The sequence below is a fragment of the Canis lupus genome, chromosome 28, assembly GCF_048164855.1.
Source record: "Canis lupus baileyi chromosome 28, mCanLup2.hap1, whole genome shotgun sequence".
Taxonomy (NCBI): domain Eukaryota; kingdom Metazoa; phylum Chordata; class Mammalia; order Carnivora; family Canidae; genus Canis; species Canis lupus.
The window spans coordinates 9,933,120-9,994,067 of NC_132865.1; the positions used below are offsets into that span (position 1 = coordinate 9,933,120).

General features: G+C 38.0%; 1 protein-coding gene and 1 long non-coding RNA gene across 3 annotated transcripts; one reads left to right on the plus strand and one right to left on the minus strand.

Moving 5' to 3' along the window:
• Positions 1 to 37,575: 37,575 nt before the first annotated feature.
• Positions 37,576 to 47,187, plus strand: CA1 (carbonic anhydrase 1). The gene is made up of 7 exons (XM_072804046.1): positions 37,576 to 37,731; positions 38,431 to 38,628; positions 40,373 to 40,491; positions 42,045 to 42,140; positions 44,181 to 44,243; positions 45,101 to 45,256; positions 46,803 to 47,187. The coding sequence occupies exons 1-7, from the start codon at positions 37,695 to 37,697 to the stop codon at positions 46,917 to 46,919; spliced, it is 786 nt and encodes a 261-aa protein (XP_072660147.1). The 5' UTR covers positions 37,576 to 37,694; the 3' UTR covers positions 46,920 to 47,187.
• A 2,213-nt stretch (positions 47,188 to 49,400) lies between these two features.
• Positions 49,401 to 60,040, minus strand: LOC140620176 (uncharacterized). 2 transcript variants are annotated; one of them, XR_012019929.1, is made up of 4 exons: positions 59,925 to 60,026; positions 55,414 to 55,481; positions 51,382 to 51,474; positions 49,401 to 49,562 (listed from the first exon to the last, which is right to left on the minus strand). It is a non-coding gene; the product is annotated as an uncharacterized lncRNA (long non-coding RNA). The 2 variants fall into 2 exon arrangements; XR_012019928.1 differs by lacking the exon at positions 55,414 to 55,481 and having other exon boundaries at positions 49,404 to 49,562; positions 59,925 to 60,040.
• Positions 60,041 to 60,948: the final 908 nt, after the last annotated feature.

A 60,948-nucleotide genomic window follows, 5' to 3' on the forward strand; every position in this document is an offset into this window, starting at 1 on the left:
TAGAGACGTGAGCTAGCACTCATCCTCAGCCTTTTCCAATTATAGAATCTATATTTAACCTAATGGACCTTTGAAAGACTGATTGGGACCTCATCAGCCACAGAAAGGCTCAAAGGAATGAAACTAGAGAAATGAAAAAAAAATTATTAGTTTTGGCAGGACTTAGAGTACAAATTTTGTAATTTTATGAGCACTCTTCAGAAAGTCTTCCAATATTTGTTGAGTTGATATGGAGCCACACATAGTCATATTCACAGTGTAAATCATTTGCATCCAGCTTATTTTATTTATTGTGTCCCAACATATCTTGAACAATAGAGTCACAGAAAAGAATAGAATTGACTACATTCTCATTTGTTCTCTTTGCTATATCTGGAACGTATCTCCATAATAAAATTTTAGTAATTGAATTATAAGAATTCGTTTGCGTTCTTGTCCCTTCCATTGTTCTGCACCCTCACTGAGGGTCAGCTTGAAGCCTGATTCATCTTTGTGTATTCAGCACCCAGCCTATTGCCTGAATTCAAGGAGTCACTCAATAAATGGTTTATGAACACTTCAATAAAAATTTCTGAAGAAACTAAAGAGGCCAACGAGAGAACTCTTGCCTTCAAGTTTGGGTAGAGAATAATCATACACGTTGCATAATTGAGAAGTTACTATAAGACAAGTAGTCTACAAGACAGTAGTCTGTCAATTCTGATTATGAGAATTAAGGAATTCCAGAGAAGGAAAAGAACCATTTATGGTTAAATTGGCCTGGGCAAGGTTTCATGGTGTAGAGTATTGAAGTGGAACCTAAGAGAGGATTTGAATTCTCAGAAAGAGCAAGAGCTTTCCAAGTAGTGACAGAAACTAAACAAGATTATGGAAATGGAAATTTATAGACAATATCAATGATTACATTATAAGTCTGTTGGACAGAGTAGTGAGAAAAAGGAACCTTCTCTTGCTTGGAAATCCCTTCTATTTCCCCCTTTTTATAATATATATTCCACTTGTTCTTCAAGGCTATGTTTATAACTCACTTCCCTTCCCCATCTGAGCCAGCCCTAATCTTGCTCTCTTCTAAGAACTTTTTCTTTTACAATCTTTTCCTGACAAAGTATACTTAGTATACTTTACTATATTAAGTAGGTGAAAGAAGTGGAAAGAGAGTCCAGAAAATGAACATTTTATTAGTGTTAGCTCTTCAACCTACTGGTTTGGTGACTTTGGCTAATCATTAATCCTTTCTGTGCCTCAGTTTCCTGACTAAGTTCTAAGGGCTTTTCCAGATATGATAATTTAAATTTTTCTCTTTTGGGTCTTTCAGCAGCAAAAGTGAAAAATATTAGAAAAAAGCTTCCATATACTATGTTTCCAAAACTCGTAAGTGCTTTATAACCCAATCCATGTCCTATCCAGATTGGGGAGGTCTTTTGTAACCTTCTCCAGTTATTCAAAGTATTCATTAAGTCTCTCCAGTCCATTGCCTCACTTTGAATTCAACTCTACCACTTACTGTTTGACGATGACAAGTTGTTGTTTTTTTTTTCTTTTTTAATTTAAATTCAATTTGCCAACATATAGTATAACACCCAGTGCTCACCCCATCAAGTGCCCTCCTCAGTGCCGGGTAACCCAGCTACGCCATCCCCTCACCCACTTCCCCTTCTGCAATGCTTTGTTTGTTTCCCAGAGTTAGGAGTCTCTCATGGTTTGTCTCCCCTCTAATTTTTCCCACTAGTTCCCCTCCTTTCCCTTACAGTCCCTTTCACTATTTCTTATATTCCATGTATGAGTGAAACCATATGATGATTGTCTTGACGATGGCAAGTAGTTTAACCTTGCTTTCACCATACACTAAGGCTGTAAGAGTACCTACTCCACAAGCTTGTTGTGGGGATTAAGAGAGATAACTGTTGAAGAATTTAGCACATGGATTCCCAAAAGATAGCAGAAAGAAGTGGTTTTCTGCCTCTCCTCCAGTTTGCTGAAACAGTGCTCCAATAATTATGACTATCTCCAAAAACCACGTAAGCCATTAATTTTGCCATTCTGACTTCCCCCACATCATTGGTCTCTTACTTTCCAAGCTGTTCTCTACATACTTTTCAAAGAAAAGTTGTTTAACTTGCTTGACAGGTACTGGTGGTCAGGAGAAATGAATATAACATGTATCTTCGACTTCGTTTTCTAGTTCTTTCATTACTAAAATGTAGAAGTATATCCCACAAGTAGTAAGGTTGTATTACCCTATACTTAAGGTCCTTCAAATCAGTCAACTCAAAATTGATGAGACTGAGGAATTAGGGATTAATTTAATAGGCAAAGAAAAATCTATAAATTCTTGAGGGATAAGTGGACAAAAAAAGTGATACTTTAGAAAAATTCAGCAGACATGGTGGTATGCGATATACTAATTCTGAGGGGGGGGAAGGACTTCTGTTTCACTAAGGTGTATATTCTGATGATATTAGGATGTGTTATTTTTGGAAACACTTGGAAAATATAATCTTACTCAAGTATCAAAGTCTAATTAGTAGAGTTCTACTCTAGGAAACAAATTTAAAAAGGAAGGAAAGGAGGGACAGAAGGACAAAGGGATGAAATGGGAAAGAGGGAAGGAAGGGAGGAAGGAAGGAAGGTAGGAAAGTAGGAAAGAAAGGGAAAAGGGAACAGAAAAAGAGGGACCAAGGAGTGTCTTTTTGTGGAAAAATCTATATTGCTATAATTCCCTGAAGAGAAGTTACAAACTGAAGTGTTAGTTTCTGACCTAAACACATTTTGAATAGCAAGGTTTTCATATTGCCTAGGTTCTAGAATTCACATTAGTATTTTGAAGAGTATGGGGTAAGGCTGGAAATCATTGTTTCAATAGCATTTCATTTTCAGAGGAGTAAACAGGCTGAAACCTTTGAACTAATATGTTTATGTTCAGTAACTTGTCACTGAAATACCTAGTGGGTGATATATATTTTGGAAACTAAAGCCAAAGCATAGAAAATAATTTAACTATTTTAGCAACTATCCACAATTAATACAATGAAGTTTCATTTTCTCATCCAAAAATGAAAAACATAAAAATAAACTGTTACACAATCTAAAAACTTCTGTAAAATAATAAAGTCATTTTTCTCCAAATATAAAATTGGATGTTTTTTTTAAATTGAATTCACCATTTGAAAAAACACACAAGGGAGGAGGGCGGGGGCTGGGGTTGACTGGGTGGCAGGCACTGAGGTGGGCACTTGACGGGATGAGCACTGGGTGTTATTCTGTATTTTGGCAAATTGAACACTAATAAAAAATAAATTTATTATAAAAAAAAGAAAAAACGCACAATTTTACTTCCTGGGACTTACCTAATTATTTCTTGATTCAATTTTTATTCAATTGATTAAAGAATACAAGTTTTATTGTCCATTAATCCAAAAATAGAATATTTGTTACCTTATTACAGTTCTGTTTTCATAATTATAGTGAACTAAATTAGGAAATGCGGCACTTTCTCTTTTTTTTCCAAGTAATAATTATGTGAAAAGACAGTATTAGAAAAGGGGAACAAATGATGGATTTTCATAAAGAGAAGAAACCTGATGGATAAGAAGGAAAGAACTGGATAGATGGGTACTTTCAGGATCCTATTGGAGAGGCATACTGCTGATTTCTAATTCAGCTTTACGAGAGAGCAAAGGTCAGATATAAATTCCTGTGATCCTATAAAATGAACCAACATACAAATACTGCAAATGTGTATCAGAGTAATCATCTGGAGCTGGGCCAAATATAGACAAAACTATGGAAGAGGTCATATGTACAATAAGTAAAATAAGAATTTTTCTTCACAATTTCCCTCTTACATTGCTATTTTAATTGATATTCATATGCCTACTGTCTCAACTCTGGGCCTAGATACTATTTTCCTTCATTTTCCCAAATGCTTTTGATGACCATGCATATTTGAAAGGCTCTTGAGTGTAATGCATTATCTACGGATCTATGCCTACCTGGCATGTCTATAATCTCTCTGATGATATGCTCATCTTCATTCTTGATTCTTTATAAATCTGTTGAGGTTTTCAGTTTTTCCTTTTCACCTCATATGCTGGCGATGCTTCTGTTTAAAAGAGTTGCTTTCTTTCAGGCCTCTTTCAATGAACCCAATTTGCCCATGCAGAAATATGTATATAGCTATGTCATACCTGGCAGGGACTTAGGTAGGGATCTCACCTGCAACTTTATTAAAGATGAGCCATCATGACCTAAGAAGGGAGAGTCACTTGTTCAAGGTCTGAGTAATTTACTGGCAGAGGCAGTATCTCCAGTCTATGCTCCTTCCTATTGTAAGTTTTTCTTTAATTTACACGAAAAACTAATCAAATTGTATTATGGCTTCATATCTTCAAGCTGGAGTACACAGCGCTTAGGAGTACATGAAAACGATTCAAGGCATAAATATAAGGACATTAAGAGTTCTAAGGGACTCAATTTCCAGATATTTACATTCAATACCTACTTTTTCTAATATTCATTTTTCTTTTTTTTATTTTTTTATTTTTTTTTTATTTTTTTTTAATATTCATTTTTCTAAGAATGCACCTGTGTTGAAGCTTCTGATACCCTTTCTCATTTCCACTTTCATAATTGACCACGTCTCAGTTTATGAAAGAAAAGTATCTTTCTCAACCTTCTCGATCTTATGCATCACCCTAGGTAAAAAAAGACAACCCAAAATATTGGTATCATTCAAACCTCCATTATGCCAACACATAAGACAGCATAGTGGGGCTTTATAGCTTTCCTTTCTGTAAATATATTTCTGTTAAGACAAAAATACAGTGTTAGAAAAAGAACATTTTTATCCATTGTTGCCACATCCTGAATATGAATATATTATAAGGTGGAAGTGATACATTTTGCTGATGACCTCTTGTGTTCTATCCTCCAACTATTGTCCAACTATTTTTCTTTCTTCCTTTCTTTCTCTTAAATCTCTGATCCATTTGATGTTTTTTCTTGTGTGAAGAATGGGGTATTAACCTGACTGTATCTTTTTTTCAAATGGTTTTCCTCTTTCCCCAGAAATTTATTTAAAAGTACATCTATTCTCTGGGTGATTTAAGATGTCACCTTAATTATATACTAAATTTGCATATGTATTGGGGTCTATTTCTGGATTTTCTATTTGATTTCACTAAACTGCCTATTCATGTGCCAGGAGCATACTGTGCTAATTATATCCAATGAAGCTGTTTTTAAAAGAAAAAGGAAGAGAAAGAGGAGGAGGAAGTCAGTAGGACTTCCCCCAAATGTCCTGAAAACCGTGAAAATTTCCTGGAAGCCCTAAAAGCCCATGTTGTTATTGAATTGATAGTAACTATGAAATTCTTCAATAATTTGAAAATTAGGACTTCATTTAATAGGCAAAGAAATAGCAAGAGTTGTAATTATTCATGGGAAAAGGCTATTATTAATCAAATACTTTAGATAGAAAAACTAGTTTAGCTCAAAAGTCATGCATACAAATATACAAAATTTTCACATTTTTTAAAGTAATAGCACCTACAGTTTATTGAGAACTTGCTAGATTTAGGCACAGCCTTGGTACTTTAAGACACTATCTTATTTAAGCTTTACAAGCATTCTGTGCAGTGGTATGTCACCACTATTTCACAGATAAGGAAACTAATCTATGATATATTGGGAATTTTGCCAATGACCCACCATCATGAATAGTTCCTGCTGGAACCCATCCCTCTGACAGGTGACTAGTCTTCACACAGCAAGTCTCCTAATAATTAATACTTGCCAACATGGTATGAGTGCATGACATGAATAAAGTAACAATGCAAAGTTATATATGCAAAAGAGGGACATTTTACCATAATATTTATCTTAGATTGTTTTATTTAATCAGTTATCTTCTAAGAGATTTGGCTGATCTTTTTTCACCTGTCTCTCTTTTGTCAGAAGCAAACTCAGTGTTATATAAATATATAATTACATTTCCCAAAAGGCAAGGTAGTCAGAGAAATCCAGCAATGATATGATACTGGACATTAAACATAGCCTTAAGCCAGACTTAAATTTCAGGTGGAGTCAGTTGTCTGCTGAGAGAGATGTCATTGTCGCCAATAAGGATTTTTAGACTCTAGCTTCAGAGTCCTGGATCTTGAGTGACAGTTCCAAATGGCCAATTAAACTTTGAGATCAGAAAGAGCTACATCTGAATTCTAGGGTCATGGCACCAAATCGAAGAGCAAGATTGACTGTATGTTTTCAGACTTGGTTGCTTTCACAATGACGATAGGATAATCAACTTTTACCTCTCCTTCCTCTGAGATTTATAGCAAATACTTTTATTTTTGAGTTTTCTTCCTTATAGAGAAATGATGTTTAGCTTTAATGTCACTCTAACTTCAGGACTGACTCAGAAGCTTTCCTGAACACTAAAGAGTTCAATATGTTCCCCTAATAATGCATATTTAAAATATTATAATAAAAATGGAGAATAAATCACCTTTAAACCATTCATAACCAATTCTAAACTAAAGTAAAAGCTGGACACAGAATTCACAGATTATCTAGATTCTTTGTCCCTCCTATAAACCTGTTGGTCAGTTATTAAAAGTTGCATGAAGAATGAGGTAATGGGGAAATAATTCTGCCTATGATTTTTAAAAAGAAAAGAACTTGAAATTAACATTGCATTCCAGTTATTCATAAGTTAAAGTTTTTGTGTTTGTTACCTCTGCCTGTTAACCTCTGACAAAAAACTCAGAGAGGTTTCTTCTTTAAGTATATATCTAAACGTGTGTTCTAAAATTTAAATAAAGCCATATAAACATGGGTTTTAGTGAGCAAAAAGAAAAATGAAAATGACTGAAGAAAAAATATGGGTAAAATCAAGAGGAGAGTGTCCTCTTTTTCATTTTTGGTGACAAACTGATCTGTTATCTAGTTTTTCACCCACAAAAAAGTATCACCCTGTACATAGTTAAAGCAAATTTGGAGCTATATGTTCATCTCACTGTTGACTCCTAGTGTCTTGACCTTGGATCTTTTTTCTTTGAGTGTCTGCCTCAATTCCAGGCCAATGCATTGCCGTTACCCATAAGTAGTGCAGGTTGTCTATGGCTCTCAACTATTGCCCAGGTCAGATTCTCTTGGCCTAACTATGTGTCATCTCAAATGACCTTCAGCCAAGCTGGTCCTGGCATTTACATAAGAACAGGATATTAAAACATTCCCTGTGCATGTTTAAAGTTGATACTCACTGCTCAGTTATTTCAGAAACTTTTTAGAACAACTGTTCCATCTTTAAAGTGTTTGCAGACAAGTGTCATGGATGGACCATCCAAGAGGGTCAGAAGCCATCAAAGCATTATTTGCAAAGTCAAAGTACGTCAGTGATGTTATTCACAGAACATAATCTCAAAGCTTGTAGGTCATTAAGTCCAACTCTCTAATTCAAGAATCCCTTCTCTACCATTTGTGGAAGGAGGTAAGAGAGGGAAAGAGCATGGTATTTTCAAAATCTAAAGGCCTTGGCCTGGGTCCTGGCTCATTGAACTCTTATGTTACCTTTGATCTGGGGCAAAACACAAACCATCTGAACTTTAATTGCACATGTAAGCACCCAGGTACATAGTAAGTGCTTAATAAAATATCCTTGAGTGAATAAGTATGACAATAACAACAGTCTTTCAGAGTACTTAACAGATTTCCAAATCATTTTCCCAGCCCCCGGTCACCACTCATCCTTTACACTTCTGTGAATGTAACGTTTCTAAGGTACCTCATGTAAGTGGCATCATATCTGTATTAGCTTTTTGAGTCTGGCTTTTTTCATTTACCAAAGTCTTCAAGGTTCACACATGTTGTAGCATGTATCATTCCTTTTGAAGGCTAAATAATAATTCATTGTACATGGGTGTACAAATATCTATTCAAGTCCCTGATTTCAACTATTTTAGGTATATACCCGAAAGCGGAATTGCTGGACTGTATGGTAGTTCTATGTGTGATATTTTGGGAATCACCATGCCATTTCCCACAGTGGCTGCACCATTTTATATTCCCACAAGCAATGTACAAGGGGTTGTAATTTCCCCACATCATTGCCAACAGTTCTTGTTTTCTGGGGGGCTTAGGGGTGTGTTTTGTTTTGTTTTGTTTTGTTTTGTTTTGTTTTGTTTTGCTTTGTTTTTAATAATACCCATCTAGGGGTGCCTGGGTGGCTCAGTCGGTTAAGTGCCTCACTCTTGGTTTCTGCTCAGGTCATGATGTCAGGATCTTGAGATGAAGCCCCACATCAGACTACCCCCTCAACGAGGAGTTTGCTTCTCTTGCTCTCGCTCTCTCTCTCTCCCTCTGCCCCTCCCCCTATTCATGCTCCCTCTCCCCATCACAAATAAATAAATAAATCTTAAAAACAATAATATCCATCCAATGGGTACAAAGTGTACTCTTTTCTCTTCGAAGAAGAACCCCCAACTTGCTTCAAAACTTGCTTCTTCCCTGGACTCAGGTCTGAACTTCAGCTCCATCATGGTATATGGCCAATTTACTCAATTTCCTTATGCTTTTTGTTTCCTCACTTGTTAAATTAGGTAATAATTAGCCGGCCTCTAGAATTATTTTGAAGATTTGGTGAAATAATATATGTGAAAGCCTTAACATAGTTCCTACACCTAGAAAGTAAAGGTACCTTTATTATTATTTATTTACATATATTTCTTCCATACTATATTTTGAGTTCCTCATTTATATTTTTACCAACAAAACCTAGCTTGGGGCCTGACACAGAGTCAGTATTTAATAAATACTAGGGTTGAGCTTAATCTGTAGACCACAGGCCACAATTCTTCCAGCCACTGTGAATACAGGAGTTCAAAGTTCCTTCGTTTAGAAGAATTGAACACATATAGCAGAACTTTGCTGTTCTGTAATTCACTGTGTGTAATTAAGTTCTTATCAATATAGTATAGTCTTTATTGTTCTCCTACTCTAATGTTAACTCATGCTCAGCAAAAGATTTTATTTTTCTCATAAAGTTGTAAATCAAGGAATCTTTCTGGGTATTGCTTTAGACAAATATTTGTACTGGGTGGATTCTACTGGACTATTGCTGACAAGACTCTGGTGCTCAAAGTGCAAGATGGTATGTGTTTTAAGATACTGCCTCAGTTGAGCTGCCCTCTGCTTTGGTATACTACATAATGACGTTAAAGTTTGCAATATTCAGATACCTCATGCCTTGGTGGGCCCTACTTAGGTTCATAAAAACCTTGAAATGGTATGTGAAATTGGTGTGTGTGTGTGTGTGTGTGTGTGTCTGTGAATACATGCATTTTCAGGAGATAAAGATACAACTTCTACTATAATCTTAGAGGAGTGTATGACCAAAAAAAAGATTAAGAATGACAGATCTAGAAGCTCTGAGGCACTGGACCCATTATCAAGCCAGAGCCTTAAGTTTAGGGAAGGAAATCAAGAACTTTACACCAATGGTGATGTAGAGTCAGGTCTCAGGCAAGATAGAACCCCAATTGCTAGGATTAAGCCATTGAATTAGCTAACCAGGTCTAAGTGTCATTTAAACTGGCAAGATAATTTAAATCTCCTTTGAACTCCCTCTACCTACACACAAGTTTGATCCATAGTCTGTAGATCAATCCTAAAGATGGTAGTTAGGTCGTAATAGCTGGAGGCCATCTGAAGAAGCATCTCAGGAATCACACTCACCTAAGATCCTATATACTAGATGCAGACAACCAAACATAATAGAAGAACTATGACATCAAATTAAAAATTCAAAGAGTATCCAAAATAGTACTAAAGCATAAATTTAACACCTCTAAGATCCATTTAAATATAACAAAGGCTTTTATTTTTATATGCCATTTATACCTTAACCTGTTTTTGTGTCTTGATCTGATAAGATATAATTTGAAAATGTGTGCATCTTTATTTTTTCTTTTCAGATTTTTATTTAAATTCTAGTTAGTTCACATACGGTGCAATGTCGGCTTCAAGATTAGAATTCAGTGATTCATCACTTACATACAATACTCAGTGCTCATCATAGCCAAGTGCTCTCCTTAATGCCCATCACCTAGCCCATCCCCCACTCACCTCCCTCCATCAACCCTCAGTTTGTTCTCTGTTGCTAAAAGTCTCTATGCTATGTTTTCCTTTCAAATGGTATGTTTCCACACCTTCCTTATTCACTCTTCAGTCAGTGGGCATTTGGGCTCTTTCCATAGTTTGGCTTTTGCTGATACTGCTGCTATAAACATCGAGGTGCATGTACCCCTTTGAATCTTTATTTTTGGTATCCCTTGGGTAAATACCTAGGAATGCACTTGCTATATTGTAAGGTAGTTTTAATTTTAACTTTTTGAGGAACCTCCATACTGTTCTCCAGAGTGTCTGCATCAGTTTGCACTCCCACCAACAGTACAAGAGAGGGTTCCCCTTTCTTTGCATCCTCACTAACACCTGTTGTTTCTTGTGTGGTTAATTTTAGGCATTCTGACAGGTGTGAGGTGATATCTCATCTTGGTTTTGATCTGTATTTCCCTGATGATGAGTGGTGTTGAGCATCATTTCATGTGTCTGTTAGCCATCTGGATGTCTTCTTTGGAAAAATGTCCATCCATGTCTTCTTCCCATTTCTTAACTGGATAATTTGGTTGTTGGGTGTTGATCTGATAAGTTCTTTATAGATTTTGGATACTAACCCTTTATCATCAGATATGTCATTTGCAAATATCTTCTCCCATTCCATAGGTTGCTTTTTAGTTTTCTTGTTTGTTTCTCTGTGCAGAGGCTTTTTAACTTGATGAAGTCCCAATAGTTCATTTTTGCTTTTCTTTCTCTTGCCTCTGGTGACATATCTAGTAAGGAGTTACTACAGCCAAGGTCAAAGAGGTTGCAGATTGTGTTTCCTCTAGGATTTTGATGGGTCTCTGTCTCACATTTACGTCTCTCATCCACTTTGGATTTCTTTTTATGTATTGTATAAGAAAGTAGTCCAGTTTCATTCTTCTGCGTGTTGCTGTCCAATTTTCCCAACACCATTTGCTGAAAAGACTGTCTTTTTTTCCATTGAATAGTCTTTCCCACTTTGTTGAAGATTAGTTGACCATATAGTTATGGGTCAATTTCCAGGTTTTCTATTCTGTTCCATTGATCTATGAAATTGTGAATCTTTAATACAGCACTGATAAAATAATTCCTGAAAAATATAATAAATAAATACTTACTAAAAAGGAAAGAAAATCCAACACATAAATTAAACAACAGTGTATCTGTACATATTATAGAGACAATACTTAAAATTTTTAGAAAATTGAAGTTACTTTCTATTTAGCCTCTATAAGTAACAAATATCTCTACTTTTATTAGCAAGCCAAGTCAAATAAACAGACTGAGAGATGGCTTCTAAGTTCCAAGCTTATAAAAGTAAGATAGGATGTTTCACTCTCTAACTATAATAAAATCATCCATAGTGACCACAAGGATCCCATCAGCCTTATTTTTAAAATTAAAATAAGGTAGAAAAAAACTCAATTTTTTTACATTTTAAAGAGCTTTTGAAGATTTTGTACTGGAAGGGAAATGTCTAAGTCTGGAGAACTTTGACTTGGTTCCTCTTTTACTCTTCCTATGGCAACACTATTACTGTGATTCTTTTCCCCAGAAATCTGAATGAAGTCTGAACGAAGCTTACTTCCAGTTTATTCCACTATAGAACTGAGATAGGCAGGGATTTTCAAAGGGGAAAAATATAAAGGAACATGAAACACAAGAAACATAAGTCCTGCTGGGTTTATAAGTGACAGATTTTACATACAACCATCTCTCATTCTGTAGAATAGAATACATACCCTTTCTGTATACCATCTAGGTCCTAAGGAAGGTGCAGCTTCATAGACACCTGGTCACCTACCTTGCCTTTCAGTTCCCAGCCTAATTCCAAAAGGGTCAGTGAATGTTACTTCTCACTACACAGGAAATGGACACCTCGACCCCTATGCAGCCAAAGCCTAGAGACCTTAATTTAGTGGTCATATAAAGCTACTTATACTTATTTGGTCATATATAAGCTACTTATAGAATCGTAAACCCAATCTCCACATACAGGTCTAAGACTGTAACAGTTTCTTAATCACAAGCAACGTAACTTCCAATCAGTAAGGATTATACTAACATGGGTTACATGATTTGAGGATGAATGGTGGACATCAAGATCAATCCATCACATGGGGCATCTGGGTGTGGTTCAGTAGGTTAAACACCTGCCTTTGGCTCAGGTCATGATCTCAGGGCCCTGGGGACTGAGCCCTGTGTCAAGCTCCCTGCTCAGCAAGGATTCTGCTTCTCCCTCTTCCTCTGCACCTCCCCACTGTTTGTGCTCTCTCTGTCTCAAATAAATAAATTAAATTAATTAAATAAAGTAATAAAATAAATCCATCGTAGTGTAGAGTGCCCATTCATCCTCCTTCGGGTAGAGATAAGAGTATACTTTTTAAAAAGAACATTGTTGTGACGGGCACTGGGTGTTATTCTGTATGTTAGTAAATTGAACATCAATAAAAAAAATAAATTGAAACTAAAAAAAAAATAAAAATAAAAAAATAAATTAAAAAAAATAAAAAATAAAAAAAATAAAATAAAAAAAAAATAAAAAGAACATTGTTCATTTGTTTCCTATTAAGGACAACTTTTATGGCATGTCAAGTCAGAGTGAGGGATCCTGGGAAGCTGTTCTGGCTAAAAATCTCTCCTGTCCTATACTATTTCATGATATTCCATTGTTTAAGTATACTTCTTTACTTAAGGCTCCTTGAGTTTAAAATCACCATGTAAAACACGGATGTGACTGGAAGATATTAATTATGGTTATTAAACCATTTCCTGCCATCAATACATTGATGTGAATTTGTTGCAATATGGCTAACTAACCAAGGTCAGAAAAATCTGGACATGGGTTAGAAGTTGGAAGAGACATATTATAGGCAACCTGGGGTGATCGCCAAAGCAGGGTAGCCAAGTGGTAGCATTAGGAAACTGAGAACCTGAAAAAGAGAGAATATCATGAAAGATAACATGGATATTTCACAGATCTGTTAACAATCTGGGCCTCTGCTTTCCCTAAAAATAAGTAAGAGCTTTCACAAAGTAAGTTATTTTTAAAGTAGTATCTAAGATGGCCATGTAATTATTACGTGCAATTTAATGGCAGCGGGGCAGAAACTCAGGGGGAAGAACCCAGAGATCAGAGTACAAGGCTATTAAAGGAGAAGGGAAGTGGCTACTTGCTTGAAAATGTTCATAGGTGTCCTGGTCTGCCACTGAGCTGCAGCCTTAAGATTCCAACTGCAAGGGAAGCATTTTCTGAGCCTCCTTGGAGAAAACCCATGACCCCAAACCCTCCCGTTGAAACTCTGTCCAGAGACTTGGTATTTGTCCAAGGAGAAAGTCTGATTTAGTTTCTGGGAGGCAGGACCTTGTTGGGAAAGTTGTAAGATTGACATTACGGTGACAAGTCTGGTACCTCTTGGCTTGGATGCATAGCTCTTAGACCACCTCAGGCATGGGGTGCTGCTCCTGCAAATATTGCAAAATTATATTTACCATATTTTTCCTTTTCCAAAACAGTTTAATTTTAAGCAAAACAAAGGGTAAGTCCTGAAAAAATTATAGAGAAACCCCAAAAAGAGCACACCGTACACATCAACTGTCTCAGTCATGGCGAAATGCGATCATCAAAAAGGTATTTATGGTTTGTTTTTTACAAAGAAAATGGGAAAATATCCTTCTATATGCTTAAAACAATTAAGTACCAAAACTAAAGACAGAAGTTTCTTAAATTACAAATGCAATTCACAAATATTCTGCTTTTTCTTTTCTTCCCATATTCTGTTTTTATTTATTTTCTAATGTGACTAACTAGCTGGAAACTATACAGTTAATATCCTCTTATAAACAATGAAAAGAAAATAAATGAGACTGATGACACGTAAGTAATTATCTATTATGCTTACATTCTTTGGATTTGTTCAGGGCATTTGTTTTATAAAATACACAAGACAGTATCACAACATAGGCAGTGTAAGACAGAGCTTAGCAGTAGTCTTGCTTTTTCTTAAACTGTAGGTAATACCTATTTTCCACTCCAGTATCAGATAGCACTTGTGTATCTCTTGCCTTTACTTCTATTCTTGCTTCTGGAAATCTCAGCCATTTCTGAAAAAGGGCTTATAAGGAATATTTTTAAAGCAGCAGGTCTCCGAGTGTCCTTTTCAGAACAGCAGCATCAACATCTCCTGGGGACTTGTTAGAAATGCAAATTCTCAGCTTCCACCAGAGACCTACTGATTCCGAAACTCTGAAGGTGAGGCCAGGCAATATGTGTTCTAATAAACCCTCCAGATAATTGTGAGGCATGCTAACCTTTGAGAGCCAGTGGCTTAAAGGAACCATGGAACAAAGATTTTATGTGTTGCAGAACTATGACTCCTTTTTTCTTCTTTTTCCAATCACTAAATATGAAGGCTCTCTCTTCATATGCCATGGACTTGAGTGGGACTTTTCTCACCTTGGCTTTTTCAAACAAAGACATTTTTCCTCAAATAAGAGTACAATTGTCCTGTAGATCAGATGAAATAAAATAACTTTTCCATGTGTTCATCTCGTGAGGAGATTTCCCATTTTTTTTAAGGTGATAAAAATAAAAGTATTTAAAGGAAGCATATCAGCTGAATTTACATGGTGTGTCTGTGGATGCATAAAAACTGCCAGAAATGGTTCTTGTTCCTTTTGTGAATTTTTAAATATGAGGTTTTTAATAAAATTTCTTAAATAAAATTATTTGAAAATAATATACGTCCATATGCACCATATGCACCATACACATGTAAATCAAGTAAAAGTTCATGGTCTCACTTGTCCTTTCAATCATTTTTCCCTGCTTTCCCTTGGGAGGCAGCAAATGATATGAGGTTGGGGCTTATCCTTCCACTCACTCTTCCCAGAATGCCTGTGTATACGCAAAAAAAAAATTATACACAAAATCGGGATCATATTATGCTGTTGCTCTGCCATTCTTTTGTTCACACTTAAAATAATATAAACACAATTGCCTCATGTCATCATTTAATCCATCTGCCTTAAGGTTATTTCAGAATGCCCACCTTTATGAACCCTGGTTCAATTAGCATCCTTGTACCTGTATTTCAAATTACTTCTATTAATTTTTCAGTAACATGGAATTTTTAAAGATGAGATTTGGGGGCCCAATTCTATGTCCATTATAATTTAAATAATTGCCATAAACTAATGTTGTAGCACTTAATGTTTAAAATTTAAAGAATACTGTCAACGGCTTGAATTTTGCCCCCTTATCACAGTGGCCTTCCATTGTTTTCATTTTCATTTTCCTACTCAATGATCACATAGAACATATTTTCACACGCTAGTGGCCCTTGGTGAGCAAAGGGTCTAACAGGTCTCCTTTGGGAGGCAAAGAGGCAAAGGTAACCTCTACATATTCCAGGCGAAGAAGGGCATGGTAGGCTTCTCTCCTCCTCCACTGTGTGGATCAACAAGTGCTGCTCACAGTTGCAGCTCTTCTCTGGGCCTGTTGGAGTCGACAGGCCACACACTAGAAGCTGGCAGAGGTCAATTCTCTCCAAAGACCAAGGGGGAGCTACTGAGCTTGACTGGAGAGCGGTCATGGATGTGCAATCAGACTGTCATCTTTCCCAACATCTGTGTTTTCTTCACCCGTGTGCTCAGAGATTATGGTTACAGTTGTTCTCTGTGAACTCAAAAATAAATTAACAAGCCCAAGCTATATTGAAGATAAAGGGGAGAATTTTTTTTAAATATTAAAAGTGGATCAACCCTTATAAATTTATTTAGAATAAAACACCAGCAAAGTCTACTAAGTGATATACTTATTCTTCCAGCTGCGAATCTTAAAGTAAAAGTTCTGCGTGCAATGGGTGTAGAACACTGTGACATGAAGACCATATTTGGCTTCCCCAGCCTGCGATGTGAGAAATTCCTTTTACCATAATAATATTAGGGCGGCTGTGTCCAGCCAAGCAGGGTTCACTTTCTTAAGTCATGGAGGTTTATCAGGTCAGGCAAAGTTTCAGAATCACTTAATCTCACCTTTCATCGTCCATTATGGTGGAGCTGAAGGTATCTAATTCTAGATTTATGTGCCTGTAATCTTTTCATGTTGCTCTGAAGTGAGGCACCAGTAAGTGTACTCCCCAGGTAATAGAAGTTACCTTTTCTCATAACTGGTGTCATTTAGTCTCTCAAGCAGATAGGCCAACTCAGTTCGGATATCCTTACCATTTTATAGCCTTGTGATGATCTAATCATCCTGCTCCACACAGCTCAACTGCATCTCCAAGACCAGTTTTCCCCCTACGCCCCTGCCCCATCTACCCTCCCACTCCCCATCTCCTCTTGGATCTCTTAACTACTGGAGCTTTTCTCATCCATCTCTCTGCTGTAGAGGGAGGACAGAGGGCTGCCTTCAAAGCCCAGTAGCAGCTGTTGCTGCCAGTACCATGAGCAGAAACCAGCCTTCTGAGGCACCTCCCCGTCCACGGGCCCCTCCGCTACCACTGCAGGGTGGCTAATGCTTGGGCTAATTTGATACTCTCTGTCACAGTTTATGATCTATTAAAAATTGAAACTTATTTATTCTCCAGTGTGAAGGTTTCAAGTTTCTGGTACTAAGATTAGACCAAGTCTTAGGTAGAGAGATAGTATCTCTTCCCGAAAATGATGTACTAAGATCCTGGCACATTTTCCAGAGATGAGATGTTTCATAGCTTCGTGGCATATTAGAGCAGTCCTACTTGATTGAAAGTTCTGTTAGTCTGGTTCCAGGTGGGGTTTATTCTGGTGGGCTCAAATTCTTGCTTCACACCATCACAAATGTCCCACGGAAATCAATTAATAAACTCAACTCATTTGTTTATCCATCCCAATGCTTAACAAATATTTATTGAGTATCTGCTAAGGTGGTGGAAGGTTCCTAGAATCTTATCATTTAGTGGACAGACACTAGCGGGCTTAGACTCTGCCCCTCAATGATGGTGGCAATATTAACTGGCATTTTGGAGGCAGGAGAACAACCATGAGTTCGTTGCAAGGGAGGAAGAGCTCAGAGCATTGGCAAGCCGCTCACTGCCGGTGCTTTAGCAGGAAGACTGAAGAAATGAGTTGTCAGTTAGAAGAGTGACATTTTCAGATATGACTTGTTAGTATGTAAATCTGCCTTTCTTAAGCGACTAGCTGATAGAACACTTGATGGCATTTATTATCTGTGTCAACAGAAATATTTATTGTGCTGTGCAATTGCGCATAGCACTCTACCAGGGGCTGGAATAATACAGGCCAAGGTTAGTTTTTAAATTAAGAAACTGAAGTTTTTCTCATTAGTACTAAAAGCGACTTGGGACCACTTGAACCAAAGTGTTGAGAAAGAAAAATGTTCCCTTTACTTTTTTCCTAATTATGAGTGAATAAATACGTGACAAAGTACCAACCACGAGGACTCAGCAAAGTCTAAATAGACTTTTTAGCTCCTATAAAATAACATTCATATCAAAATCAGTGTGACTCACCTTCATGCTGTTGTGCTCCTGGGTCTATTATTGACATTTTCTCCAACATAATATGCAATAGGTTATCTGCCTAGAAAACCCAATAGAATCAATGGGTGACCAATCAGAACTTATAAATTCAGTAAGATCACTAGATAAAATAACAGTGTAGAAAGATCCACTCCTTTCTGCTATGTCAACCATACTCAACTGAAAAATATTCAAGGAACAATACACTTTACAGTGGTAATAAAACTACTAGTTTATCATCTTATTTCAACCACCTCTACTTCCCTTGCCACCCCTATGACATGCACGCACGCACACGCACACACACACACACACGCACACACACACCAATTATACATGCATTTTAAAAAGCAAAATCCACCCCCTCCATAAAAAGCAAAATCCCTACATCTTTTTTTAGCTCAAAATGGATCTAATGTCCCTGAACCTCTTCTCCTAACTGTACCAATACAATTATACTCAGGACTGAAATAGCCAGTTTCCTCCTCAATACCCCATCTATAACCACCACCACCAATCTCCACCACTATTTAATGACTCCTTGAAAAGTGTTCTCTGTCTCTGTTGAATAATGGCCCCTCAAATGCCTATGCCCTAATTTTCAGAACCCATGAATTTGTTCTCTTACAGGGCAAAAGGGACTTTGCAGAAGTGATAATATATTCAGGATCCTGCGATGGGAAGATTATTTTGGATTGTCCAAGTAGGCCTGATATAATCATAAGATCCCATGTAAGAGGGAAACACAGAAGAAGATGCTAAGATGCTGGCTTTAAAGATGGATAAGGGGTCACAAGCCAAGAAATTCAGGCAGTTTTAGAAGCCAGAAAAGGCAAGGAACTAGCTGTCCACTGGAGTCTCCAGAAGGAATACAGGCCTGCCAATACCTTGATTGTAACCCCAAGACTCATTTCAGTCTGCCGACCACTGGAAGTGTTAAGAGAATAAAGTTCCATGACTCTAATTGAAGCCAATACATTTTTGATAACGTGTTGCAGCAGCAACTGGAAACTTCCATGTTACCTCTATGCATCATGTGCCATAAACCCTGGACTACGAAGCTGTGGACCCTGGACTACGAGGCTGTGGACCACCTGCTCAGACAGAGATGACTTCCATGATCACTGCACACCTCAGGGTGCCAGCAGCTGGAGAACGTGTGCTAAGAGCACTGGTTCTGAGAAAAAAGGACCAAGTGGAATCCAAATGGAGCTTCTAATAGTGAGCTCTCACTGCATTTCAGAAATTGGGCTAAATGCTTGACACGTGTTATCTCTTTAACTTTTTCTCTGTATTACTTTTTAAATATATTTGAAGTATCCAAAGCTTGTCCTCATAACTACTGACAGTCTCTAATTGTAAACTCATTATCTGATCATTATTTGTGGAAGTCCTAAATTCTAAATTGTGCGAGCTTTCCTTCAGAGAGGTCAGCCGCCAGTGGCCGTCATCAAACAGTTCAGTTCAGTTCCCTTGAGTCTTGGCTCAGCAGAAGAGTCATGGGTTCAGATCCCAGTGCCCCAAGCTTCAGAATTGTTGTAGCTTCCAAGAAGATAAAAGACTGCAAAATCCAGCCCCCCCCCACCTTTCTTTTTAATCTTTCTAGAAGAATTTACAAAAGAAGGGCTATGGAATTTGTCTCCAAAGACTAACTGACAATGATTTAATGGGACTTGAACTGTTCTCTCTGTCTCTTTATCTTGTTTTGTTTTCTAATTTCTTCTTTATAAACAAATGCTACAACCGGGAAAGGTAATCTGTATGGAACAGGAGCACACTCTTCACATTCCTCCAAGGAACTTGGTCTCCGCACGGCTGCATCATATATAAAACCAGTAACGGGTTTGGAGCCAACTGTGTTTATCTTGGAACTCATTTTTCCAAGAATCTGGATGTTCCAGGGTATCTAAAGAGGCCAGGGGTCAGAGATACAATCTGTGCCCACAGTATCATGGGCCTTGGTGGAATGAGCTTTGTTGAATCTCCCCCTAAGCTGTCAACAAGATGTGAAGTAGCATAGCAAGAGCTTCCATGGGGCTTTAGCACAGATGAAGAGAAACAGAAAACGACCCTTAAAAAAACTGCTCTCCTGTTTCCCCATTTCACTTTCCTCTCTGCCTCACTTCCATTTCCACTTCCACTCACCAATTAAAATAAGAAAGGTTGTGGTGTCATCATTTGCATTTGGTTGAACTTCATTTTTGTTCATGTGTGAGCTATTCCAGGTGTGTCTATTTTTACGTGTAACTTGAATTTTCCCAGGCTCCACCCACCCAGAAGGACAAATTGAGCCACTGATTCCTTGCTCTGACTTGCTGGAATAGATCCTCCACACTTCCACTCCAGTCAAAACCTCACCACCACCACCACCACCTCCCCCCCGCCCCAAGTCCTTCAAGATGTTCCAGATGCTCTGAAAAAAAGTCTGCTCTTGTTCTTTCATCTGGCCTTCCTGTTGTGGCCTTACCAATTCCAAATTCCAATTCCAAAGCAATTGGAAAGGGGTGTCATCCCAACCAACATGGCTGCTGGCAACCCCTATGGGAATGCTACTTCCTTGACTAGGGGACAGTTGGGGCTTCTTTGCCAACTGCGTATCTTCAAGGTATCAAGTGGCACTTCACTTCTTTCTGCTACTATGTGGTATTTTGTGACCTGATGGACTCAGTGTCCCCCAAATTGTTGTGATTTGTCATCTGGGCCCTTAAACAATTTTGCTTTGGCCGGTAGAGCTCACAAAATCCATCTTGAAGATAGTTCCTTTGATTTTACCTGCCATCTTGGCTTTTTTGGGGTTTTTTGTTTAAGAAAATATGAACTTGTTGATACAGCTAAAGCCTTTAATCTACGCTTCCCATTCCCTCTCTGTTTTCCTTCCTAAAGGTGACTACAACCAACTGAAATGGATGTGGTATGTTTCTCAAGTATATTCTTTGTGATTACCACATGCACGGATCCATAAATTATAGGTTGCCTTGTTATGCATGCTTTAAACTCTGTATAATTGCTATTATACTATGTATATTGTTCATCAGTTTAACTTTTTTTTTTGCTTAATTATGTTTTTGAGATTTATGTGTTGATACCCATAGTTGTGTTTATATTCCATCTTATGATAAAGTCACAATATATTTATCTATTTTTCTATTGGTTGATATTTAAGTCATTTCCAGAAAACTTTTAGCTATTAATTACTACAAAAATGCTTCAATAATTTTTTTTTTCCTTGTAACGGATTTGAAGCAATTATAAGTGTGGAAAATTTAGAACGAGGAGGTATCGTTCTGCAGAGATCATAGAGTTGTCACTCAAGGTCACAATACTTGGGCACAGCTTAGGAGAAGAGTGGTAGGAAGACAGAGTTGCTTTCCTGGAATATCTCTTCCTTTCTTCTTATCTTCTTAACTCTCCCAACTTTTTGCCTCTTCTTTTTCTGCCACCAAAACTCTCCTATATGGTCAATCCAGTGCCCATCCCATCTCTTATAGTGAAAATAGTCTTCTTTAGGAATTAAGCAGATCTGACTTAAATTCTGTCTCTACCTCCATGAAAGCTTGAACAAAATTGTATCATTCATCTAAACTTCATTTTTCTTACTCATTAAAACTAGAATTCTAGTAATGACTCTACAGTGTTATTGTGAGGGAGGCCCTTATGGCAGACTGGACTCTTCCATAGAAAGATATCATGTGTTACCTCCTGTTGAATCTGGGAGCCTCTCCATATTTCTCCAGAAAGGCAATCAACTATTTATTTATTTATTTATTTATTTATTTATTTATTTATTTTATTTATTTATTTATTCTTAATAAATTTATTTTTTATTGGTGTTCAATTTGCCAACATACAGAATAACACCCAGTGCTCATCCCATCAAGTGCCCCCCTCAGTGCCCATCACCCAGTCACCCCCACCCACCTTCCTTTCTACCACCCCTAGTTCATTTCCCAGAGTTAGGAGTGTCTCATGTTCTATCTCCCTTTCTGATATTTCCCACTCATTTTTCTCCTTTACCCTTTATTCCCTTTCACTATTTTTTATATTCCCCAAATGAATGAGACCATATAATGTTTGTCTTCTCTGATTGACTTATTTTGCTCAGCATAATACCCTCCAGTTCCATCCACGTCGAAGCAAATGGTGGGTATTTGTCGTTTCTAATGGCTGAGGAATATTCCATTGTATACATAGACCACATCTTCTTTTTAAATGCAGGCTCAGGCTTCCTGATATATCCAGAGAAAAGAAATACAAGTTGTCAGTGTTAAGGCCGGAGGCTGGAAATGAAAAGAGGTGCAGAGCCTTTTCTGTTTGTCAAAGCAGCAATAAACAACCTCCTAACTCATCTCCTCAAAAACAATTTCTCCCTTCAAACTGTTAACAATTTCCCATTGCATTTACTATAACTTAACTTTACCCACTTAGGACCCTGAGTGATCGTTTCCCTGTCTACTTTTCTAAACTCATCTCATGCCATCCCCCACACACACTTACTATGTCCCAGCTCTGCTTCAGCTCTTTTGAATGTAACAGACCATCCAGAAACTCTGTGACTTAAAACAACTATTTTCTATTTCTCACAATTCTACGGAGCGGGAGTGAGGGGTAAGGAGAATAGGGGGGTTGGTTTACTGGTTTTGTCTGGACTCACTCATGCAGCTGCATTTAATTAGAGGATTGGCAGGGAGCTAAGTTCAGTTGGGACTCCGGGATGACCGGGCTTTGCTCTCCGAGTGGTATTTCCATTTGAAGGAGGCAAGACCAGGCAGGGCTTTCTCTCATGGCTCATCTGTGTTCTAAACAAGCAGTTATCAAGCCTGTGCTCATGTTGTGTTGATGTCCCATTGGACAACAAAAGTCACAAGGCTAAGCCCAAAGTCAATGATGGGAGGGGGCTTCATTAGGGCACAGATACCAGGAAACAGTGTTCACTGGGGGCCATTCATGTGACAAGACCCAAAGGCCTAATTTTATTTCCTAGAATGAACTGAGACTTTTTTTTCTACCTTAGCATCTTTGCATAGTTTCTTCCTTTATTCATTCAACAAATAGACACCCACAGATCCTGGACAAAATGCTCAGGGCTCTCATGCAGCTTTCCTTCTAAAGGAAAGAAGCACACAATAAGCAAGTGCAAAAATAAACAAGAAAAATTTTGTGGTGACTAGAGCTCTGCAGAAATAAATCAGGATAGTGAGTGGCAAGTGACTAGCAAAAGTGGGGAGAGGTTAAGTTTAGTGAGGTCAGGACGACCCTTTGGGGGATGGCATGGATCTGAAATTGGAATGATGAGAAGAGCCAGTCATGTGACTTTATAGGCAAAGAGTGTTCCAGACAGAAGAAATGGCTCACGTACCCCCACCGCTGCCCTCACTGCCTCCTCTTCCTTGCTTTCCTCTGTGCACAGCTGGTGTTTTCTCCTCTCAACTTGAAGAGCACTTCTTTCTGAAGGCTTTCTCGGTCTGCGTAAACTCCAGTAGACCATTCCTGCTCCTACCACTCACCACCTAGTTTACTCCTTTAGAGAATCTACAATTCTTAGTGATTTGCTTGTGGTTTACTTTATCGTTTTAAGTCCCCAGTAAACTATAACACCTATGAACATATGGCCGTGTCCGTTAACTTCTTGAGTAGTCTCCTAGAACTATGACTATTCAACATTCAAAGATAATTGTTAAATGACTACATAAATGAATTCACATGTTAAATCCCATAGGCTGAAGTGTGACCACGAGTTGCCTGGAGCAGGATAGGTTCCTACGTCCAGTTCTTGATTGGCCCGGACTACCATTGCCCTTCTCTCTCCAGGTTGAGTTTGGGACCAGTCCATTATGCAGGTTCTTTCTGAGAGTTTCATTTTCAAAGGGTTTCTGGAACTTCCCCGACTCTGAGCTTAGGTCAGCAATGCCCTATTCAGCCCAACAGTTTTTAATAAATTTAAACTCCAGGGAGAAAGCTTTGGGTATTGGTTCTTTTTCCTTAAAAACTCTCCCTGGATTCTTGCACAAAATTCTTGCCTCTCTGTCCTGCTAATTCCAAATTTTCATGGGAAAAAGTGACTTAATTCTGTCTTATTAGATACCTTCTCCCATGAATAATGATAGCAGCTGCCAATCGTAATGTGCATCCAGGGACCAGACACATGAAACATAATATCATTAATCCTCACTACAATCCTCCTGAGTAAGAATTCTTATCTCCATTTCTCAGATTAGGAAACAGAGACTTAGAAAGATACAAGCAACTTTCACAATGTCACACAAGTGACATAGTCCCCAAGTGCAGGCTCTCCAAGTTTAATTCTGATGGTCTTCCTATACCCATATAGCCACTGTGCTGACACAATCAACGTAAGGAGGGAAACACGGGTCCATTATGCCTGGCTTCATCCCTAAACTCCAAAACTTTCTGAAAACCAATTTTTTTTTTTTTTTGCAAAGAGCTGACCTGACTTGACTGGAACTCATGTGTGAGCAAAACTTGACCTGAACTGATGTGAAGCTATTTATAGTCACTAGTTACTCCACTTACTAGGACTATTCACACATTTTGCTGCAAAAAAATTTGATGTGTTAAATTCCAGGGTGCTTTTCCAGGCCACACTAAGGACATTACTTATATAATATCTGAAACGGGGATCCCTGGGTGGCGCAGCGGTTTGGCGCCTGCCTTTGGCCCAGGGCGCGATCCTGGAGACCCGGGATCGAATCCCACATCGGGCTCCCGGTGCATGGAGCCTGCTTCTCCCTCTGCCTGTGTCTCTGCCTCTCTCTCTCTCTGTGTGTGACTGTCATAAATAAATTAAAAAAATATTAAAAAATAAAAATAAAAAAAAAAAAAAATATCTGAAACGTATTGCTCTTATAAGATCTGAAGAATTCTGAATTCTAAAGCACATGTGACCCCGGGGTTTCAGATGAGCAACTAGGAATCTGGAATAAGTTATATTTATGAATGATTTTATACACTTATAAGGTAATTATATTACCAGTTTACAATGACTAGAAATCATCTAAATGTCTCTCAATTGGGGAATGGCTGAATAAACAATGGCAGTCCATGCAACAGAATATTGTAAAGCCCACAGCAAAAGTTCTTTACATAGAGATATGGCCAAATTTCAACATGGTAGGTGGAAAAGGGGCTGAAAATGTAAGTTTAGTATGACACTATTTGTTCTTAAAAAAGAGAAAACACATGCAATTATTTCCACATAGCTGTATCAAACATCTCTAGAAGAGTATGAAAAAAATGGACAATTTTGGTTCTCTCTGGGATAGCAAATGGGAAGGGGATTTTTTTTTATGTTGTACTCTTTTATATCTTTGAACTTAGAACCACTTAGACATATTGGCCCCCGAAACGAAAATTACAGATAAAAATATTCATAAATGATTTTTCACAATGTGGAGAAACGCAAAACACAAATGCTGCCCAAGGCAGCTGAGGGATGAGGGTGTAGCCTCGTGTTACTCATTAGTGCGGCACACAATTAATGGCCCAAATTCTTCTTACATGCACTATTTTTTTCTCATTTAGGCAAGACATTTTTTCTTCACACTTTTTTTTCTTTTTGTTTTTTCTTCTCTTTTTTTCCCCCACACTTTTGATCACCGATGAGCTCACACAGGCCTCTGTTCCTGGCTCTTGGCAACCTGTGCTTTCTCTTGTTGCTTAGGCCCCCAGACAATATTCTTCCCCACCCTAACGTCTCAGCCTCTGGTCACCTGAATCGTTGGTATCAAGTCACAGAACTTACCAGGTACGATAAGAGGATGGTGGGACACAAGGGGGTGCTGGGCTGGCAGGCAGGGGTGGGTGGAGCAGGAGCAGGATTCCTGAGGCAGGCCGCAGTCAGTGCCCAGTGGTAGGACCCAACCCCAAGTCAAAGGCCAGGTCAGAGCCCAGGTGGGAGGCCTGGGGCTGGGGCCCACATGGTGCTGCACAGAACTGAAACTAAGCATACAGCCATAGGTCTGACTCAGGTCAGGGGCCAGAAACAGAGTTCAGCTTCCAGCAAGGATAGGTTCACACATGGCGGCTGCAGAATGGAGTGATGACATGGAAGAGTTATTATTTTTTTTTATAATTTTATTTTTTATTGGTGTTCAATTTACCAACATATAGAATAACACCCAGTGCTCATCCCTTCAAGTGCCCACCTCAGTTGCCCATCACCCAGTCACCCCCGCCCCCCGCCCACCTCCCCTTCTACCACCCCTAGTTCATTTCCCAGAGTTAGGAGTCTTTCATGTTCTGTCTCCCTTTCTGATGTTTCCCATTCATTTTTTCTCCTTTCCCCTTTATTCCCTTTCACTATTTTTTATATTCCCCTAATGAATGAGACCATATAATGTTTGTCCTTCTCCGATTGCCTTATTTCACTCAGCATAATACCCTCCAGTTCCATCCACGTCGAAGCAAATGGTGGGTATTTGTCGTTTCTAATGGCTGAGGAATATTCCATTGTATACATAGACCACAGCTTCTGTATCCATTCATCTTTCGATGGGACATGGAAGAGTTTTTAGTATTTTTCTTGCAGGGGATAACTAAGAGAGAGGGAGGAGTCTCCAAGTCTATTGGTAACATACAGTAGGGCAGACTGTGGTGCTCTCCCTCCCCACATTTAGTGCTGTTTATCCCAATCTTATCCCCTCCGAAGCCATGGCTCACTGAGTTCCCAGCAAGCGTTCCCTGTCCACACTGGAGCTGGGTTGAATGATTTTCAAGGCTGCCCCGAGGCCTAACGAGGCAGGCTGGTCACATCAATGGCAGCGAGTGGATGACTGTGAGCTGCAAAATGAATTCACAGCTAATTTCCACAACCAGAGTGGCCGTGCCTGACTGCCATGGTATCATTTGTTTTGTTCCTTGTTCGTATTATGATGAAGGGATTAAGTTGTGCTCAATTTAGCTTCATCTAGACGCTGCAGTTCCAGTCATCCGTCATAGCTGCATTTCAATCCTCCCGAATCGACTAGCAGTATAAAACCCTCTAACGTGTTGTCCATTTGTCATCGTCATCGATCTCTGCATTGGTACAATAGCAGCCTTAGAAGAAACAAAGAACATGTCAGGTCCTGGCCTCTAGGTCCTCTGCAGAGCCCATGAAAGGCCTGGATTTTCCAGCTGCCTCTGGAAGAGGCAAATAGGAAGGAGGCTGAAAGCAAATCATACATCGGTTGCCTTAGGCAGGACACCTGCCCTGTCAGTCTCCGCTACATCCAAATGGAAAAATGGGGGATCTAGGATTACCTTCACGCAATGCCAGTGGCCAAGGCACTGAAAGGTCACATCTATTATCGTTGGCATTTCTCTCCTCTCTGGGCTGTTTTTTCAGTGTATGTCATTCTCATCTCATACAGAAGGTATGTTCATCATGCCAGAACATTGCTGCTAATATTTGATCTAATAAAAGATACCCTATCTTTCCTGTCTTCAAACTCGATTATGTCTAGCTGCTGCTACAAGATGATTCCTTTCTTCCTCACCACTCCAACTTTATGTTTTAAGGACTTGAAACCTTAAGTAAAGTTTCATTGGCCACCTCTTCTGTTAAAGTTAAAATGATTCCTTTGAAACCATGATCGTAGCCAAAACAAATGACAGTCAGCCCCATACCCAGAAGTGACTTTATGTTACAGCCAATGCTCCTTTGGAAGAAGCCACAGGGCTTTATTAATAATCCCATGTTTACCAGCCAACACCTTGGCGTTATGTCTGGTATCAAAAGCTGAGGGAGGACTAGAGACACAATCTTAACCAAAAAAGCAAAAGTAGGGTAGAAAAGTGTACAGCAGCTGGTGCCAGCTGCAAGCAACCACACAGTAGAATCTTGTCCAACTCTGCAGGGGGGCAGGCCATGAAAACTCTTGGAGCCTGGACAGGAGCAGCAAAAGACCACACTGAAAAATGTTGAATGTAAACCTGGTTAGCGCCCCCAGGAATTACCACAGGAGGAATTGATAACATTGCCAGGAATTCATCTTCCCCAGATCAAATCACTGCATAAAATCAGCCCTCTTGTCCTAGGAAATCCAAATTCATAAGCTTCATTCTAACCGGAGCTTGGTTCTTAGCCACTAGGGCTCCTAAGGACTCCTTTGGATTCTGTGGGTCTCCATTTTTAAAAGCATTATTGCCATGAACCTGGGGAGGTGTTTTTCCTGGAGTTCTTTCTCACCAGACTGGTTCCGGCTGCCTCCTGGGTGATGATGGAAAACTAAGGCACTTGCCAACATGTCATCCTCTCATTTTGTAATCCTTGGGCACTTGCACAAAGATTATGTGGAACTTTACCAACTAGTGAAAGGCAGAGTCCGGGGCAGTCTTAAAGGATTTAGGATTATTACTGCAATGTCCAAATATTGCACAGTAAGGAATTCCACCGCAGGGCTGGATAAACTAGGCATAAGGGAATGCGATCAGAAGGCTTTCATTTAACAGCTTTGCACCCTTAACCATGGAGTTTTGAGACCCAAGGCCTTTCAAGTCACACGTTTAGGCAGCTTCTCCAAACTTTCCTGATTCCAGAAGCTAAAGGAGCCCTCAGAGAGTATAGGAGGTCTCTCTACAGAGTCACTGTTGAAGGAAGAGCTAGACTTTAAGACCTTAAAATTCTTCACTTACTTCTTGCCAAACCTATCTTAGAGAGCCGCTTAGTATAAGTTGTATATTTAGGTAGCCTTCATCTGCCTGGAGCAACTTGAGAAAAACATTTTTAAAAGAAAAACAGGAAACTCAAAATAAGACACATGGCCTCTACCAGCTAAATCGATTGCCCAAGTAACTCTTTGTATAACAGGAGACGGGATCAAGAAGGACTTTCATTAAAATCTTGCTATTTCATCTTCCCAATGTTTGTGGAAATGTGGAAATATGCATTCATCAGTTATACTGAAACTGAGGAATTTAAATCACGTGGTAGCATGGCTCCTTCTCAGAAATGTAGGGAAGGTGGGCATTGAAAGAGCTTGAGGAGGGTGGTGCAGTAGCTCCATAGGCCTACCCAGGCTGGCAGTGGAGATGCAAAAAAACTCACAGCACCCATTTATTCAGGACACATGACAGCCCTCATCACATCCTGGCCCCCCTTAGACAAAAGAAAACCCTCTCTGTATCAACATTTAGGGAAACTACACTGACTGTCTTGGGGTAGGAGCTCACCCTATCAGTGAACCCTTGTAATAATGAAGTAAAAAGTGACAGAAGGAAAGCCACTGTTGATTTGATTTTATAATTTGTCACTGGGGAGGAACACTTGACAGAGTTTGAAGACTTGATGTTCTAGTGTTAACACTTATATCTGAGTTCTAACACATATCTGAGTTTGGATACATGGTTTCCTTTCCTCATCCATGAAAGCCTCGCTCTGCATTTTGAGGTGAAGATACTAAAATGTGTTCTACCCAGATCACAGACTTCTTAAAAGTTATAAATAAGATCACATGCAAAAAGGTCCCCATTCTAGGGAGCTATTCTAAAAGAAAAAAATTTTTCTTTCTTGAAAAGCACCTGTAATCAATCATTCTTTTTTATTCCTTACTAATTTCTTAGAAAATGCCCTGGAGACAATTATGTCTCATGGTTTCAAGGCTGATTAGACAATATACTTCAGCAATCAAAGTCTTAGAAACTCTGACCCAGCCCTGTGTCCTCAATTCTCCCCAGCATTTAACTCTTCCATCCTAGGGAACCACAGCCCACACAAGTGTTGCATTATTAGTAGTACACTTGGCTAAAAAAAAAATTAAAAATAATAAAAATAATAAAAAATAAAAAACCTCTCTGTTACTATGCATCTGATGTGTGGTTTTAGCTCTAATCCTCATTTAAAAAAAAAAAACCTTCAAGGTGAGTATTATTATTATTCCAGTTTGCAACAAAGAAATAGCATGACTCAAAGAAATTGGAGTACCTGGATAAAGGATTTTATAATAATGCTAACACCTGAAAATAGTCATGAAGCAAAGTCTTTAGAGATTGAAGGAGCATTATAGATACTATTTCACCACATCAGGTGTCTTTGTTCACTCTCTTGAAATCAATAAAGAGGGTCTCTGTAATGCACTTCTGTGCACTCTGCCTTTGAATGACTCATTCTGCAAACCACTGCTTCAATCAGTGTCTTGCCACTTTTCTTTTATAGACCTACTAGGACAGGGACCAGTTAAGAGTGAAATAAAATAACAGACTCCTGCCTGCCACAATGGCTATTTCCACTACTAAAAGGCATTTGATTATTGTACCTGTCTCTATTCAATCATGAATCTGATCTAACCGTTAAAAAAAAAAAAAAATCCATGAAGAGCAGGTCACCGCTCTGTTTTTAGCATGTTGACCCAACAGATAAAGGGACATCACAGAAATGAATTAAAAAAATTCTCTCCTGGAGTTAGGTACTAGTAAAAGCATTAAAGGATTGAAGAAATCTTACTTCAGGGGAAAAAGACTAATTCATAAAATAGTATATTCTGAGGTAGCTGCTAATGTTCAGTATTTTTTCCTAAAAGGGAAAGCATGTCAGGAAAACAACATTCAGTGGGTAAGCCCTAATTGTAGTTGGGCCTGCCTGAAACTACAGACAAGTCATGTGACTATTTTGTGCCAGGTTGCTAATAATGAAATGCACATTTAGGGAGTTTGATCAGAGACTTGCTCTCGTTGAAACATATCTTTTGGTAATTAGATTGCAGAGCTAGACTGACCTAGCCCCCCAGACACATCAAAAACGCCTATCAATTACTGGGGCATCTGGATGGCTCAGAGGGTGAAGCTTCTGCCTCTTGATTTCTGCTCAGGTCATGACCTCAGGGTCCTGAGATCTAGTCCTCTCATGCAGGCTCCATGCTCGGTGGGAAGTCTGCTTGACTTCTCTCCCTCCCTCTGCCCCCCTCCCCCACACTCACTCACACACTCTAGCACTCTCTCTCTCACACACACAAATACATAAATCTAAAAAAAAAAAAAAAAAAGCCTACCAACACTTCCCAAGAGAGCTTGATATTTGTTAGTCATCCAAGTCAGTTTAGGTCATTTCACAAGCGCAATGGATTCATTGAGATACAAACACATGTGCATTTAACTACGAATTTGAGGCAGGTGACCTACAGAAACACTATTTTAAGAGGATATATTCAACTGCCATTTTTAAAACTTCGATAAAAAGATTTTGATAAAATTTGCTAAAAGAGCTTGAGAACTAACAAAATTGTTAAGGGAGTTGGCAAAAACTTTTTTTTAATCTCAAGTTCAATGTTAGGTAATATGGACCCCAAAAAAGTTTGCCCGAAAGATAGTTTGACAAGGTGACTGATACGACTGACCTTCATCTCCATTAATATTTACCTTTGAGAACTTAACTTCTTTCATATTTACCTGTAGGATTTAGTTTAACCTGGGGCAAGCAGATTTCTGTTGTGCAATTGTTTGAATTTCAGGCCACGTGCGATCACTTGAACTACTTTATTTTACTTAATCATGTATTGACCTGAGAGTTAAAAATCAAAAATTTTTGAGGCCACAATTCATCATTTATATTTGTATGATATTTTATGATTTACAAAGCATTGATCATGTTATTTTATATTTAGGTGAAAAATAATGCTTAAAACGTCAGCTGTTATAGAAAGGCTCATCAATTCCCCCAAACAGTTACAAGAGATAAGACACAAATAGCATTTTGACAGTTATAAAAATAAATGTAAGGATGATACATTAACCTGCTCAGGTTACCCATTCATCCAGTAAAAGAGCTTCCTAACCATTCGCTTAAAAGTGCACAAGCCTATGTTCTTAGTATTTACGGTATATGTTTCCAACCTGTAATTTCAATAAACATCATAGTTGACTAGATGCATTTAAAATTTAATGTTTTTAAAGGCATGAAATTGTAATAAACTGTAAATCCTTCTGTGCCGTGAATTAAAATAGTCACCTATATAGAGTTGACTTAGTTGTTAATAAAAAATATTCATTAGCCTATCAAAAATTGCCTTCAAAAATAATATGTTCCATGAGAGACTCCTAACTCTGGGAAATGAACAAGGGGTGCTAAAAAGGGAGGTGGGCGGGGGGTGGGAGTGACTGGGTGACGGGCACTGAGGGGGCACTTAATGGGATGAACACTGGGTGTTATGCTATATGTTGGCAAATTGAACTCTAATTAAAAAAATATGTAAAAAAATAAAAAATAAATGGAAAAAAATAATATGTTCTAAGATAGGAAATATAAGGTTGAAAGTTCTGTCTTTAATTATAGTAATAAAAGCCAAGAGAGTATGGATTTTTGACATTTTTATGTCAAAAGTGCAAACCACATTTGAAGAGTTAAGTTTTGACACTTGTAAAGTGTCAAAAAATTTGACACTTCTAAAGACCAACGTTCTCACTCTCCCGGCAATGACTGACAGACACAGACGGGTCACTTAATTCCTCCCATTAACAGAACAGAGAAGGGAAGGGCTCTTTTTCCTTAGTTCCAAATATAAACATGAGTTGGGTGACACACACCCCTGAGTTCAGATTTGTGCATTCGGGAAGGCACGGTCCCTGCAAAGCCTTCTGCCCTTCTAAGTCTTTATAAAAATACAATAATTGAAGTTAGAATGACCATTTAATCATTCCCTCTCCACTCTAGTGAAATATTATTGAGCACCATTGTTTTCCAGGCATGTCATAAGTGAACTCAGTGGGTTTAAAAAGCATAAAGTGGCCCTGTCTTGATGGAGGTGTCATTATAGAGGTGGTGGTTATAAACTTTAAGGAAGCAAATAAATTAATTCCAGAATGCAAATAACGTCAGGCTGCAACAAATATGCTATGAAAGAAATAAGACAGACTGATATAACAGAGTGACTGGGAAGAGGGTAGATATGTCAGATTTGGAGGTCAGGAAAATTATCTCTGAGGAGGTGATCTTGTGCAAAAGTCTAGATATAGAGCAATCCAGACAGAGGGTGCAGACGTGTTTGTTTGTTTGTTTAAGATATTATTTATTTACTTGAGAGAGAAAGAGAGAGAGAGCAAGTGAGAGAGAGCACAAGCAGGGGGTGAGGGGGGTCAGAGGAATTGGGAGAAGCAGACTCCTCCCACTGAGTAGGGAGACCAATGAGGCCCTCACTCCCAGGATCCTGGGATCACCACCTGAGCCGAAGGCAGACACTTAACTGACTGAGCCACCCAGGTGCCACGGTGCAAAGTATGGATGAAAATAAAGACATTCACTAGAAAGAATAAAGTGGGTAAGACATTTCAGTAGAAGAGAAGACCAATTTGGGCAAAATGATAGCTGTGAGATCCAGATAAACCATCCTGCCATTGAAACAGATTCATCAGAATTTCCAGTTGTCTTACTGCAGAAACGTTTGAACGAATATCACCATTTTCCATGACCCTCTTCTCCACTAGATATAAAGTTTATCTTGCCTCCCTGAACAATACCACTGCAGAGGGGCAGGGAACTTAGGCAGCAATGTGATAAGTCATGCCAAATTTTAATAGTTAAAAATGACACTTGATTTCCTTATTTGGGGGAAAATATGGATCCCAAGGAAGCCACTTGTCCTTGTAGAACTCTAAGCATTAGAGAACAGCTATTTCCCTTTGGAATTTCTTGCCAGCTGTATTTAGCAGATCTCTACCGTATTGAAACACAGCCCTCTTTCCCATTTTTATATCCTTCTATGCCAGAGCATTATTTTTTTTTCAGAGCATTATTTTTTATCACAAACTGAAGTACAAGACTCACTGTAATCCCTTCACCTGCGTAAGAGTTCATGTTGTTAACTTTAAAATGTTAAAGGAGCAATCAGAGGAAAACATTCATTTAGGAAACTAGAAGAAAAAAGTTCAAATAAATGCTAAGACTTTATAATGTAAAAATCAGCTACTTATGGTTTCTAAATTTTGTAAAACACTGAGGAAATGGTGCTGCTTTTTTGAAAAACATTGCAGGGCACTGAAAAATCTCCAGCAAAGTAATTGATGCTACTCAATAAATAAATAAATGCAAAAAATATTAACTGACTTTACAGCAAATGTTTTATAGATAGCCTGTTAAAGGCATCATAGTATAGAGAAGAGGAAGCACACACAGGCTTTTTTTTTTTTTAAAGATTTTATTTATTTATTCATGAGAGACACAGAGACACAGGCAGAGGGAGAAGCAGGCCCCATGCAGAAAGCCCGACGTGGGACTCGATCTCGGGTCTCCAGGGTCACGCCCTGAGTCAAAGGCAGGCACAAAACCTCTGAGCCACCCAGGCGTCCCCACACAGGCTTTCAAGGTAGCCAGAAAGGGATTAAAATCCTGGTTCTTCTCCTTGAATTTTGTGAGCCTCAGGTTTTCCTCTTTAAGAGTGAGATGAGGGGTACCTGGGTGGCTCGGCGGTAAAGCACTGGCCTTTAGCTCAGGTGAAGATCCCAGAGTCCTAGGATTGAGCCCCGCATTGGGCTCCCTGCTCAGCAAGGAGTCTGCTTCTCCCTCTGCCTCTGCCTCTGCTTGTGCTCTCTCTCCTCTCTCTCTCACCCCCCCTCCCAAACAAACAAAATCTTAAAAAAAATAAAAATAAAAATAAGATGAGACTAATTTAATCCCCCGGTCTGCTTTTAGGATCAGTGGGGCTCATTATTTTAAAGGACTTGGCAGATGAAAATTGCTCTATAAAAACTAGTCTTTTCTAAAAAGCCAGCCTGCCATCCCCTAGCATGAGCGCACAGGGAACACTTCTTCCCATAATAGTCAATCTTCCAGCACTCTTGATATTTCTGTTTGTTTCATGAATTTTATTTATTATGAAGGTCAAGAGATAAAACTGTGGCATAGAGTTTAAGGGCGGATCCCCTTAAGATAATCAACATTTCATTTTTACATTTTTTCTGTAATATTTGGCCTCTGAAATTCTGTTTCATTTGGTAGCAAAGGAAACCTTTCTTTTCCCCCCCTCAGCCCATTAGTATGGTTTCATCAAATTTTCGAACTGGACCAATATACTTATGAAAGTTAAACTTCCTGCACATCATACTTTCAACATTTAAAAATCTCTATAAAGTGCTAAAACCTTTTTTATTTTTATTTTCCTCAGCTTTATTGAGATATAATAAAGTATCAAGTTACTTCTTAATGTTATTAGTTAAGCAATTCTCTACCAAAATTACTTATGTATTTTTGCATTACTTTAAAAAAATAGTTTTTCCATCAGCCTAATTGCTCCTGATTCATTTTCAAGTATGTTTAGGCTTATTTGGAATATTTTATCAGGAAAAATGAATAATCTTTCATATTTCATAGTCTTAGGAAATAAAGTGTTAGTTTAGAAGAGCAGAGGCTGTGTAGATTGAACTCCTTTGGTATAAAAAAAGAGTCTAAAGATCACAGCTCTGAAATAGTACCCTGGGGGGAGGCTATTAAGCTGGAAGAGGCAGTGTTTGTAAGCAGAAAAAGAGGGGTGAAAGTAAATGGGTGAGGTGTTAGGACTCAAACCATAGATATTCATTAAATTTTACATCCTCTCTCTATAGTTTTCTGCTTGCACACAAACACACCCAGGTGTGTAATGGAATAAAAGGTCATAATAGTTAAGGCTCAAAGGAGTTTTGTGCCAAAAATTTGAAATGAATGACCATCCCATATGACTGTTAAAATATTCATGTGATGAATCATCACATAATCATATAATGAAAAGAGGTCGTCTTTTTCAAATATGTTTTTCAAATATGTTGATTAATATAGTGGTTCTGTTTTTAATTATTTTTAGCAAAATAGCAAATATTAGGAAGCAAGTACAAGGCAAAGCGGACCTTCTACTATGAGTTCATGAGCTTTTGGCCAAACTGAGATTCTTAAGTCTAGAATGAAGGAAGCCCAACAATCAATTCCGACTAATGATCCACTTGAGCTAGACCACAACAGATCAACTAATCCAATCCTCCACAAAATAGAATCAAGTGGTGGTCATTGGGCATTTATTGACACTGGACAGTTAAGAAAGAGTATAAGCTTTGGAGTTAGATCTAGATTTAAACTCTAGGCTTATGGGATGTAAGCTTCCATTTACAAGTTTTGTAACCTTAGGAGGTGTCTTCACCTCTAGAAAGCCTTCTTCTAACGCAGAATACAGATTTTAATGCCTAATTTGGTTACTGTAAGAATCAAATGAATTAGTGCATGTAAAGTTTTCAGCACAGCCTTGAGACATACTTGGCCCTCAATATATGGTACTTTAAAAAAAAAAAAAAAAAGCTCCCTTTAAGTAATAGCTCCTTCTCAATATATGGTACTTTAAAAAAATAGAGCGTAGAATGGAAGCGTAGACTCTCCCCACAATGTTCATGAGCCATAGTCCACTCTGTGGCTGGGGCAGTTGGCCATTGTGAGCCAAAAAGAGACAGACAATGTGTCTCTAGTCAGCTTTGCTATTGCACCTAGTCTTCCTCTTCCTTCAGGGAGCCCAGGCCCCTCAGACAATTCTAGAGTGTGAAGGGAGACACTCCCTAATGACCACCATGGCATGAAAAAGCATTACTATGGAAGCTCATTTTTCTGCTTGTACTCCTTTGAACATATTTAGAGCCTCAGATATGTGGATCCAGCCAGAGTCTGACACATGCTAATTGGTTTTCTTCGCCTACTTGGAAAGTCCCATAGATCTCCTTATCACTCAACAGGTGGCAATTCTCACCTCGGTTCTGGCTTAAATTGGGTTTACGAGAATTGTAGGTGTAAAAGGAGAATTAGGGGATCACCCATCTCATAGCTCACATAGAGGGTATAGCAAAGAAAGCAACTGGACATGGGGCTCATGATGAAGTCTTGATTTCTTGGCTTCTTACTAGTTGTGGAGAAGTCCCTTAATAGCTCTCAACTATAAAATAATCATTTTTACTTGATAGGATTTGTGTGTGTGTGGTGGTAGTGAAATTGCCTTAAAAATCATAAAGAAGGGGGAGCCTGGATGGCTCAGTCAGTTAAGCGTTTACCTTTGGCCTAGGTCATAATCCCGAGGTCTTAGGAGGGAGCCCCACATCTGGGTCCCTGCTTAGTGGGGAGCTTGCCTCTCCCTCTCTCTCTGCCTGCTTGTGCTCTCTCGTTCTCTCTGTCAAATAAATAAAATATTTTTTTAAAAAAATCAAAAGAACGATTTCTATTCCAGTAGAGCTGAATTTGATGTGTAAAATAAATATTGGGCTATCTTCAATTTCAATATTAATAATACTATCTCCATGGGCAGCCCAGGTGGCTCAGCGGTTTAGCGCAGCCTTCAGCCCGGGACATGATTCTGGAGACCCGGGATCGAGTCCTGCATCAGGCTCCCTGCATGGAGCCTGCTTCTCCCTCTGCCTGTGTCTCTGCCTCTCTCTCTGTGTGTCTCTCATGAATAAATAAATGAAATCTTTAAAAATAATAATAATACCGTCTCCAGTTACGAATTCCAATATTGCTCTAAAATGAAGGACTTTATTCTCATCCTGTGTGTCTATGAAATGTACTTTATGGATAGTATATATTACAAAGAATTAATTTTCCAATCACTAATTCTAATTTGCAATTACTAGTTGCAATCATCCTGTAAACGTACCCATTATTCTCCTTACTAAAATAGTGTTGGTATTATTGCTGAAGTATCCAGCCAGTGTGACATTGGAAATATCAAGTGCACAAATCCAATTTTACTTTTGGAAATCCAAAGACTCATAGGGGATATTATTCAGCTATATCATCTACTCACATGAAAGAAACAGAGCTTGGTTTTATAAAACCTATGATTTTGATATTTCTTTCTTACAATATAAGAAAATGAAACAATTGGAACTGCTCTGACCTTTGTGGGCTTTTTTTTACGAGCAGCTTTTTTTTTCTTAACTTATCTACACTTCCTGATAGGCAGAGATGATGATATAGTGGCTTATTAAAGGCAGAGAAGTTTCTATAAAAACCCACAAGTGGTAGTTTCAGTTGTTTACCGCATGCTGACTCTCAGTCAGTTATTCCAGGTATTATCTTTGTTTGCAGCAAAGAAAACTAAGTAGAAGATCATGTCGAGCTCCAACTGGGGATATGATGACAAAAACGGTAAGAGTTCTTCTGCTCCTGTAGATCAAAGTAATAGCTCTTTGCCTTTTCCAATAAAAGAGGTATTGAGCGGGCACCTGGGTGGCTCAGTGGTTGAGCACCTGCCTTTGGCTCAGGTCATGATCCCGGGGTCCTGGGATCAAGTCCTACATCGGGCTCCCCATAGGGAGCCTGCTTCTCCCTCTGCCTGTGTTTCTGCCTCTCTCTGTGTCTCTTGTGAATACATAAATAGGGTCTTTAAAAAAAAAGAGGTATTGAGCATTTTAAAAAATAAATTATATAAGTAAAATAAAATAACTTTAGTCATAGGCTAAAGGTTTGAACTGCCTGACTTGAATGACTAAAATAACTTTGCATATACTCTTAGCACTTGTCCTTTGAAATACGGTTGTTTACAAAATGTGTTCTCCATCTCTTCCTCTCTCTCAATCCCTCTCTCCATATATGTGTGTGTGTGTCTATTAGAAGTCTATTACTGATAGTAAAATATTTATAGTTGTGTTGACAAATACACTATTTTATAGGATAGTATAGAAAAGTGCATTCTCAAATGTTGAATTTTCGTTAAGCTAAACAGAATACTATTTAAGATGCCTGAATAAATTGTAGTCTAATAAGCAAAGAGCTACTTATACTCCTAAAACTTGGAGTCAAACACTTAACAAGTTTTTGATTGTATGCACGTGTTTGCCTTGATAGGTCCTGAACAATGGGGCAAGCTGTACCCCATTGCAAATGGAAATAACCAATCTCCCATTGACATTAAAACCAGTGAAACCAAACATGACACCTCTCTTAAGCCTATCAGTGTCTCCTACAATCCAGCCACAGCCAAAGAAATAATCAACGTGGGACATTCTTTCCACGTAAACTATGAGGACCATGATGACCGATCAGGTGAGCCAAAAGACCTTTCTGATTATATTGTCTTTGACTCTACTAGGAAAATTTAAACAATAGGACTTTAAAAAACACAAACGCCATCTTCAGTCTTTTTGTGCACATGTGTAGTGCATATGTGTAAATTTGTGCACTCTGGTGAAGCATCCTGGACTTTTGCAAAACCCCCAAGTGGTAAAGATGATTTTTGGAACCCCACAGCTCTGTCTTTTTTAGCTCTTCTCTTCCATAGCACCATTCCATCTCTTCTGGTCTCTAGTAACTTTGCATTCATTTCACATTCTCTGAATAAACTGAGTTTTTTCCAAGAAGTTCTAATAAGCCATCACGGTGAATACAGAAACTGAAAAGGCAAATATTTTCTAATTGGAATGAGGATGGAGGAGCACAATAGGAAAGAGAAATGGAGTGAAGAACAGATTTACTTCTTGCAGCCAGAAAAATGACTCTATCATTATAAAGTGCTTGGGTACCAGTAAGAAAATGAGTCATACGTAAACCTTGCAAGATTTATTCTGTTCATAAGTATACTCTTCTATCTCCCTCTCCCCTACAAGACTGTAGTGACTGAATTCTTCATACCTCAGAACTTAGCACATTTTCTGCTACACGGTAAGATTTTCATAAATGTTTCTTAAATAGTTTATTAAATGGGCAGCCCAGGTGGCTTAGCGGTTTAGCGCCACCCGAAGCCTAGGGTGTGATCCTGGAGACCCTGGATCGAGTCCCACGTCGGGCTCTCTGCATGGTGCTTGCTTCTCCCTCTGCCTGTGTCTCTGCCTCTCTCTCTCTGTGTGTGTCTCTATGAATAAATAAATAAATAAATCTTTTTAAAAAAAGTTTATTAAATGATAATTTCATAAGACAGCTCTACTGACAAAAGGCGAAACTTGGAGCTAAGTCCATTGTTAATATTAAATTAGATCTGGTATTATGTGTGTTTAATTAATCATATGATTACATAGACTCTTGAAAATGACAGTCATTCAATATCAAAATTTTTAAAGTGACCTCATTGCCCCACTGGCACTTTCTCTTAGTCCCTGGACAGGCATTCTCAACAAAGTTGTCAACATACACGTTATGTCTTGACTAGTTGCAAAGTATGTGATGTGTAATTTGTTACTCAAAATAAATTACTAAAGATCTTAATACTACCTACATAGTCTTTGTTGAAAGAATGAATGAATGAACTTGCAAAGTTAAAGCAGATTCAGGAAAATCTCTTTTCAGGAAAAATTCAGGGAAAGCCCTGTAAAACTATAATTCGCTCACCTTCCCATATACTTCCTTGGCAGCAGAAAAAGGTAAAATTAGGGGCACCAATGTGGCTCAGTTGGTTAAGCATTCAACTCTTGATCTCAGCTCGGGTCTTGTTGTAAGGATTGTGAGTTCAAGCCCCATGTTGGGCTCCACACTGTGTGAAGTCTACATTTAAAAAGAAGAGGGAAAAAAATTTTTTTAAAAAATAAAAAGAAGAGGAAAAAAAGAAAAAGATAAAAATTACAGCTCATGTGCTGAGAACTGTATATAATAACCCAATGCAATGGTCAGGGACACATCATATATATAAATGCCATCATCGTGGATATAAGGGAGAAAATCCCACAAGAAAAAAACTTTGGCATTAGTGTTTGTTCTCAGTTCTAGCTAATCCAATTTAGTGTTGGTTTATATTCAATGCAAAGATAAGCAGGAGCTTGTGATCATAAAACTAACGGTAATTCCTTTCTTCTTCTAGTGCTGAAAGGTGGTCCTCTTTCTGCAAGCTATAGGCTCTCTCAGTTCCATTTTCATTGGGGGAGCACCAATGACTATGGTTCTGAACACACAGTGGATGGAGTCAAATATTCTGGAGAGGTAATGTCACTTAGTAAGTGAGAGATAATTACACTGAGAATTGCTTTCAGAAGCAGCTGCTTGGTTGCATAAGTCACCATTATAAGGGCCCCAAAGGAATGAGCCTTCTCATCCCTAGAAGGAACTCCCAGGCCCTATTAAAATCAAACACACACATACTAAGTTTGGTAACAGAAGGAAATTTTTTTATGTGAAAAAGGCAACTTGGAGTTGAGCTCCTGAGCCCAAGAACCATCACTCTCTTCAGGATGCCTCAAAAAACTGTTACCTCCACATCAGGCTAGGCTCAAGAGGAGGCTAATGCTTTCCTTTAAAGCTCTGACTCTGAGCTGACCATACCATTTGCTTCCTACTCAAATGTTCAAGTTTGGACACACCGATTTCTAAGAAATCTAAGTCAATGATCTTCTCATCTACTTTAAGAAAAATTAAAATAATCCAAGCTAGAGATGAGAGGTGCTTAGCCACAAAATTCAACATGTGACTGAGGCCAGGAGGGAAAATGAGAGGGAGAGCAGGAGTTGGGGCAAAGAGAGGAAAAGGAGAGAGAAGGAAAAGAGAGAGAGAAAGAATGTGAGAGAAAGAGAGCAAGCAAGAGAAATTAGGTAAGTGGTATGGGGAGAATTAACTAATGTAAAGTAATATGATTGACCAAGTGATCTCTTTACATTAGGAGATCAAAGAAGGATTCTTTCAGTAATAGCATTTGTGTTCAGCCCTAATTCAAGACAAAAGGCTGCCATTGACAGATTACAGAGGACATTCCAGAAAAAAATCAGCAACTAATGCAAAAAAACTTGAAGTTATAAATTGAATGAAGAAGTATAATCTATGAGATGTGCTGAGAGATGGCTGTTGATAAGTGGGGAAAGTAAGAAATCAATGATAGCTGTTGTACTTTTTGATTGAGCAATTAGGTAGATGGTGGTCCCTTTTCCAAAAATGGGAAAATTAAAGAGTTTTGGCAAGGAAAAAGTCAAGAGTTGTACTTTGGCCATGTTCAGTTTGAGATACCTATTAGACATCCATGCGGGGATATCAAGAAGATACCGAGATGACATACTGGATATTCAGATCTAGAGTTCCATAGAGAGGTTAGGCTAGAGATGATGATTCGAGAGGTGCCTAGATGTGCTTAAGAGAATGTGTTTTGGGCCAAGACCCTCAGATTGTCCAGGAACCCCTTCTCATAAAGTTACTAAAAAATACCTCACCTGACAGGTGTTATTTCAGTTCTGTTGAAAACTAGTTAGTTGGAATTCCTGATCTTTTCATACCAAAACAATTTTTAAAAAGAAGTAATACTGAATAGTTGTGATATTACGGGAAAATAAATTTTATTCACTGGTTCCATAGAAATTGCAAATTGCCTGCTCTACTCAATGTACATAACCCTTCTTAAGAGTGAGAACATAACCCTTCCTATCTGCTGGACCCAGGTTCACATAAACGTTATCTAAGCCAAACACATCTTCATCTATTAACAAGTTAATTTACAACGTTCTCTCTTCACAATGGTATAAATAACTAACTGACCACATTATTATTTTTAGCTTCACATAGTTCACTGGAATTCTTCAAAGTACTCCAGCTTTGCTGAAGCTGTCTCACAGGCTGATGGTTTGGCAATTATTGCTGTTTTGATGAAGGTGAGTTACAGAGAGTTACAGAGATCGGCTAACACTATTTCTTACCAATCAGACACCAAAATAGTATAAAATAAGGCAAAAAGATATTTGAGTCTTTCTTTTTTGAAAATGTTTCCATTCTACTCATGGCTACAGGTGAGCAAACAGCTCCCTAGTACTTTGCTGCTTTGATTTCTCTTGGCTTCTACCTTCTTAAGAGAATTAAGTTTCAGGTAGGGATAGAATGGGAAGGTGTTGGAGGGAGAGGGAACTTCTATACTCCAAATTTTCCAAATTCCTTTTCCTCTAAACTTCCTATTTCACAGGCTCAGGAATTTACCAATTTAATGCATCATTAGGGAAAAAATATTAAGAGGATTATTGTCCCATAAAGAAAGTTCAGTTAAGGTTTAAAATGGCTGGTGTTGCTTAAATCCTCTCTAGGAGAGTCCCTGAAAAGTTCTATAGGGAAGTTATTATTGAATTGGGTATACTTGGGTCTTTTGGGTTCTGCTCCCCAAATTCCAATGTGCAGATATCCCCCACACCTCTAGCAAGCAATTCTTGGACACCAGCAGGCATCCAGACATTCAGCTCAATTTTGACAGTGTCCATGCAGAGATAGCCTCAGGTTCCACAGGTTGAGGGTTCAGACTTACAAGATTGCAAGTTCCCCCGCGCACCTCCGGTGTCAGTCTGCAGCCCACATTGTTAGTGGGGCTTCCGACTTGACTGACTATAAATCAGAGTTTCCCATGACCTCTTCCTTGGCTTGGAAGAGGTTAATTAATTTGCTAGCACAGCTCGCAGAACTCAGAGAAACATTTTACTTACTAGATTACTGGTAATTACACAAGGATATAACTCAGATGGAAAAGATGCACAGAGGAAGGTATGGGCAGAGGCAAAGAGCATCCTCGCCCTATCCAGGCCCACTGTCTCCCCTGTATCTCTCCAAATTCACCCATCTGGAAACTCTCTCTACCCAGTCCTTTTGGGTTTTTATGGAGACTTCGTTATTTACCCACGACTGATTAAATCATTGGCCTTTGGCAACTGATTCAAGCTCTAGTCTCTGTCCCCTCTCCCGTCCCCAGAGGTCTGAGGGTAGAGCTGAAAGTTCCAACCCTCTAATCGCATAGTTGGTTCTCCTGGCATCCAGCCCTCATCCTTAGATTCAGTTCAAAAGTCCCCCCAGTCAACATAACAGAAGATACCTTTATCACTATCACTTAGGAAATTCCAAGGGGTCTAGGAGCACTGTGTCATAAACAGGTTTCTTATTATAAATATCGCACTTAGGTGGCTAACTTTTGGAATTATAGTGATTCTAGTTAACCTTTATTGATCACTTACAACGCACCAAACACTGTACCGATTATAACTAATGAAACAGGCCCAAAGTAAGAGGTTGTGTTTGGTGTCACAGTTCCTGGATTTTGCTAAGTTCCGGGATTTTGATTTGTGTGTCCTTGAACATCTTGACCATATTAAATTAAAATCGAGCTTTTTGTTTGCCACTTTCCTTGTGCTGGGGCCAAACCACCAACATCCCAAGAAGTCAGCAAGAAGGAGAACAGCCTATCGACAGAACTGATAAAAGTGAACTTTTGCATAGTGACCACTTCACCTGCCCAATCAGTGAAGTGCGAATCCCACCTTGCTGGTCAGCACACATGAACCCTTCTCAAAAACTACTTACGTGATCTTCCTTTTCTTCCACAAATACCCCGAGTCTCTGTCCTGAAATTGGAATGCTATTTGGGTTTCTACCCCAATCTGTGTGCCCCGAATTGCGATTCTTTGATCTCCAATAAACGCGTTGCCCCTTGAGCCAGTTTCTTGTTTTTTGGTTGACAGCAGTTACACATCATGAACAATTCATTTAGAGAGCACAAGGGCCAGCAAGGACCTACGCCAAGCAAAATTCCCTCTCTGAAAGCAGAAAGAAAGTGTCTTCCCTTCCTTCAGTTACTGTTTTTAATCGGAAAAAAAAAATTAGCTAAACACAGTTTGACTTTATTACAATTTCTAACTCACATTTTTTTTTTTTATCTCCAGATTGATCAAGCCAATCCAAAACTGCAGAAAGTGCTGGATGCCCTAAACGCAGTTAAAACCAAGGTCAGTAGACTAAATATGTTAGTTTAAATCAGAGGATAAGAATCCACAGAACTACTGAAATCGTTTAGTCACATATTTGAAGTGGAGAGTAGGAAACCTAGAGCAGAAGCTACCAATTTGAAAATCAAGGTACTACTTAGATATTGTTTGCTTCTGGGAAAGTCTCTGACTAAGGCATTTGATTTGTTTTGATTTTTTTTCTCTTCCCCAGTTATTTTCTTTTATCTATCTATTTTAGCAGGATGAAGTCTATAGAAGAACAGGTTCCACAGCCATTTACATTTTCTTTAAAAACTATATCCAACTAAAAAGTGATTTTTTTCCCCATTTCATGAAGAAAATTGTCTGTCTCTTCAGTGGTACAAAAATGCAGGAGTTAAGAGTATCCTTTTGAGATACCATTAATATGCCACTGACAAACAATCAAAACAGAAAATAGGAATAAATGGAATAAGGCTAAAACATAACCAATGTGCATGCTAATAGTTTTGCCACGGGAACAGTAGCTGGCATCATTCCTAAAGAAATAATAAATGTCTTATCCTGGAAGTGAAATATCTTTTAGAGAGTGTAGATTATTTTAAAGCATTTTAAACTTTATGTTCAACCAAATGAGGAAGGAAGAAGATTGGTTGGCCAAAATGTCAGTGTAGCAAATTTTCAGTCTTCTATTACTTTTACTGCTTATATCTACAAACACACCAGTGTATATTGTGTAGTAGAAAATGTAAATTCTCAGCTAAAATATCAAAACAACATATATACCAAAATAATATAACATAGATATCATATATGTATATGATATAAGTATTTTAAATCACGATATAATAATATATTACTTTTCTTTTTTCTTCCAGAACAAACGAGCCCCATTCACAAATTTTGACCCTTCTATTCTCCTTCCTTCATCCCTGGATTACTGGACCTACAATGGCTCTCTGACTCATCCTCCCCTTTATGAGAGTGTAAGCTGGATCATTTGTAAGGACAGCATCGGTATCAGCCCAGAACAGGTAGCGTATCAAAGGTGAAAGAGGGGAAACTGGTAGTGCAAAGCACGAGTATCACTTCAATTCAGAGCACTAACGGGGAACATTATGACGTCAAATAGATTTTTGAGAAGTTTGTTGTCTATTCCTAGTGGAAAAGATTCATTTCTGACATGGCTCTGTTGAACAATCAAAAAGAAATGTGTATTATAATGCTGTTTTATACTTTATGTAGAAAAAAAAAATGGGAGATTCTGAACTCCTGCTGTCTTTTCCAATGTAATAAGGGAAAATCCAGCCTTGTTAAGTGTCTACCTAGAAGTCTCATAAGCAAAGAAAAGATTGTCCCTGGAAGTTCTACTAAAATTTGGGGGAAGTATGGTTCGCAACTGACATACCCTGAGAGTTGACAAAGGGTTTTTGTTCTTCTTTGAAACTTCTGTTATTAACTATCCAGCAAAATATGTCCTTAATTATTGTTTATAATTATGATAATAATAACTGCCTTTGATTGAGCGACCTCTTTTACTAGGTGCCTTACAAACATGTTTTGCCAGCCAATTCTTATAACAGACCTATAGGACAGGTGATATCTGTAGCCTACTGGTAATGGACACTTACTTTTGAGCTTATGCTACATGCCAAGCACTATTCTAAGAACTTTGTATCTATTAACCTATTTAATCTTCACAACAACCCAGTGTAAGTGGCTGATGGTGTTTCATATTTTTCCTATCAGCTATTTAATGGGCCTGTTCCATACTACATTATGCATGTATAATTTCACCTATATTAACTCTATACTTAGGATTGAAACGTTGAGGGCACACCATTTTTTTTTTTTTTTAGGTGTAGTCATTATTTTCACTTTTGGTGGAGTCAGCGATTTTTTTTTTTTCACATCTCCGTGGTTTTATAGGCCAGTTGATGTTTTGTGGAACTCTTAGAAAGTTTGTCTACATTCAATGACAGGAGTTTTTGGGTACCTTTGTAAGGTGATGTCTTAAGTAGAAGGTAGGAATATATTTTGGGATGGGAAAGTGATTATTCTGAGAGCTCATAAATTATCATACATTGTGGCTTAAAAAACAAGCCTTCAGCCATAGCTTCAGTCACTCTAAAGAGGTTAGATTTCTAGCAGAATAGGACATAAATAGAACAAATTGATGGTTGCAGATGGGAAGAGGTTGGGGGATGGATATAATATAATAGATGAAGGGGAGTGGGAGGCAGTTATGGAATGAATAAGTCACAGGGGTAGAAAGGTATAGCACAGTGAATATAGTCAATGTTATTGTAATTTTACTATATGGAAACTCAGCCAAGGTAGCCAGGTTGACATTCTGAGAAAGTTGGCATTCGAATCCAGTCAATCATTAACAATTTAAACCAAATACCTAGTTCAAATAAATATGTAGGAATTTTTGACTTCCTCCCTTCCCATTGATGAGACCATTGCAATCAGCAACTTAGTTTTCTAAATATCAGTGCATTACTAATACTGGAAATAAAGTCCTTTGTATAACTTTAATAGCCTTTGATTCTTTAAATATTTTATCCCTCTTCCCAGCTGGCTCAGTTCCGAAGTCTTTTGTCGAATGTTGAAGGCGACCAAGCTGTCCCTATTCAGCACAACAACCGACCACCCCAGCCTCTTAAGGGCAGAATAGTGAAAGCTTCATTCTGATGGGACCAGGAGGGAACTTCTGCTTCCTCAAGGAACACTGCCCTGCTTCTGACATAATCCAGTAAAACAATTTTTAAGAAACACACTTATTTCAATACTAGCAAGGCAGCATAGCTGCAAATTTAATCTGTAAAGTTAAGTTTTAATTTTTATTCTTAATGCTTAACTCAAATAATAATCTATAAGCTTGTGAAACTTGTGACTGAATTCAAGTTTATTTTGTGGAATTCTCTATGATTGCAATTAAAGTATACCTAACAATTTCTTAGTGATTTGTATCTGTTTCCATTTTATTCAGTTTAGCTGAACTAGTAAAATAACTTTATCCCTTTCTTGTCTATTATGTACCCTATTTTTTTATATTAAATTTCTGTCCCATTTACATTCAAAAATCTTAAGTGCCCTATTTGCAATATTATTTTGCCTCAAATGTAATAACCTGAGAGTAGCTTGAGATGAAATATTGAGAAATTCATCTTCTTACTCTTGAAGGCAAATATACAGCTAAGATGACAACTATATATAATATTATTATACTGGCCCAGTATTGCTATAATTTATGTTTTCTGTGATAAAAATGGTATCTTTTAGATGGGAAGATGTTGCCTCTGGTTATTGCTTCCACTTTTCTTCCTCCCATTAGCAAAGCCAATGGCCCTCCTTGCCCCCATTATCATAACTAGTTAGCTTGAATAGAGAATCTGTAATTCAAAATTTGAAGAAAATTCACCAGTGAATCATTTATAAAAATGATGAGTCATTTGGATTTATCATATAATATCATATTATATAATCATATAAAAACAATGGTCTTTAAGTCAGACCATCCCTTAACCTGAAGCCAGTTCTTTCTGAAGCCCTATCTACATCCAGAATTTAAATCTTTTACCTAGTGTATAGTCTTGTGATTTATTTCAGTTTCCTTATTGGTGACTAAATATAAAAAATCATATTAGAGAGCACTTGGGTGGCTCAGTTGGTTAAGTCACTGCCTTCAGCTCAGGTCATGATCTTAGGGTCCTGGGATTGACCCCCGCCTTGGACTCCCTGCTCAGTGGTGAGCCTGCTTCTCCCTCTCCCTCTGCTTCTCCCACCACTCATGTTCTCTCTCTCTCTCTCTCTCAAATAAATAAAATAAAATGTATTTTTTAAAAATCATATTAGAGACCAAAGCCTATATCCATTCCAATGTCTTAGTGTTGTCTGTTACAGAATCAGTCAAAACTTCTAAATAAATATAAACACAGTTTAAAAAGACGGATCAAGTAGATTTTTCATTGGTCTGAAGGAGTCTTTGTATAAAGATTGTGTTAAAGCTGTACTAAGAGACTTCTTTTGAATTTTTGTTCTGGAGCCTAGAATTTAAAGAATCCTATTTATTAAGATGTAATAGAGCCAAATAATACTTTAGCTCTGCACCCATAAGCATTGCATAATAGAAAATACTTTCTTTGCAAAAGTAATCTGTGTATTTTACTATATATTTGCCAAATATTGAGAAAGTCTGTCCTGCGATCTCCTAATATCATGAGTCACATTAATAAGATTTTAATTCTACAGTTATCAAAGGTCATCATGAGAACCAAAGACAGAGGGGTATGAGTTTAATTTGAAAAATACATCTGCATAAGGTATAAAAGGTATAAAATACTTTTTTGCAGAAAGATATCTGCAAAGAATATCTCCTAGGAACCCACAATGTTTGAAAATATTTTCTGGAAAGAAATTGAGCAATTAAAAAAACAAATTTCACAACAAGGACCTGAAAAATACTTAATGGCCATATATTTTTTAAGAACATTAAAACTGATTCTTGAATTTAAATATAAATCTCCAAGTCGTGCTATGGAGCGGGCAAAGAATTGACAGAAGATATATGATGGCCATCAAACTTTATCCCTAAGCTGACTGCCAACTGGGGAGCATGTTTCCCCCTATTGCTTCTGCCAGAATTTCACTTATTTGGCAGAACTCACAAGGTGCATTATGGGGGCTTTCCACATTTCTCTGAAGTAGCCGATAAAAGCAGCTGTTGAGAGAAGATATGTGGACAAGGCATTGGATCATCTGAGAAAGCAACTCATATATTTCTTTGACCCACCCTCCTGCTGTGTGCCCTCTTCCCTTGCCAACTTTGGTAAATAATTTGAACATCTTGCAAGGATTGCAATGATTTTCTGATTTTTCCATGATGTTGGGCAGCTGACCTTCTTCCAATCATCGAGAATGACAATGGCAGCTGAAAGGCCCAGCACAGACAGGCTCAAGGGTAGAAGGTGCTTCTACTCTCTACCACTTTCTGTCTTCTACAGCTCCACCACTCCTACTCTTGCTTTCAGAAATAGCATGCTGAACATTTATGGCATCCTTTTGCTGATTTGTGAGTCCAAGATAGTTTCTAAATTGTTCATTTCTGCACATTTCAGAAAATAACTCTAAGACCATTAAATTCATCAAAGAGAATTAGGGAAAAATGAAAGGAAAGGAAATAAACATCTTTAAATTTAATTTTTTACATGACTCAAAAGAGGAAATTTCTATTTCTTATAACTGGTTACTCTCTTATCAGTAGTTCTTCATCATTTTGGGGTCACAGATTCCTATAAATATGTAAGTAGAGCAATGAAACTTCTCTCTACCTCCCTGAAAATGAAAAGAATTAGATACAATCAAAATTTAGTATGGAGCTTTAGAGTACTTAGAAACTTAACACTTTTCTCCCTTCCCCATCACAAAGTCAATCCTAGACCACAGATAGGATTCTGGCTCTAAACTACAAAAAGAAGTTGAACTACAGTGGGACTCCAGGTCTATCTTGCTTCCTAATTTAACAATTATTTGTGCTTTTCCAAGTCATTCTTTACAACAGGTTTCTAGATGGGATGATGTATATATTCTAGCTTAGTTCATGAATTATCTTTTTCTCTTTTACAAATATTATTTTGAATTGGTATAGGGTCCCATTGCAGAAGAGATATAAAATGGATAAAAAAAAAAGAGAATTCTTTCTTTGGTGAATTGTTTCATTTATTAGTGGATACACTAGCAAAAATTTACAAATGAGAGTAAAAAAGGCATAGAAAAAAAATTCAGTCAGAGATCTCATCAGATTAATAATGACTTCAAATCACTCTGAAAGTCATCAACATTCTTTGTATCTAAGACCACGAATGCATATGGAAATACTTATTTTATGAGCATAATCTTGATGGTTATCCATAAATAGTAAATGCTTAATTACACACTATTCCCTGTGAAGCACTCTAGTAGGATTTCCTTATTACTCTTACTAGATTTAGCTATTTTCAATCTCACTAGGTAGACAGAGACAGACACACATAGATATAAATGGATAAATGCATTGATTGTAGGACTGGTCTACTTTGACAAAATAGAAATGCAGGTACGGATATTTAACCTATTACAAGAATACAGTTCATTATGTGTTCTTAGAATTATACAGACACATTTACAAAGCTGAGAAGAAAATGCATAAAATAAAAAAAAGATTTTGATGAAATATACCATGCTTAAATAAGTTAGGAGAAATAGCCTTAAGAATTCTTGCTTACAAATCTTGATTTCAATAGAGAAGGTATTCATGGGAGTAACTTAGAGTCTTAAAGATATGTATATAACTCTCACACAGATCAAACTGGTGGTTGCCAGCTGAGGGAGAGGTAAGGGGATGGGAAAATAGGTGAGAGGGATTAAGAGATAAAAACTTCCAGTTATAAAATAAATAACTCATGGGCAGCCCAGGTGGCTCAGCTGTTTAGCGCCACCTTCGGCCCAGGGCCTGATCCTGGAGACCCAGGATCGAGTCCTATGTCCGGCTCCCTGCATGGAGCCTGCTTCTCCCTCTGCCTATGTCTCTGCCTCTCTCTCTCTCTCTCTCTCTCTCTCTCTTTCTGTCTCTCATGAATAAATAAATAAAATATTTTAAAAAAAATTTTTAAGAAATAAATAAATAAATAAGTCATGAGGATGTAATAGACAGCATAGAGACCATAGTCAATAATATTGTAATAGCTTTGTCTATGATAGATGGTAACTAGACCTATCAAGGTGATCATTTTGTATTGTACAAAAATATCAGATCACTATGTTTTACACCTGAAATATAACATTGCATATCAATTATAATTCAATTTAAAAATAAAGTACAAAAAAAGAATAAACCCCTAAAATAGGGGGGAAAGATATGCGCATACTCTTATCTTGTACTTTAAGAGTATCTTTACTATCTTTATACTAAAAGTGAACTGATGGACAAAGAGGTCATGTTTGAAGGTGTTAGAATGCTCAGAGCACAAATGCACTTGCTAGAGGTTCCTCACAATGGCATCTGGGATGCTAATCCCTTTGCTATGAGAATGTAGAAATAGCAATTATGTCAGAGAGGAATAATGTTTAAGAGGCTTTATTTCCCCCCCCCCCAAAGACTAGAGAATATACTTACCTCAAATCATCGATAAGTATTTTAATACGCTTCAGAGGCAGATACATGTTAAGCTGTTTGGCTGTGTCATTTTCCATCATGTTAGTAGATGACCTAAATTGCCAGAGAAACCAAACATGCATAACAGAATCACACCATGCAGAGATAATGTTTAGCTACTGAGAAAAAAAGACCCTTATCTTATCCACACACCAGAATAAATGCAAAGTAGTTACATTTTTCAATGAAATCAATATACTAGAAAAATAGGTAAATATTTAAATATATGATTGAAGAGCCTTCAAAACACCAAAGGTACAAACCAAGAAATAACAGAATAATTTATTGAACTATGAAAAACTTAAATACCTAGGTCAACCAAGAATAGTAAAAACAAAAATTAATGAAAATTAAAATGACAACTGGGGAAATTTTTTCTTTTTTTTTAAATTATTTATTTATTTATGATAGTCACAGAGAGAGAGAGAGAGAGGCAGAGACACAGGCAGAGGGAGAAGCAGGCTCCATGCACTGGGAGCCTGACATGGGATTCGATCCCGGGTCTCCAGGATCGCGCCCTGTGCCAAAGGCAGGCGCCAAACCGCTGAGCCACCCAGGGATCCCCTTTTTTTTTTTTAATTTTTGGGGGAAATTTTTTCAATGTAAATGACATCCACAGGAACAATGGCGTTGCTGTAGAAAAACCTTTCACAAGTTATGAGCATAAAAATTGATTCCCAAAAGAAAATAGTATGAAGATATGAATAAGCAATCAGTAAAGAAGACAAACAAATGATCAATAAATATATGGAAACTGCTCAATCTTAATAATCGAAGAAGTACAGCAAGACAATACTCTCTGATTCTTTACATATATAATCAATAAATATTTAAAGTGACCCCATTGCCCCACTAGCACTTTCCCTTGGTCCTTGAACAAGCATTCTCAACAAAGGTGTCTTGACTAGTTACAAAGTATGTGATGTGTAATTTGTTACTCAAAATAAATTACTAAAGATCTTAATACTTACTGCATATAGTTTTTGTTGAAAGAATGAATGAACTTGCAAATTAAGGCAGATTCAAGGAAAGCCCTGTAAAACTATAATTTGCTCACCTTCCCATGTATTTCCTTGACAGTAGAAAAAGGTAAAATTAGGGGCACCGAGGTGGCTCAGTTGGTTAAGCTTTTGACTCTTGATCTCAGCTCAGGTCTTGATCTAAGAGTTGTGAGTTCAAGCCCCACACTAGCTGTGGAGCCCACTTAAAAAAATAAAATCATATAATAAAACCCTAGATTCAATATAAAGAGGGAGAGTTAAGGGGTAGTATTCCCACAGCTGGTGTCAAGCCTTCCCTAGCATAGAGTTCCCCACAGAACACTGTGAGAGCATCTCTCCACCCTCTCCTTTTCTGTCTCGTTTCATAATCCTTGAATGCCTCATTGATCTCTTCCTTTAGACTATAAACACTATAAAGATTGCCAAAAGAATGAGTGAGAGGGAAAAAAGCAGGAAGGCAGTGATTCATCTTATTACTTATCTTTTTATCTCTTGGAAGAACTCAAAAAGTTAGACCGTAGAATGAATGCTTAACGTATTCAACTTGAACACAGATGAGTTATTCTGGCTATAAAAAGGAATAATACATTGTCTCTGAAAATTAAACACTATCAGTCTAACAGCAGTTTCTGATTTCTAGGCAGAAGAAAAATCACAAAGGATAAACTATTGACTCAGGTGAAAAATGATACTGTAATTCTATTGTTATTTATTATTTCAAATGTATACTGTATTTTACATTTGGATAGCATTACACTAATGGTATAATAAAGATAAAGACAATAAGACACTGGATCCTATTTATTAATAAGCATCTAATGAACCCTGGTTTTATATTTCTTTATTTCTTCAACCATTTACTAGTGTTCACCACTTGGAGAGCACTATCCTAGTGCTGTTGTGAATAGAGAAACAGATTAAAATAGATTAAAATAGATCCAATCACAGAGGAGCTTATAATCTATTGGTGGAGACGTCCACGTTAAGAACTACAAACCAAAATAGAATGAAACATATACTGATATACATGCGATCAAATGCCTTAAGAAGGCAGAGGAAGAATGATTGAATCTTAACTTCCTCTTGCTGTCTATCCAGCCAAGTTTTTCTACCTCTATATGGGCTACAAATTTGCCCATCTACCTAGGCACACAACCAACCTACATCAACAAGTTGGAACACAATGGAAGGATTTGAAATCTATTGTCAGCCTTGTCTCCTGATATGAAGAATAGGCTAGGAGAATAGGTCTAACTCAGTGAAAGTCCATCTTGGCCTACTAAGTCAAATATGTAAGAGGTAAAGCCGCAGAAAAAAAGTAGTAGAGCTATACCAGCAACCAGATGCAAGATCCTAAAGAAATCCGGGACCAGTTGGAAAATCCGGAATGTGGTCACAAATCGAAGCTTGAGGTTGGGGAGTTAGACTTCAATTCCTGGGTAAAACAAAAAAATGGCTAAGTGCAACTTGCTGTCCGTATCTTAGGAAAATCGGGCTGTGGACACCTAGACTTGGGCACAGAGTCTAGGCAGAGGCAGCAGTTAGTAGAACTGAGGCACATAGTAGCAGCAGCAGCTCTGGCTAAGTGTGCAGTCCCAGGTTAAGGCTGGACCTCTCCCAGTGTTTAAAGTCAGGATAAGGGCAGCCCTGGTGGCTCAGTGGTTTAGCGCCACCTTCAGCCCTGGGGTGTGATCCTGGAGACCCAGGATCAAGTCCCACGTCAGGCTCCCTGCATGGAGTGTGCTTCTCCCTTTGCCTGTGTCTCTGCCTTTCTCTCTCTCTCTCTGTCTCCCATGAATAAATAAATAAATAAAATCTTAAAAAATAAATATTAAAGTCAGGATAAGTTTTAGAGACAATTTAGGATTGAATTTGCATCAGGTGGGCCAGTCGACCCAGCTATAATTAAAAGCCATATATAACAAGCATGAATAAAAAGGGACTTTTTTTTTAAGATTTTATTTATTAATTTGACAGATTGAGAGAGAGAGCACAAGCAAGGGGATTTGCAGGCAGAGGGAGAGGGAGAAGTAGGCTCCCCCGCTCCCACCCAGTAGAGCTCGATGGGGGGCTCGATCCCAAGACCCTGGGATCATGATGTGAGCCAAAGGCAGACACTTACTTAACCAACTGAGCCACCCAGGTGCCCCTAAAAAGGGACCTTTAAAGAGATACATAAAAACAGCACGATCCCCATTGTCTGCGACTATCAAATTTCCAAATTTTCAAGCTACATTTGTTATCCATCTGTCCCCCCATCAGTTTTGAAAGGTTACAGCACAAGGCCAACTGAAGCACAACAAAACAACAACAAAGTCATTTTAGGTTAAATTTGATTCAGCAATAGAGGAGTCAGCACTTGGAAGAACAAAGGCAACATTTTGTGAAGTTACAATCTATTCCGATAACTCAAGGATTCTCAATGTTTCCCACGGGACACAGTAGACAGGATGTTACCAAGGGTAACCGACGGGGCGGGGGGGGGGGTACAGAAGACTTGTTAATGAGTGATATACATTATAACCCAACCATCTGTGACTTCATGGACCCGTGAGACGAACGTCTTTGACTCAAGGAGATGGGAGCCAAGAACCTGGTCCTACTGGAAATGAACACAGTTGTGTAATAGTATCAGCCCAGGTTCACTGAGAATCTCTTGGTGTGTTTGTCTTTGGTATCAATCTTCCTTTGGTTAAGAATGTACCCACTTTGCAATTCAAAGTATTAAAACAATGTATGCAAATTAATTCACAGTTAAACCAAGGCATGTGATAGTGCAGATAAAATGCTGGAGGCCCTGGGAGCTGGAGGACAGTTCATCTCTGCAAACATTTATTAAACAACCACAGTGTTCTAGGCCTTCCTGTAACGAACATCCAGCTCCTCACCACATTCCCAATCTCTCCCAGCCTCTCCCAGCATTTCCAATTTCCACCCCCCCCACCCCAACTTTGTTAAGGTCAGTGTCGTTTCTCCCTGGGATAATTGCTACCCGAATTGCTGAGTTCTTGCCCTTCTCCAAGGTTCCACATCAGGGCTCAATCTAAACAAATTCCTCCCCTGTAAAAAAAAAAAAAAAAAAAAAACGTTTAATGTTCCTCCTTGTTTCAGGATAAACACCAACTGGCTCTTAAGAGCTGCATGATGTGTCCCCACTTACCTCTCCTGCGTTACCATCCATCTCTTCCCTCAAGCCTCTTGTGCTCTAGCCATGCAGACATGTCTGCAGTTCACCGAGTGGGCTACACTCCTAAGTGCCTCAGTGCCTTTGCATATGCTCTCAGCACCGTGCCCCACAGTCCTCTGTCTCCTTCCAAGACTCAACCAAATACCTGCCTCATAAAATTAAAAAAAAAAAAAAAATCCCTTGGCCCTGCAGCTAGTAGTGATACAATATCTCCCTAAGACCAAAACTAGAAGGATCATGCACTTTGGAGGGTCTCGTATGTCATAAACACAAAAATTAATTTATGAAAGAATATATGGACACCCCTTTCTCTTAGGATCTGGTGGTCAGCACTGACAGAGCAAGACTCATAACCCTAAATGTCTCTTCCATGACTAACATGATTCTGGCTCCAAAGAAACACATCTCCTTATCTCTAGCCATATGTCCTTAAAAAAAAAAAAGGCAACTGCAGCTGGACAACATAAAGGTTTGTGGGTCATGCCGACGCTGGAGACCGACGCTGCTGAGAGTGTGTGGAGAATTTGAGCCGTGGTAATGTTTAGGCAAAGAATGGACACGATAATCATGCTTTTCAAATAGCATATGTGCAGTAGATTCCTGCAAAACAAACTGCTATTCCTAGTGGAACCAAATACCCATTTTCTTGTTTGTCTATGTGCTCAAATTTATGGTTCCAGAGGTACTTGCAAATTAGTGAGAATTCACAACAGTCACACATGGTCGCAGAGGAACATTCTGCAACCGTTAACAATTCACATTACTCTTAAATTTTATATAAATAGATGTAACATGTGTGACTCATCAATCCAGTAAGCAACTACATGGACATTGGTCACTAGCATTGGGAATCATTTTATTTGTATAAAATGATTTTATATTGAATCATTTTATTTGTATAAAAAACATTTAACAAGGGTCTCCTGGGTGGCTCAGTCAGTTGGGTGTCTGCCTTCAGCTCAGGTCATGGCCTCAGGGTCCTGGGGGACCCCTTGACCAGTGGGGAGCCTGCTTCTCCCACTGCCTCTGCCTACCTCCCCCAACCTTGTGCTCTCTCTCATTCTCTCTCAAGTGAATAAATAAAATCTTTTAAAAAATAAAAATAAAAACATGTGACACACTTTAGGGTAGACCTAAAGGGTATTATGCTAAGCAAAATAAGTGAGACAGAGAAAGACAAATACCATAGGATTTCACTTTAAGTGGAATCTAAAAAACAAAACAAATGAATAAGCAAACAAAAAGCAGAATCAGACCTAAAAATACAGAGAACAAACTGATGGTGTCTACAAGGGAGGGAGATGGGGGGATGGCAAAATGGGTGAGAGGGAGTAGGAAATGCAAGCTTCCAGCTCTGGAATGAGTCAGTCATGGAAGTAAAAAGTCCAGTGCAGGGAATATAGTTAATGGCATCATAATAGTGCTGCACGGTGACAGATGGTAGCTACACTTCTGGTGAACATAGCGTAACATTTAAAGTTGTTGAATCACTATGCTGTATACCCAAAACTAATGTAACATTGTGTGTCAAGTATACCCAAATAAAAAATACGTATTTAATACAGTTTAATTACATTTTCAAAAAATCAAATTATGAATTTCAGCTTCGGTTAATTTTTTAATTTTTTTGTTTTGTATTTTATTTTAATAAATAACTGAATATTCCATATAAAGAGAAATTTAGAAAAATATAAAAATAATTTAACTTTGGTACCTTTGTTTTAATTTACAATTTGATGAAAATATGTCCAAATTGTATGCAGGTATACAGTTAGCAGGTATAGAGTTAGCCACTTAGGTTACTATTATTAATAGTATACAAGTTATATGAAAATCTTGATTATAAAATGATAGCTACTTTGATAAAACTGAGGTCAGAAAAATATATCTGTGGGTAAATGCATTTTATTTATGAATTATGCCCATTATTGGGACGGCTGGGTGGCTCAGTGGTTGAGCGTCTGCCTTTGGCTCAGGTCGTGACCCTGGAGTCCTGGGATCGAGTCCCACATCCGGCTCCCTGCGTGGAGCCTGCTTCTCCTTCTGCCTGTGTCTCTCCCTCTCTCTCTCTGTGTCTCTCATGAATAAATACATAAAATCTTTTTTAAAAAATGAATTATGCCCATTGTTATTTTATTACTTGATCCAAATGTTGCTAGCCCTTCAACAGAATACACAGACATGCCCACTAATACTTAAATTCAGAAAAAAAAAAATAAAAAAAAATAAAAAAAAAAAATACTTAAATTCAGTTGTCTTTGATACATGTCAACTTTTAGCAATACAAAATTCACATACTTTCAAGTTTGTCATTATAAAAACAGCTTTGTGAAACTTGATTTATAATGTTTAAATATTTGAACATGTGGAATATAGGTCTTCATTTGTACCTCTTCCTAAGTCCTTCAAGTGTTAATAATGGGCCAGCGGCTCCCACAGCCACTGAACTCATGTCTTCTATGGAGGTACGTCATTGGACTGTAATTATTTGTTCACAATTTCCTTTTTTTTAACCCCTAAATGATGATCTTCACAAAGGCAGAGACTTTTTCATCTTTGTAACCATATGCCTAGGACAATTCCTGACACATAGTAGGATTTAAGTAAGTTGGATGAATTAATACATAAATAAAATAGGGCAACACTGTTTCAGAGCATGGATTTTTTTAGCCTGATTGCCCACATGGGCAATCCTGGTTCTGATATTGTCTTTTAACCTGGGATAGTTACCTTAACCTCTCAGCCCTTGGTTTCCTCATCTATTAAATAGAAATAATAAGAGTGCCCACCTCATACAGTTGTTATTAGGATTGAAGTATTAAATGAAATAATAAATGAGTCATATTTGCAAAGACCTAGAACTGTGGTTGCACATTAAGTAGTATTTACTAAATAAATCCCTAAATGAAATTACAGACACTTCTTTAGGCTTCAGTAGACAGCATCTCAGTCATCACAACAGCCCTATGAATTCCATACAGTTATTTTCCTCACTTAACATATGAGAATGTTGAGGCTTCAAGGACTGTAGAAACTTGTCCAAAACTACATAGTTGGAGAAGAGCAAAGTCAGGATTGGAATTCTAATTTTTGTGGAGGCAGAACCTAAACCCTTATCTACCAAATGCACTTTCTTTCCAGATACCATCGCTTTATTAAAATATGTGTGTGAGGGAAAAAGTGCATGTGTATAAATAGGGTACTCTTTCTTAATGCTAAATTTTATTTACTTTTTCATAAAGTGCATAAGGCTCTAAAAAGATTTCAAGGGAAAAAATATTATGAATCTAAACAAAAAAAACAGTTGATGTTTGGCAGGCAATAAGTCAAAGAAGGTAAAATATTTTATTGCTAAATACGAATAAAAGCAGTGAGCTCGGATATAAGTCACTAGCCCTTAAAAATGCAACATGTCCCTCAATGACCTCAGATACTGAAATATTTTACAAGCACCATGATATTTATTCTATGGTACAGGAAGTACATGAGAATTTTTCCTGGTGAAAAAAGAAATAAAATTATTTCTGTCAGGTTGTTTTTGGAGCTAACACAATGGCTTTAATGCTCCTTCCAAGAACAAAATTAGAATTATCCTAGCACCACAGACATGTATTGCTAAGTGACTTCATAGGATTTGAGGGGGTTACCACTGTGTTATACCATTGAGTTTATAAGCTTTTCGTGAGACATTCTCTCCCCCTCAAGGATTATATATATGTAATCATATATATGTATACATATAATATATATATATAATATATATATAATATATATAATTTTCATGTAACTTGTATACTAGTAATAATAGTAACCCAAGTGTCTAAATCTATACCTGCTCAATATATATTGCATATAGGGATTCCTGGGTGGCACAGCGGTTTAGTGCCTGCCTTTGGCCCAGGGCATGATCCTAGAGACCTGGGATCAAATCCCACGTCAGGCTCCCGGTGCATGGAGCCTGCTTCTCCCTCTGCCTGTGTCTCTGCCTCTCTCTCTCTGTGTGACTATCATAAATAAATTTTTAAAAAATTAAATATATGTATATTGCATATATATTAATATACATATATTATATATATTATACATATGTGAGTATATATATATCTGTGTGTATTTATACATATAATTTCATAGGAAAAAATAGACATAGGTTTTTATAAAATGTACCTGCTAACATGGCCCAAAAGAGGAGGGATTTAAGATTATTTACCTAGGGATTTTGCACAATGCTGTTTTTGCCCTCCCAGGTTGAACTAGACAGTAGAGTCAGAAAAATATACTAAGAAATACAGCAAATGACAGGGGAAAAATCATACATAAAGGAAGATGATAAGCCACTTGCCCTCTGGAAGCAAGAACACAGTACACAGAAGTAGATTTGGTCAAGATGGTGATGTCATACTGGAACTGCCATTGACTTGTACTAAAATAGATTGATGACTTACCAACAGAACAGTTGAGGAGGTATTCTAGAATGGTGAAGAGGGTAGAAGACAGGGTCAGAGGGGCCCCTGAGATCACAGTTCCTGAAATGGAATGTATTCTCTCTGCCTCAGGCCATTGCTTTTGTATTCTCTGAGCACACTTTACACTGTTTATATATTCATCCTTCTGCTCTTTAAGAATTCACTTGCTGCATATATTCAGTGTAGGTCCTAGATCACAGAGGCACTAGTGACATTAATTTTTAAGGGAAGTCATTAAAGGAACAGAAAGAACGCAACAGATTTCCCATATTGCCCTGATTCCTAGTGCACATCACATTTATAATTACTGATGAATGTCTGAGACTCCCATGAGGTCAGAGGCTTCATCGTTTCACTGCCGTATTCCCACTGCTTGACATGTAGCAGGTACTTGATGAATATTTGTTTATTGATAACAATTCATTTGTCAATAGGGCAAGTGTGTTTTGTTTCTATTCTGAGTGAAATTTTGTTGTTCTTGAGGGAAGAACAAAAGATTTATGGAAACATACAGAACAGCAGATTTATAGAAACATACAGAAGATGTCTACAAGAATTGTAGTACTGCAGTAGCAAGGCTTACATAGACTCCCTCTACACTGCTTTTCTTTATTAATTTCCAAATTTTTCAAATTCCCAAACTTTATGTATGGAACAAGTCCATTGAAGTAACATGACCAGCATGAAAAGGATGGATGGTAGTTAGACAAGGCGGGAGGAGGAAAAACCAGCTGGCTGAAAAATTAAAGCAGCCCTGTGGACCTTTTTCTTATGTGCAAATTGGTGATTATTTTTTTAAGACTTTTCTGAACCAATAATGATTTAAAAGAGTATTCTATGGCACCCAATATCAAAGAATCGCGTGCGGAGTCCA

Coding starts and splice junctions, on each gene's coding strand:
- CA1 (XM_072804046.1), top strand. CDS start 37,695: ATGTCGAGCTCCAACTGGGGATATGATGACAAAAACG. Junction 40,492..42,044: donor GAGTCAAATATTCTGGAGAG/GTAATGTCACTT, acceptor TATTATTTTTAG/CTTCACATAGTTCACTGGAA. Junction 45,257..46,802: donor TCGGTATCAGCCCAGAACAG/GTAGCGTATCAA, acceptor CCCTCTTCCCAG/CTGGCTCAGTTCCGAAGTCT.